The sequence below is a fragment of the Mesoplodon densirostris genome, chromosome 1 (assembly GCF_025265405.1).
Source record: "Mesoplodon densirostris isolate mMesDen1 chromosome 1, mMesDen1 primary haplotype, whole genome shotgun sequence".
In the NCBI taxonomy this organism is placed as follows: Eukaryota; Metazoa; Chordata; class Mammalia; order Artiodactyla; family Ziphiidae; genus Mesoplodon; species Mesoplodon densirostris.
The window spans coordinates 189,028,336-189,100,424 of record NC_082661.1 but is presented as its reverse complement, the minus strand read 5'-3'; the positions used below and the strand labels follow the sequence as shown (position 1 = coordinate 189,100,424).

At 37.7% G+C, this 72,089-nt stretch overlaps 2 protein-coding genes across 2 annotated transcripts; both read right to left on the bottom strand.

The window, feature by feature from the left end:
- Positions 1-42,481: 42,481 nt before the first annotated feature.
- LOC132488851 (F-box only protein 33-like) lies at positions 42,482-54,314 on the bottom strand. Its single transcript, XM_060097573.1, has 2 exons — positions 54,236-54,314; positions 42,482-44,701 (listed from the first exon to the last, which is right to left on the bottom strand). Exons 1-2 carry the CDS (start codon positions 54,312-54,314, stop codon positions 43,068-43,070), a joined length of 1,713 nt encoding a protein of 570 aa, XP_059953556.1. The 3' UTR covers positions 42,482-43,067.
- Positions 54,315-62,926: 8,612 nt separating this feature from the next.
- On the bottom strand, positions 62,927-69,651 carry EREG (epiregulin). The gene is made up of 5 exons (XM_060097560.1): positions 69,624-69,651; positions 67,059-67,145; positions 65,337-65,460; positions 64,566-64,715; positions 62,927-63,015 (listed from the first exon to the last, which is right to left on the bottom strand). Exons 1-5 carry the CDS (start codon positions 69,649-69,651, stop codon positions 62,934-62,936), a joined length of 471 nt encoding a protein of 156 aa, XP_059953543.1. The 3' UTR covers positions 62,927-62,933.
- Positions 69,652-72,089: the final 2,438 nt, after the last annotated feature.

The window sequence follows — 72,089 nt, the reverse complement described above, 5'->3', positions numbered from 1 at the left end:
ATTCTTTTTTTTAACATCTTTATTGGAGTATAATTGCTTTACAATGGTGTGTTAATTTCTGCTTTACAACAAAGTGAATCAGCTATACATGTACATATATCCCCATATCTCCTCCCTCTTGTGTCTCCCTCTTACCCTCCCTATCCCACCCCTCTAGGGGGTCGCAAAGCACTGACCTGTGCTATGCACTTGCTTCACACTAGCAATCTGTTTTACATTTGGTAGTGTATATATGTGTCTATGCCACTCTCTCACTTCCTCCCAGCTTACACTTCCCCCTCCCTGTGTCCTCAAGTCCATTCCCTACGTCTGCATTTTTATTCCTGCCCTGCCCCTAAGGTTCTTCAGAAACATTCTTGTTTTTTTTTTCTAGATTCTATATATATGTGTTAGCATACAGTATTTGCTTTTCTCTTTCTGACTTACTTCACTCAGTATGACACACTCTAGATCCATCCTCCTCACTACAAAAAAAGCAATTTCGTTTATTTTTATGGCTGAGAAATATTCCATTGTATATATGTGCCACATCATCTTTATCCATTCATCTGTCGATGGACACTTGGGTTACTTCCATGTCCTGGCTATTGTGAATAGAGCTGCAATGAACATTTTGGTACATGTCTCTTTTTGAATTATGGTTTTCTCAGGGTATGTGCCTAGTAGTGGGATTGCTGGGTCATATGGTAGTTCTATTTTTAGTTTTTTAAAGAACCTCCATACTGTTCTCCATAAAGGCTGTACCAATTCACATTCCCACCAGCAGTGCAAGAGTGTTCCCTTTTCTCCACACCCTCTCCAGCATTTATTGTTTCTAGATTTCTTGATGATGGCCATTCTGACTGGTGTGAGATGATATCTCATTGTAGTTTTGATTTGCATTTCTCTAATGATTAATGATGTTGAGCATTCTTTCATGTGTTTGTTGGCAGTCTGTATATCTTCTTTGGAGAAATGCCTATTTAAGTCTTCTGCCCATTTTTGGATTGGGTTGTTTGTTTTTTTGCTATTGAGCTTCATGAGCTGTTTATAAATTTTGGAGATTAATCCTTTGTCAGTTGCTTCATTTGCAAATATTTTCTCCCATTCTGAGGGTTGTCTTTTGGTCTTGTTTATGGTTTCCTTTGATGTGCAAAAGCTTGGAAGTTTCATTAGGTCCCATTTGTTTATCTTTGTTTTTATTTCCATTTCTCTAGGAGGTGGGTCCAAAAGGATCTTGCTGTGATTTATGTCATAGAGTGTTCTGCCTATGTTTTCCTCTAAGAGTTTGATAGTTTCTGGCCTTACATTTAGGTCTTTAATCCATTTTGAGCTTATTTGTGTATGGTGTTAGGGAGTGATCTAATCTCATACTTTTACATGTCCCTGTCCAGTTTTCCCAGCACCACTTATTGAAGAGGCTGTATTCCATCCACTGTATATTCTTGCCTCCTTTATCAAAGATAAGGTGACCATATGTGTGTGGGTTTATCTCTGGGCTTTCTATCCTGTTCCATTGATCTATCTTTCTGTTTTTGTGCCAGTACCATACTGTCTTGATTACTGTAGCTTTGTAGTATAGTCTGATGTCAGGGAGCCTGATTCCTCCAGCTCCGTTTTTCGTTCTCAAGATTGCTTTGGATATTCAGGGTCTTTTGTTTTTCCAAACAAATTTTGAAATTTTTTGTTCTAGTTCTGTGAAAAATGCCAGTGGTAGTTTGATAGGGATTGCATTGAATCTGTAGATTGCTTTGGGTAGTAGAGTCATTTTCACAATATTGATTCTTCCAATCCAGGAGCATGGTATATCTCTCCATCTATTTGTATCATCTTTAATTTCTTTCATCAGTGTCTTATAATTTTCTGCATACAGGTCTTTTGTCTCCTTAGGTAGGTTTATTCCTAGATATTTTATTCTTTTTGTTGCAATGGTAAATGGGAGTGTTTTCTTGATTTCATTTTCAGATTTTTCATCATTAGTGTGCAGGAATGCCAGAGATTTCTGTGCATTAATTTTGTATCCTGCTACTTTACCAAATTCATTAATTAGCTCTAGTAGTTTTCTGGTAGCATCTTTAGGATTCTCTATGTATAGTATCATGTCATCTGCAAACAGTGAAAGCTTTACTTCTTCTTTTCCAATTTGGATTCCTTTTATTTCCTTTTCTTCTCTGATTGCTGTGGCTAAAACTTCCAAAACTAAGTTGAATAATAGTGGTGAGAGTGGTCAGCTTTGTCTTGTTCCTGATCTTAGTGGAAATGGTTTCAGTTTTTCACCATTGAAGACAATGTTGGCTGTGGGTTTGTCATATATGGCCTTTATTATGTCAAGGAAATTTCCCTCTATGCCTACTTTATGCAGGGTTTTTATCATAAATGGGTGTTGAATTTTGTCGAAAGTTTTCTCTGCATCTATTGAGATGATCATATGGTTTTTCTCCTTCAACTTGTTAATATGGTGTATCACATTGATTGATTTGCGTATATTGAAGAATCCTTGCATTCCTGGAATAAACCCCACCTGATCATGGTGTATGATCCTTTTAATGTGCTGTTGGATTCTGTTTGCTAGTATTTTGTTGAGGATTTTTGCATCTATGTTCATCAGTGATATTGGCCTGTAGTTTTCTTTCTTTGTGACATCCTTGCCTGGTTTTGGTATCAAGGCCTCGTAGAATGAGTATGGGAGTGTTCCTTCCTCTGAAATTGTTTGGAAGAGTTTGAGAAGGATGGGTGTTAGCTCTTCTCTACATGTTTGATAGAATTTGCCTGTGAAGCCATCTGGTCCTGGGCTTTTGTTTGTTGGAAGATTTTTAATCACAGTTTCAATTTCAGTCCTTGTGATTGGTCTACTCATATTTTCTATTTCTTCCTGATTCAGTCTTGGCAGGTTGTGCATTTCTAAGAATTTGTCCATTTCTTCCAGGTTGTCCATTTTATTGGCATAGAGTTGCTTGTAGTAATCTCTCATGATCTTTTGTATTTCTGCAGTGTCAGTTGTTACTTCTCCTTTTTCATTTCTAATTCTATTGATTTGAGTCTTCTCCCTTTTATTCTTGATGAGTCTGGCTAATGGTTTGTCTATTTTGTTTATCTTCTCAAAGAACCAGCTTTTAGTTTTATTGATCTTTGCTATCGTTTCCTTCATTTCTTTTTCATTTATTTCTGATCTGATCTTTATGATTTCTTTCCTTCTGCTAGCTTTGGGGTTTTTTTGTTCTTCTTTCTCTAATTGCTTTAGGTGCAGGGTCAGGTTGTTTGCTCGAGATGTTTCCTGTTTCTTAAGGTGGGATTGTATTGCTATAAACTTCCCCCTTAGAACTGCTTTTGCTGCGTCCCATAGGTTTTGGGTCGTCGTGTCTCCATTGTCATTTGTTTCTAGGTATTTTTTAATTTCCTCTTTGATTTCTTCAGTGATCACTTCGTTATTGAGTAGTGTATTGTTTAGCCTCCATGTGTTTGTATTTTTTACAGATCTTTTCCTGTAATTGATGTCTAGTCTCATAGCATTGTGGTCGGAAAAGATACTTGATACAATTTCAATTTTCTTAAATTTACCAAGGCTTGATTTGTGACCCAAGATATGATCTATCCTGGAGAATGTTCCATGAGCACTTGAGAAAAATGTGTATTCTGTTGTTTTTGGATGGAATGTCCTATAAATATCAATTAAGTCCATCTTGTTTAATGTATCATTTAAAGCTTGTGTTTCCTTATTTATTTTCATTTTGGATGATCTGTCCATTGGTGAAAGTGGGGTGTTAAAGTCCCCTACTATGATTGTGTTACCGTCGATTTCCCCTTTTATGGCTGTTAATATTTGCCTTATGTATTGAGGTGCTCCTATGTTGGGTGCATATTTAAAATTGTTATATCTTCTTCTTGGATCAATCCCTTTATCGTTATGTAGTGTCCCTCTTTGTCTCTTCTAATAGTCTCTATTTTAAAGTCTATTTTGTCTGATATGAGAATTGCTACTCCCTCTTTCTTTTGATTTCCATTTGCATGGAATATCTTTTTCCATCCCCTTACTTTCAATCTGTATGTGTCTCTAGGTCTGAAGTGGGTCTCTTGTAGACAGCATATATACAGGTCTTGTTTTTGTATCCATTCAGCTAGTCTATGTCCTTTGGTTGGAGCATTTAATCCATTTACCTTTAAGGTAGTTATCGATATGTATGTTCCTATTCCCATTTTCTTAATTGCTTTTTGTTTGTTATTGTAGGTCCTTTCCTTCTCTTATGGTTCCTGCCTAGAGAAGAAGTTCCTTTAGCATTAATTGTAAAGCTGGTTTGGTAATTTCTCTTAGCTTTTGCTTCTCTGTAAAGGTTTTAATCTCTCCCCTGAATCTGAATGAGATCTTTGCTGGGTAGTGTAATCTTGGTTGCAGGTTTTCCCCTTTCATCCCTTTAAATATGTCCTGCCACTCCCTTCTGGCTTGCAGAGTTTCTGCTGAAAGATCTGCTGTTAACCTTATGGGGATTCCCTTGCGTGTTATTTGCTGCTTTTCCCTTACTGCTTTTCATAATTTTTCTTTGTATTTAACTTTTGATACTTTGATTAATATGTGTCTTGGCGTATTTCTCCTTGGATTTATTCTGTATGGGACTCTTTGTGCCTCCTGGATTTGATTAACTATTTCCTTTCCCATATTAGGGAAGTTTTCAACTATAATCTCTTCAAATATTTTCTCAGTCCCTTTCTTTTTCTCTTCTTCTTCTGGAACCCCTATAATTTGAATGTTGGTGTGTTTAATGTTGTCCCAGAGGTCTCTGAGACTGTCCTCTGTTCTTTTCATTCTTTTTTCTTTATTTTGCTCTGCATCAGTTATTTCCACTATTTTATCTTCCACCTCACTTATCCGTTCTTCTGCCTCAGTTATTCTGCTATTGATCCCATCTAGAGTATTTTTCATCTCATTTATTGTGTTTTTCATCGATGCTTGATTCATCTTTAGTTCTTCTAGGTCCTTGTTAACTGTTTCTTGCATTTTGTCTATTCTATTTCCAAGATTATGGATCTTGGAAATAGAATCTTGGATCATCTTTACTATCATTATTCTGAATTCTTTTTCAGGTAGACTGCCTATTACCTCTTCATTTGTTAGGTCTGGTAGGTTTTTATCTTGCTCCTTCACCTGCTGTGTGTTTTTCTGTCTTCTCATTTTGCTTATCTTACTGTGTTTGGGGTCTCCTTTTTGCAGGCTGCAGATTCGTAGTTCCCGTTGTTTTTGGTGTCTGTCCCCCGTGGCTAAGGTTGTTTCAGTAGGTTGTGTAGGCTTTCTGCTGGGGGGGGGGGACTAGTGCCTGTGTTCTGGTGGTTGAGGCTCGATCTTGTCTTTCTGGTGGACAGGTCCACGTTTGGTGGTGTGTTTTGGGCTTCCTGTGGCCTTATTAGGTTTTTAGGCAGCCTCTCTGCTAATGGGTGGGCTTGTGTTCCTGTCTTGCTAGTTGCTTGGCATAGGGTGACCAGCACTGTAGCTTGCTGGTCATTGATTGAAGCTGGGTGCTGGTGTTGAGATGGAGATCTCTGGGAGATTTTCACTGCTTGATATTATGTGGAGCTGGGAGGTCTCTTGTGGACCCGTGTCCTGAAGTTGGCTCTCCCACTTCAGAGGCACAGCACTGACTCCTGGCTGCAGCACCAAGAGCCTTTCATCTACCCGGCTCAGAATAAAAGGGAGAAAAAGTAGAAAGAAAGAATTAATAGAAGAAAGAAAGAGAGAGAGAAAGAAAGGAAGAAGGAAAGAAAGGAAGGAAGGAAGGAAGAAAGAAAGAAAGAAAGAAAGAGAGAAAGGAGAGAGGGAGGGAGGAAGGATGGAAAGAAAGAAAGGAGGGAGAGAGGGAGGAATGAAAGAAAAAGAGTGAATGGAAGAAGGGAGGGAGGGAGGAAGGAAAGAAAGAGAGAAAGAAGGAAAGGAGGGCCAGAGGGAGGGAAGGAGGAAGGGAAGGTAGGAAAAAAAGAAAGAGCAGGTAAAGTAAAATGGAATAAAGTTTGAAATATAGTAGCGTTATTAAAATTAAAAAGTAATTATTGAAAAAAAAACGGACAGATAGAACCCTGGGACATATGGTGGAAGCAAAGCTATACAGAGAGAATCTTACACAGAAGAATACACATACACATTCACAAAAAGAGAGCAGGGGGGGAAATCAAAAATCTTGCTCTCCAAGTCCACCTCCTTAATTTGGGATACTTCGTTGTAAAAAGAGGAAAATGGCGAGAAGTCTGAAATCTTGCTCTCTAAATCCACCTCCTTAATTTGGGATAATTCGTTGTAAAAAGAGGAAAAGGGGGGACAGTCTTAAATCTTGTCCTCAAAGTCCACTTCCTCAATTTGGGATGATTCGCTGTCCATTCATGCACTCCACAGACGCAGGGCACATCAAGCGGACCGTGGAGCTTTAATCCGCTGCCTCCGAGGCTGCACAGAGAGATTTCCCTGTCTCTTCTCTGCTCTCACAGCTCCCGGGTCTCAGCCTTGGACCTGGCCCCGCCTCTGCGCGTAGGTCGCCGTAGGGCGTCCATTCTTCGCTCAGACAGGACAGGTTTAAAGGAGCCGCTGATTCGGGGGCTCTGGCTCACTTAGTCAAAGGGGAGGGAGGGGCGCGCAGTGTGGGGCGGGCCTGCGGTGGCAGAGGACGGCATGACATTGCACCAGACCGAGGCGCTCCGTGCGCTTTCCCGGGAAAGCCGTCCCCGGGTTCCGGGACCCCGGCAGTGGCGGGGTGCACAGGCCCCCCGGAAGGCGGGGCGGACAGTGACCCGCGCTCGCACACAGGCCCCGCGGTGGCGGCAGCAGCAGCAGCCCCAGCGTCCCATGCCCGTCTCCGGGGTCCGCGCCTTTAGCCGCGGCTCGTGCCCGTCTCCGGCGCTTCCCAAAGCAGCCCTCTTAATGCCCTCTCCTCGCGCACCAGGAAACAAAAGGGAAGAAAAAGCCTCTTGCCTCTTCGGCACCTCCAGACCCTTTCCCCGGACTCCCTCCGGGCTAGCCGTGGTGCACTAACCCCTTCAGGCTCTCTTCCTGCCTCCAGCCCCAGTCCTCTCCCTGCGCTCCGACTGAAAGCCGATACCCGAGCCTCAGCTCCCATCCCCGCCCGCCCCAGCAGCCGAGCAGACAAGCATCTCGGGCTGGTGTGTGCCTGAGGGCACCAATCCTCTGTGCCGGAATCTCTCCGCTTTGCCCTCCGCACCCCTGTTGCTGTGCTCTCCTCTGCTACTCCGAAGCTTTCCCCCTCCGCCACCTGCAGTCTCCACCCGCGAAGGGTCTTGTAGTGTGTAGAAACCTTTCCTCCTTCACGGCTCCCTCCCACTGGTGCAGGTCCCGTCCGTATCCTTTTGTCTCTGTTTTTTTCTTTTTTCTTTTGCCCTACCCAGGTATGTGGGGAGTTTCTTCACTTTTGGGGGGGTCTGAGGTCTTCTGTCAGCGTTCAGTAGGTGTTCTGTAGGAGTTGTTCCACGTGTAGATGAATTTCTGATGTATCTGTGGGGAAGAAGGTGATCTCCGCGTCTTACTCTTCCGCCATCTTCCCAGGGTCCCGCTGTGCCTTACTTTTGTATCCTGCTAGTTTACCAAATTCATTGATTAGCTCTAGTAGTTTTCTCATAGCATCTTTAGGATTCTCTATGTATAGTATCAAGTCATCTGCAAAGAGTGACATCTTTACTTCTTCCTTTCCGATTTGGATTCCTTTTATTTCTTTTTCTTCTCTGACTGCTGTGACTAAAACTTCCAAAACTATGTTGAATAATTGTGCTGAGTGTAGGAAACCTTGTCTTGTTCCTGATCTTAGAGGAAATGTTTTCAGTTTTTCACCATTGAGAATGATGTTGGCTGTGTGTTTGTCCTATATGGCCTTTATTATGTTGAGGAAATTTCCCTCTATGCCTACTTTCTGGAGGCTTTTTATCATAAATAGGTGTTGAATTTTATCGAAAGCTTTTTCTGCATCTATTGAGATGATCTTATGGTTTTTCTCCTTCAGTTTGTTAATATCGTGTATCACATTGATTGATTTGCGTGTATTGAAGAACCCTTGCATTCCGGGGATAAACTCCACTTTATCATGGTTTATGATCCTTTTAATGAGCTGTTGGATTATGTTTGCTAGTATCTTGTTGAGGATTTTTACATCTATGTTCATCTGTGGTATTCGCCTGTAGTTTTCTTTCCTTGTGACATCTTTGTCTGGTTTTGGTATCAGGGTGATGGTGGCCTCATAGAATCAGTCTGGGAGTGTTTCTGCCTCTGCTGTATTTTGGAAGAGTTTGAGAAGACTAGTTGTTAGCTCTTCTGCAAATGTTTGAGAGAATTCGCCTGTGAAACCATCTGGTCCTGGGCTTTTGTTTCTTAGAAAATTTCTAATCAGAGTTTCAATTTCAGTGCTTGTGATTGATCTTTTGATATTTTCTATTTCTTCCTGGTTCAAACTCAGAAGGTTGTGCTTTTCTATGAATTTGTCTATTTCTTCCAGGTTGTCCATTTTATTGGCATAGAGTTGCTTGTAGTAATCTCTCATGATCCTTTGTATTTCTGCAGTGTCAGTTGTTACTTCTTTTTCCTTTCTAACTCTGTTGATTTGAGTCTTCTCCCTTTTTTTCTTGATGAGACTAGCTAATGTTTTATCAATTTTCTTTATCTTCTCAAAGAACTAGCTTTTCAGTTTATTAATCTTTGCTATCATTTCCTTCATTTCTTTTTCATTTGTTTCTGCTCTGATCTTTATGATTTCTTTCCTTCTGCTATATTTGGCTCTTTTGTTGTTGTTGTTCTTCTTCTTCTCGAATTGCTTTAGGTGTAAGGTTTGGTTGTTTATTTGAGATGTTTCTTATTTCTTAAGGTAGGATTGTATTGCTATAAACTTCCATCTCAGAACTGCTTTTGCTGCATCCCATAGGTTTTGGCTAATTGTGTTTTCATTGCCATTTTTTTTCTATGTATTTTTTAATTCCCTTTTGATTTCTTCAGTGATCTCTTGGTTATTTCGTAGCATAGTGTTTAGTCTCCATGTGTTTGTATTTCTTAGAGATTTTTTCCTGTAACTGATATCTAGTCTCATAGTGTTGTTGTTGGAAAAGATACTTGATATGATTTCAATTTTCTTAAATTTTCCAAGCGTTGATTTGTGATCCAAGATCTGATCTATTCTGGAGTATGTTCCATGAGCACTTGAGAAGAAAGTGTATTCTGTTGTTTTTGATGGAATGTCCTATAAATATCAATTAAGTCCATCTTGTCTAACTTGGCATTTAAAGCTTGTTTTTCCTTATTTATTTGCATTTTGGATGATCTGTTCATTGGTGATAGGTGGTGTTAAAGTCCCCTTCTATGATTGTGTTACTGTCGATTTCCCCTTTTATGATTGTTAGCATTTGCCTTATGTATTGAGGTGCTCCTATGTTGGGTGCAAAATATTTACTATTTTTATATCTTCTTCTTGGATTGATCCCTTGATCATTATGTAGTCTTCTTCTTTGTCTCTTGTAATAGTCTTCATTTTAAAGTCTATTTTTTTCTGATATGAGAATTGCTACATGTTGTCCCAGAGGTCTCTGAGAGTGTCCTCAATTTTTTTCATTCTTTTTTCTTTATTCTGCTCTGTGGTAGTTATTTCCACTATTTTATCTTCCAGGTCACTTATCTGTTCTTCTGCCTCAGTTATTCTACTATTGATTCCTTCTAGAGAATTTTTAATTTCATTTATTGTGTTGGTCATCAATGTTTGTTTGCTCTTTAGTTCTTGTATATCCTTGTTAAACGTTTCTTTTATTTTCTCCATTCTACTTCCAAGGTTTTTTATCATCTTTACTATCATTACTCTGAATTCTTTTTCAGGTAGACTGCCTGTTTCCTCTTCATTTTTTAGTCTAGTGGGTTTTTACCTTGCTTCTTCATCTGCTGTATATTTCTCTGTCTGCTCATTTTGCTTATCTTACTGTGTTGGGGTCTCATCTTCACAGGCTCCAAGTTCGTAGTTCCCATTGTTTTTGGTGTTTGTCCCCAGGGGGTAGGATTGATTCAGTGGGTTTTGTAGGCTTCCTGATGGAGGGGATTGGTGGCTGTGTTTTGGTGGATGAGCTTGGATCTTGTCTTTCTGGTGGGCAGGATCGTTTTTGGTGGTGTGTTTTGGGGTGTCTGTGACCTTATTATGATTTTAGGTAGCCTCTCTGCCAGTGGGTGGGGTTGTGTTCCTGTCTTGCTAGTTGTTTGGCATAGGGTGTCCAGCACTGTAGCTTGCTGGTCATTGAGTGGAGCTGGGTCTTAGCATTGAGATGGAGATCACTGGGAGAGCTTTAACCATTTGATATTACATGGAGCCAGGAGGTATCTGGTAGACCAATGTCCTGAACTCACCATTCCCACCTCAGAGGCTCAGGACTGACAGCTGGCCAGAGCACCAAGACCCTGTCAGCCTCACGGCTCAGAAGAAAAAGAAAATAAAGAAAGAAAAATAAAATAAAATAAAATAAATTTATTAAAATAAAGAATAAAAGTAATATTAGTAAAGGTAAAAAAATAAAAAAGTAATAAAAAAAAGAAAGAAGAGAGCAACCAAACCAAAAAAGAAATCCACCAATGATAACAAGTGCTAAAAATTATACAGAAAAAATAAATACGGACAGACAGACCCCTAGGACAAATGGTAAAAGCAAAGCTACACAGACAATATCACACAAGGAAGCATAAACATGCACACTCACAAAAAGAGAAAAAGGAAGAAAAAAAATATATTTTTTTTAAAAAAGGAAGAGAGCAACCAAATCAATAAACAAATCTACCAATGATAATAATCTCTAAATACTAAACTAAGATAAACAAAACCAGAAACAAATTAGATGCCTAAAGGAAACCCCAACTCTACAGGTGCTCCCAAAGTCTACCACCTCGGTCTTGGGATGATTCATTGCCTATTCAGGTATTCCACAGATGCAGGGTACATCAAGTTGATTGTGGAAATTTAATCCAGTGCTCCTCAGGCTACTGGGAGAAATTTCCCTTTGTCTTCTTTGTTCGCACAGCTCCTGGGGTTCAGCTTTGTGTTTGGCCCCACCTCTGTGTATAAGTTGCCTGAGGGCGTCTGTTCCCCTCCCAGACAGAATGAATTTAAAGTAGCAGCTGATCAGGGGGTTCTGGCTCACTCATGCCGGGGGGCAGTGGTGGGGGGAGGAGGGGTACGGAATGCAGAGTGAGCCTGCAGCGGCAGAGGTCAACCTAACGTTGCACCAGGCACCGTGTGTTCTCCCTGGGAACTTGTCCGTGGATCACGGGACCCTGGCAGCGGCAGGCTGCACAGGCTCCCAGGAGGGGATGTTTGGATAGTGACCTGTGCTTGCACACAGGCGTCTTGGTGGCTGCAGTAGCAGCCTTAGCTTCTCATGCCCATCTCTTGTGTCCGTGCTGATAGCCGTGGGTCGCACCCATCTCTGGAGCTCGTTTAGGCAGTGCTCTGAGTCCCCTCTCCTTGCACACCCCAAAACAATGATCTCTTGCCTCTTAGGCAGATCCAGAGATTTTCCTGGACTCCCTCTCGGCTAGCTGTGGTGCACTAGTCCCCTTCAGGCTGTGTTCACCCAGCCAACCCCAGTCCTCTCCCTGGAGTCTGACCTCCAATGCCTGAGCCTCAGCTCCCAGCCCCCACTTGCCCCGGCGGGCGAGCAGACGAGCCTCTCGGGCTGGTGAGTGCTGGTCAGCACCGATCCTCTGTGCGGGAATCTCTCCGCTTTGCCCTCCGCACCCCTGTGGCTGTGCTCTCCTCCACGGCTCCGAAGCTTCCCCCCTCCGCCACCCGCACTCTCCACCCGTGAAGGGGCTTCCTAGTGTGTGGAAACCTTTCCTCCTTCACAGCTCCCTCCCAGAGGTGCAGGTCCCATCCCCATTCTTTTGTCTCTGTTTTTTCTTTTGCCCTACCCAGGTACGTGGGGGAGTTTCTTGCCTTTTGGGAGGTCTGAGGTCTTCTGCCAGCATTCAGTAGGTGTTCTGTAGGAGCTGTTCCACATGTAGATGTATTTTTGATGTATTTGTGGGGAGGAAGGTGATTTCCACATCTTACTCCTCCGCCATCTTGAAGATCCATCCCTGCCATTAATTCTTTATGAATTTAAGATTTCAGGAGAAGATTTGGCATTTTATTGTTTCCAAAAAATAATATATTGAGGTAAGATTGTTGAAGTAGGCCTGAGTCCTATGAAAGATTTTTACAGCCTACCCATTTTAGTCATTACATCATTATATCCTTAATTTATTATTTCCAAACTTAAAAATAATACTTTTTAAGTACTTAATCTTCCTTTAATGCATTTCTATTTTCCTTATTTTCTTGCATTTTGTTTTACAATTTATCACGCCAGTTATCACACATTCAATACTGTGTGATGACCACTTTTTCATAGTGGAAGAACTCTCCTATTTGCCATGGTTTACTTAAAAATTGACAACATATGCATACCTCTAATAATTAAATGATCCTATTATTAATGATCCATAATTGATGTGATTTTGTTATCAGCTTAGATAGCCTCTTTAAACATTCATGTGTTTTTAGCAAAGGTAGGCAATATTATATATAGATTTTATTGTATTTTCCCATGAACACAACAGGCTTTTGTTTCTGAGTTCAATGAGAATAATAACATTTAAATATCATAAGTGGATAAGTTACTAATTTGTTGAATAGACCACACATGTACAGTTTGTCCTAGGCAGGGATAGGTTAAACCTCAAAGAAAATTGCCTTTGTATGTCATACTTCCCAAAGCTTTCTGAATGTATGCACTGAAATTATGTGGCCAGAATAAGAAAAAGTATTTGCAAGTTAATATGAAAAAATACATACACATGTAGAACTCATAGAAAAATAATGGAAAATATAGTTATACATTTTATAACTATCATATGTATCTTTCAATAATCTTCATGAAATCAATATTTTGTTCTTAAACTTGGGTTATGTACTCCCAGATGATTTTACTGTTTGCAGAAGATATAACTTCACTCCTAGATTTCTTTTCTTCCATAGGAATTCCAAAAATCATTAGTTTTGGTCACTTCTCAAGATAGCAAACATTCCAAGAAGATACTTTTAATATCGAATTTGCTAGCTAATTTTTGAGATTCTCAAGCACTACCTTGTGTGACTATAAAAAAACATTAGACTTTTCAATGGTACAATTTGCCTGAGCTAAATCTGATGTATAGTGAGGCAGTGTTGCTTACATGATAGGAAAAAACTTTAAAGAATTTTTTAAAGAAATATAAATGTGATCAAAAGTTCCCATCTCAAAAATGGTATTTATAAAATTCTTACTCTTATTGAAATAGAAAAAAACAAAAACTTGGAAGACATATTTTGCCTTAAATTACATCTTTGGAAAAAGTCATGTAGTTTGCACTTTTAAAAGTTATTTTAACTGCCAGAGAGCTAAGGATATAATAACTTCTAAAAATTAAATATATTAAACTTTACGTTTCTAAATTTTCTCAATTTGGAGATTTGAAGCTATGTCTATACTTGTTTATAAAATATGCTTCATTTTTATTTTCCTTACAATACTGCAATCTGCACAAAATGATTATTTTAGTGGGATTTTGTTGGGAAAAACTTTAAAAAATGTAGCTTTACTTCTGCATTCATAGATTTTGGGGGGTAACACACACATAAGAGGAAAGAGAAAAGAAGAGTATAAGAATAAGTCTACATTTTTAAAAATATACAGTATTTTTAAGAGTAAAACAAAGTTATATAGACGTATATTTATTAACATTTTGAAAATGTATGATACCCGCTATGTAAAAATTGAACAAAGCAGTGTGTACATTATGCAACTTCTATTAATATATTTACAAATATTTGTGTACATATTATATATAAATATGTATGTGTAGATATACATGTATAGAAACATTTTGAAAGGCTATATAAGAAAGGTCAACAATGTTTATCTTTGGTTAAGGAATTAATTGCTCATCTGTATGTCCTAATATGTGCATAAAGATCATTTATTATTTCTGCTTTTTTTTTTAAGTTAAAAACCCCATGGGCTTCCCTGGTGGTGCAGTGGTTAAGGATCCGCCTGCCAATGCAGGGGACATGGCTTCGAGCCCTGGTCTGGGAAGATCCCACATGCGGCAGAGCAACTAAGCTTGTGTGCCATAACTACTGAGCCTGCACTGTAGAACCCACAAGCCACAACTACTGAGCCTGTGAGCCACAACTACTGAAGCCCGTGTGCCTAAAGCCCATTTTCTGTAACAAGAGACGCCACCACAATGAGAAGCCTGTGCACTGCAACAAAGAGTAGCCCCCGCTCACCGCAACTAGAGAAAGCCCACGCGCAGCAACAAAGACCCTACGCAGCCAAAATAAATAAAATAAATAAATAAATAAATACATACATATATATATATATACACACATACATATATAAACCCAATCCAAGGCAAGAGGATGATTTCACAAGCAAACTGATTTGACATTATTTCTATAATCAATGGTTTTTCCAAAGAGGATGTCAGTTTTGAAAGAAAATGATCACTAAAGCTGTCTGCTTTTCCCCACGCTTTCTTACCCTTGCACAGTTGTTCCCACATCTGTGCTGTCCTTTGTCGTTTGGTATCTAGGAAGTAGAGTGAGGAGGTTAAGGCTGTAGCATCTGAAGTTGAGACTACTGGATTTTAGTACAGTCTTCCTCTTACCAACCAGGGAAAATTATTTAAATGTTTTGTGGATCTAGCTTTCTCATCTCTGAAAAAGGAGATGATAATAACAGTTCCTTAATCAGGATTCTTTTAAATGTGATAATGCATGTAAGACACTTGAAACAGTATCTGACCTTTCATAATTACTCAAAAGATTTTTTGTATTTTCCTTATGATTAGCATTGAGACCAATGAAAAAAGTACTAGGGATTCCAATGGAAAAAAATTTCAATGCATATTTGTGGACAGGGATAATTAAGTAAACACTGTTATAACTGATTTCATAACTTGAGAACATCTGCTTAATGTGACAGATAAGCTGTAGGAATTCAAAACTTTTCTAGAATGATGAAGGCAACAAGAGTGAGCCCTGTTATTAAGGTCCTATTTCAAATAGCTTGCACTGCTGACTCTAGACATGTGACTTTTCCAGAGCATTACTTGTTTTTAAACATGTAAACTCTATATAGAAGAATCATTTTCTTGCTTTTTATTTTTTTTCCAGCTGTGCAATATTTTCCTACCATATGATGTCTTCATACCATGATTTCCTACAGAATCAGGCCATTTCTGCTCTGAATAAATTGTTTGTTGGTGAAATTTCTTTTTTCGACATAAACTAACCCAACTGAGTGGTTTTTCAATACTAACTACCACATCAGTAATTTGGTCATAGACTCTACTCAATATCCATTCCCATCTCTTTCCTTAGTAACAGAACCCTGATGTTATTCAGACTGGCAATGTGTACAACTTAAATATAAAAGTTCCCAGGTTTCCTTGAAAATGATGGTGATCATGTGACTACGTTCTGAGAGTAAGGTCTGGTGAACTGTAAGTAGAAGCATGGGCAGAATTTCCTGGAAGGCTTCTTGAAGGAAGTTGATGAAGGTGGGAGCCACATGCCTATTATTTTCCCTATATTCCTTCCCAGTTGCCTGGAATGTGGACACCTGGCAGCATCTCCAGGAATTGTACTGGACCATGAACCAACCCTGAATCTGAAGGTATGTGCTAGAATGGTGGGAGAGAAAGACAGAAAGACCCTGAATCCCTGATTTGGAGCTGCCACACCAGCTCTGTGCTCTTTACATTAGAAGAGAAAAACTTCTGTCTTGTTTAACCCACTATTGTTTAAGGTTTTCTGATATAGGATTTTCTGAGCCCAATACGAAATGATTTGGTAATCATTCTGTTGTATTCATAACAATGTTCCCTTCCTAACCAAATGTCCTCCACCCAGAGCTGAACAAGTTGCAGGGAGGGAGAATGTACACCATGGGGAACATGGGTATCTCAGTAAAAGACGGTGTGGAGTGTTAGAAAGGACATAGAGGATTTGGGCTTGTATTAGGTGATTTAGGGGAGGAATGAAGGAATGACATTTTGCTCTGAATTGGAAGCTGTCAGGCAGCGGGCATAATTCTATGACTGGGTATCTTAGTCTTCTATAGAAGGAGAGAGGGTACAGCTGCCATTATTAAAGAATCAGCAGTCACCCAGAGTAGTCAGGATGGGAGGATGTTTGGTCACTCTTTTGGCTCGAACTATGTTCATGTTTTGTCTGTGTTTGGATGATTATGAAATGGTCTTGCTTTGGCCATAATCCATCATAACCATAGAGTGGTCTTGTTTGATGTTGATGTTGTGTAAAATTGTTAGTGTTCAGCAGAAGAACATCAAGGCCAAGGTGATAGTACTAGACCAGCTCCTGGAAGTCAGGGACTGCTTTTTTCTTTGTCAACTGTAACAATGCTTTGTGTGGGGTAAGGGCTCAATTAATGTTGGTTGAATGAATCAACAAGTATGTAGTAAACAAATCAAGAGCCTCTGGTTACTACCTTTATTTCACAATGACCAAGGTAACATTTGGATGAACTTACACCTCTTTTTTTTAATGTTTATTTATTTATTTTTCTTATTAGTCATCCATTTTATACACATCAGTGTGTACATGTCAATCCCAATCTCCCAATTCATCACACACGCCCCCCACCTCCCGCAGCTTTCCACCCTTGCTGTCCATACGTTTTTTCTCTACTTCTGTGTCTCAATATCTGCTCTGCAAACTGGTTCATCTGTACCATTTTCTTGGTTCCACATATATGCATTAATATACGATATTTGTTTTTCACTCTCTGACTTACTTCACTCTGTATGGCAGTCTCTAGATGCATCCATGTCTCTACAAATGACCAAATTTCATTCCTTTTTATGGTTGAGTAATATTCCATTGTATATATGTACCACATCTTCTTTATCCATTCATCTGTTGATGGGTATTTAGGTTGCTTCCATGGCCTGGCTATTGTAAATAGTGCTGCAATGAACATTGGGGTGCATGTGTCTTTTTTTTTTTTTTTTTTTGCAGTATGCGGGCCTCTCACTGTTGTGGCCTCTCCCATTGTGGAGCACAGGCTGCGGGCATGCAGGCTCAGCGGCCATGGCTCACGGGCCTAGCTGCTCCGTGGCATGTGGGATCTTCCTGGACCGGAGCACGAACCTGTGTTCCCTGCATTGGAAGGTGGACACTCAACCACTGTGCCACCAGGAAAGCCCTGTGTCTTTTTTTTTTTTAATAAATTCATTTTATTTATTTATTTATTTGGCTACATTGGGTCTTCCTTTCTGGGTGAGGACTTTCTCTGGTTGTGGCGAGCAGGGGCCACTCTTCATTGAGGTGTGCGGGCCTCTCACTATTGCGGCCTCTCATGTTGCGGAGCACAGGCTCCAGATGCACAGGTTCAGTAGTTGTGGCTAATGGGCCAGTTGCTCCGTGGCATGTGGGATCTTCCCAGACCAGGGCTCGAACCCGTGTCCCCTACATTTGCAGGTAGATTCTCAACCACTGCGCCACCAGGGAAGCCCCCCTGTGTCTTCTTGAATTATGGTTTTCTCTGGGTATATGCCCAGTAGTGGGATTGCAGGGTCATATGGTAATTCTATTTTTAGTTCTTTAAGGAACCTCCATACTGTTCTCCTTAGTGGCTGTATCAATTTACATTCCCACCAACAGTGCAAGAGGGTTCTCTTTTCTCCATACCCTCTCCAGCATTTGTTGTTTGTAGATTTTCGGATGTTGCCCATTCTAACTGGTGTGAGGTGATACTTCATTGTAGTTTTGATTTTCATTTCTCTAATAATTAGTGATGTTGAGCAGCTTTTCATGTGCTTCTTGGTCATGTGTATATCTTCTTTGGAGAAATATCTATTTAGGTATTCTGCCCATTTTTTCATTGGATTGTTTGTTTTTTTAATATTGAGCTGCATGAGCTGTTTATATATTTTGGAGATTAATCCTTTGTCCGATGATTCATTTGCAAATATTTTCTCCCATTCTGAAGGTTGTCTTTTTGTCTTGTTTATGGTTTCCTTTGCTGTGCAAAAGCTTTTAAGTTTCATTACATCCCATTTGTTTATTTTTTGTTTTATTTCCATTACCCTAGGAGGTGGATAAAAGAATACCTTGCTGTGATTTATGTCAAAAAGTGTTCTTCCTATGTTTTCCTCTAAGAGTTTTATAATGCCTGTTCTTAAATTTAGGTCTCTAATCGATTTTGAGTTTATTTTTGTGTATGCTGTTAGGGAGTGTTCTAATTTCATTCTTTTACATGTAGCTGTCCTGTTTTCCCAGCACCACTTATTGAAGACACTATCTTTTCTCCACTGTATATCCTTGCCTCCTTTGTCACAGATTAGTTGACTATAGGTGCATGGGTTTATCTCTGGCCTTTCTATCCTGTTCCATTGATCTATATTTCTGTTTTTGTGCCAGTACCATATTTTCTTGACTACTGAAGGTTTCTAGTACAGCGTGAAGTCAGGGAGTCTGGTTCCTCCAGCTCCGTTTTTTTCCCTCAAGACTGCTTTTGCTATTCGGGGTCTTTTCTGTCTCCATACAAATTTTAAGAATTTTTTGTTCTAGTTCCTTAAAAATTTCCATTGGTAATTTGATAGGGATTGCATTGAGTCTGTAGATTGCTTTGGTAGTATAGTCATTTTCACAATATTATTTATTCCAATCCAAGAACATGGTATACCTCTCCATCTGTTGGTATCATCTTTAATTTCTTTCATCAGTGTCTTATAGTTTTCTGCATACACGTCTTTTGTCTCCTTAGGTAAGTTTATTACTAAGTATTTTACTCTTTTTTTTTTTTTTTTTTTTTATTATTATTTTTTTTTTTGCGGTATGCAGGCCTCTCACTGTTGTGGCCTCCCCCGTTGCGGAGCACAGGCTCCGGACACGCAGGCTCCGGACGCGCAGGCTCAGCGGCCATGGCTCACGGGCCCAGCCGCTCCGCGGCATATGGGATCCTCCCTGACCGGGGCACGAACCCGTATCCCCTGCATCGGCAGGCGGACTCTCAACCACTTGCGCCACCAGGGAGGCCCTACTCTTTTTGTTGCAATGGTAAATGGGAGTGTTTCCTTAATTCTCTTTGAGATGTTTCATCTTTAGTGTATAGGAATGCAAGAGATTTCTGTGCATTAATTTTGTATCCTGAAACTTTACTAAATTCATTCATTAGCTCTAGTAGTTTTCTGGTGGCATTTTTTGGATTCTCTATGTATAGTATCCTGTCATCCACAAACAGTGACAGTTTTACTTCTTCTTTTCTGATTTGGATTCCTTTATTTCTTTTCCTTCTCTGATTGCCGTGGCTAGGACTTCCAAAACTATGTTGAATAATAGTGGTGAGAGTGGACATCCTTGTCTTGTTCCTGATCTTAGAGGAAATGCTTTCAGTTTTTCACCATTCAGAATGATGTTTGCTGTTGATTTGTCATATATGGCCTTTATTATATTGAGGTAGGTTCCCTCTATGCCCACTTTCTGGAGAGTTTTTTTTATCATAAATGGCTTTTGAATTTTATCAAAAGCTTTTTTTGCATCTATTGAGATGATCATATGGATTTTATTTTTCAATTTGTTAATATGCTGTATCACATTGATTGATTTCCATATATTGAAGAATCCTTGCATATCTGGGATAAATCTCAGCTGATCATGGTGTATGATCCTTTAATGTGTTGTTGGATTCTGTTTGCTAGTATTTTGTTAAGGATTTTTGCATCTATATTCATCAGTGATATTGGTCTGTAATTTTCTTTTTTTTGTAGTATCTTTGTCTGGTTTTGGTATTAGGGTGATGGTGGCCTCATAGAATGAGTTTGGGAGTGTTCCTTCCTCTGCAATTTTTTGGAAGAGTTTGAGAAGGATGGGTGTTAGCTCTTCTCTAAATGTTTTATAGAATTCACCTGTGAAGCCATCTGCTCCTGGAAGTTTGTTTGTTGGAAGATTTTTAATCACAGTTTCAATTTCATTACTTGTGATTGCTCTGTTCATATTTTGTATTACTTCCTGGTTCAGTCTTGGAAGGTTATACCTTTCTAAGAATTTTTCCATTTCTTCCAGGTTGTCCATTTTATTGGCATAGAATTGCTTGTAGTAGTCTCTTAGGATGCTTTGTATTTCTGTGGTGTCTCTTGTAACTTCTCCTTTTTCATTTTAATTTTATTGATTTGAGTCCTCTCCCTCTTTATCTTGATGAGTCTGGCTAATGGTTTACCAATTTTGTTTATCTTCTCATAGAACCAGTGAATAGTTTTATTGATCTTTGCTATTGTTTTCTTTGTTTCTATTTCATTTATTTCTGTTCTGATCTTTATGATTTCTTTCCTTCTGCTAAATTTGGGTTTTGTTTGTTCTTCTTTCTCTAGTTGCTTTAGGTGTAACATTAGGTGGTTTATTTGAGATTTTTCTTGTTTCTTGAGGTAGGCTTGTATAGCTATAAACTTCCCTCTTAGAACTGCTTTTGCTGCATCCCATCAGTTTTCGTTGTCGTGCTTTCATTGTCATTTGTCTCTAGGTATCGTTTGATTTCCTCTTTGATTTCTTCAGTGATCTCTTGGTTATTTAGTAACATATTGTTTGGCCTCTATGTTTGTGTGTTTTTCAAGTTTTTTTACCTGTAATTAATTTCTAATCTCATAGCATTGTGGTCAGAAAAGATACTTGATATGATTTCAATTTTCTTAAATTTACTGAGGCTTGATTTGTGAACCAAGATGTGATCTATCCTGGAGAATGTCCATGCTCCCTTGAGAAGAAAGTGTCATCTGATGTTTTTGGATGGAATGTCCTATAAATATCAATTAAATCTATCTGGTCTATTGTTTCATTTAAAGCTTATGTTTCCTTATTAATTTTCTGTTTGGCTGATTTGTCCATTGGTGTAAGTGGGGTGTTAAAGTCCCCCACTATTTTTGTGTTACTGTTGATTTCCTCTTTTAGAGCTGTTAGCAGTTGCCTTATGTATTGAGGTTCTCCTATGTTGGGTGCATATATATTTATAATTGTTATATCTTCTACTTGGATTGATCCCTTGATCATTATGTAGTGTTCTTCCTTGTCTCTTGTAACATTCTTTATTTTAAAGTCTATTTTATGTGATATGAGTATTGCTACTCCAGCTTTCTTCTGATTTCCATTTGTATGGAATACCTTTTTCCATCCCCTCACTTTCAGTCTGTATGTGTCCCTAGGTCTGAAGTGGGTCTTTTGTAGACAGCATATATATGGGTCTTGTTTTTGTATCCATTCAGCAAGCCTGTGTCTTTTGGTTGGAGCATTTAATCCATTCACTTTTAAGGTAATTATTGATATGTATGTTCCTATGACCAGTCTCTTAAATGTTTTGGGTTTATTTTTGTAGGTCCTTTTGTTCTCTTGTGTTTCCCACTTAGAGAAGTTCCTTTAGCATTTGTTGTAGAGCTGGTTTGTTGGTGCTGAATTCTCTTAGCTTTTGCTTGTCTGTAAAGCTTCTGATTTCTCCATAGCATCTGAATTAGGTCCTTGCCCAGTAGAGTAATCTTGGTTGTAGGTTCTTCCCTTTCATCACTAAGTATATCATGCCAGTCTCTTCTGGCTTGTAGAGTTTCTGCTGAGAAATCAGCTGTTAACCTTATGGGAGTTCCCTTGTATATTATTTGTCATTTTTCCCTTGCTGCTTTCAATAATTTTTCTTTGTCTTTAATTTTTGCTAATTTGATTACTATGTGTCTCGGTGTGTTTCTCCTTGGGTTTATCCTGTATGGGACTCTGCGCTTCCTGGACTTGGGTGGCTATTTCCTTTACCATATTAGGGAAGTTTTCAATTATAATCTCTTCAAGTATTTTCCCTGGTCCTTTCTGTTTCTCTTCTCCTTCTGGGACCCCTATCATGCGAATGTTATTGTGTTTAATGTTGTTCCAGAGCTCTCTTAGGCTGTCTTCATTTCTTTTCGTTCTTTTTTCTTTATTCTGTTCCACAGCAGTGAATTCCACCATTGTGTCTTCCAGGTCACTTATCCGTTCTTCTGCCTCATTTATTCTGCTACTGATTACTTCTAGTGTTTTTTTTTTTCATTTCACTTATTGTATTGTTCATCTCTCTTTATTTGTTCTTTAATTCTTCTAGATCTTTGTTAAACATTTCTTGCATCTTCTTGATCTTGGCTCCATTCTTTTTCCAAGGTCCTGGATCATCCTCACTGTCATTATTCTGAATTCTTTTTCTGGAAGATTGCCTATCTCCATTTCATTTAGTTGTTTTTCTGGGGTTTTATCTTGTTCCTTCATCTGGTACATAGCCCTCTGACTTTTCATCTTGTCTATCTTTCTGTGAATGTGTTTTTTTTTTCCCCACAGGCTGCTGGGTTGTAGTTCTTCTTGCTTCTGCTGTCTGCCCTCTGACTTACATCATTTTTTAGAATAATTTTTTTCTCATAAGAAACCTGTATAGTGACTAGGTTAATATGATTACCAAAGCTAAGTGAAAGAGATACTTGAAAAGATACCAGGAATGAGAATTAACCATAACCAACATGGGTAATTTGTGAGAACAGGGGCAGGGATGTATTCTCTCTATCTGTTCATCACCCTTAATTCCTAGAACAATTTTATATTCATTGGATGTTCTCAGTAAACAATATTATTTTCATTGTATATAGGTCCTGAGATAAGATCAGAAATCTGTTAAGTATTTCCCATGCTTAAAAACTGAAACTATTAGGCTAGGTTTCCATTTCCTTTACAGTAAGGAGTGCCTCTTATTGGAAAGAGTATCTTTGAGCTGTAAATATTGTCATATATTTTAAATAATATGTATTGAGAGTTCATACTCTAAGCACTTATTAGACTTCATGTCATTTGATCTTTGTAAAACCCTGTAAAGTAAGTGCTATCATCCCCACATAACAGATGAGGAAGTGAAAGGTTCAGATGACTTTTTAGAATGTAACAGTTTTATTTGATAGAAATAGGATACAAACCTTGGTCTCTTTGACTCAAAGCCCATAAATTTAATCATTATTATATACCATGGCTAGCATAGCACTAGACATACAGTAGATGCTAAACAAGTGCTTATTAAATGGAAATTAATTGCTTGATAAACTGAAATACTAATGATATCATAGTGTAAGAGAACTTAGAAATAAGTTGACCTGTAAATTTATAGTTAAGAGCAGAGTAGACGTGAGATAACTCTAAAGTTCAAAAGACTCATAGGTCTACACACATTGACTGTTTTAGTAAACTGAAAGACCAACATGCCAATCAGAAGGGTGGTTTAAGAAGGCTAAAGTTGGCTCTGTCCATTGGAACACATTTCCAGGAAGGATATTCTCTGGCCCAAGGAGTCCATATCTTTTATTCTGGTAGCTGACACATCATTATTGGAAAAAAAAGATATATGTATTTCATTCAATCTAATGCCATTGCCACTTTCTAATTAGAATTTGTCTTCTTTAGTTGTCCAAAGTCAGCAGGACAGAAAGAGTCCTATAACAAGGCATATCAGCAGTCATATTTCTCACAGCAAATTACTAAATTGACATCTGGATTTCTACCTCACTCTGTGCAAGTTTACTTAGACCACCTCTGAAAGTCAGCTTTATACTTGAAGAATGGCCATGGTGGTGTTCTGAATGTGTAAGTCATTCATTCATTCATTCATTCATTCATTCAACACCTATTACCTATTATGTATTACTGTGTGTTACCTATTATATCCCAAGAACTATGATAGGCCTTAGGAATTCAAAAACGAAAAAGATAATTCTTCCAAACAGTTTACAGTGCAGAAGTAGATACAGATGAGAAGCAGACGATTACAATGTATTGTGATAAGTGGCATGGTACTAAGGAAAATACATGGTACCCTGAGATTTACAGAGTGTGGGAATGTAGCCTAGACTTAGGAGATTCAGCAAGGCTTCCTAGGAGAAATGATATCTGGGAAGGATGACTTGGCCTAGTTAGCTGAAGAGTAGATGATTGTGTATATAAATTTATTGTGGGAGTGGGGGTGAGAGTGAGGAGAATGCTAGCATTCCAGTCAAAGCTAACAGCACTTTCAAAGGTCTGTGTCTCATCAGGACCCAGGGACTAACTGCTGACAGCTCTGTCTATCAGCTGTCTGGGCCCGTGTCAGCAGCCTTACAACGTTATGACGAAATAGATCACCTAAGACATATTTGATGTTTCGTCCTTGTAACAACAAATAGTCTTCTTCTCTGACCGCTTTTCTTTTACACGAGCCACATATACAGACAGGAAGCCAAAGCCCAGGCAGTCAGTGGCACACCTCTGGACTTGATCCTCTATGACATCATCTTGATTTGTTTCCTCATGTTTTGAGAAAGACTGTGGAACAGTTGCTGTGGCAGTTCTATTAAACATGAGTCATCCTGGACACTTTAATATATGTAGAACCCTTCATGCATTCAGGAGTTCTCAATATGTGCACTGTTTGCAAATGACAGAGTTCAGGGATTTGGAGCCTGCCCTTAGAAGCCTCTAGTATATTGTAGTTCTGTAAAATGTAGGAGGAATCAAAGAATGGCTTTCACAGTGCAAGCTGAAGAGGATGTTCTTCAAGATTTCAACATGATAAAGGTGAATTTTAATATAGAATAATATTGGGAATAGTATAGAATAATAAGGAATATTGCCATATCCTACATATGAAAGCTTACTGGGGTAATTCCCTGGAGGTCCAGTGGTTAGGATTCTATGCTTCCATTGCAGGGGGCATGGGTTCGATCCCTGGTCAGAACTAAGATCCCACAAGCCGTGTGGTGCAGCAAAAAAAAAGAAAAGAAAAGAAAAAGAAAGCTTACTTGTGTGTTATCTAATGTTGATCTGAGCTCTTCTCAACACACGGACACAAGAAACGTCAGTGTTGGATAATGAGGATGAGATTCTCTGACGCCTCCTAAATCATTAACATGTCTCCTTGCAGCAACCATGGATTTGTTTTAAGAACATTTCCTTCAACTTCTTGTATACTCAAGATGTCCAAAGTGTATCTTGGAAAAAAAAGAAAATTTAAAATGCTTTGTTTATGACACAAAAAACTTTTAATAAATTTCTTTCTGGAATGTCAATGAATTAAAAATAACTGACTTTATGACACTTTATGACTTTATGACAATTTAAAACAAGTTGTTTTATTCACCTCATTGTTAAATTTTCAAAGTAATTACTAGATGTGAATAGATCAGATCAAGAGACGAAGTGTGAATAAAATAATTCACCTCCACTACCACTTCCCCAGTGCCATTTCTCAGATGTTATCACGGTGTCCATTTGTTTTTGGCTCTTCTAATATTTTTTATATCTTTATATAATACAGTGATAGCTCTATTCTTGACTTATCAGTTTTAGGTATTATTTAATTCCCCCATTGAAGGAAAAGAAATATAATACTTAACACTGTCACCCAATCACATTTGGCCCTCAATTTTTAAATTATATTGTAGTTGTATTTTTATCAGTTGCCTTTATGATTTTAAACAACAGACTTAAAATACTCCTTTGGATTTATTGAATTTACATAGAGAATATTGACTGCCTTCAAATAAAAAATTGAAATGAGTTCACTTTACTCTTTTTCACTTCTTAATCTTCTTCTTTTTCACTTCTTAGCTTCTTCTTAAGCTTACCCTATTTTATAACTTTGAGGTCCTATTCTATTACTATAATTAGTGTCATTTTGCATATTTATATAGATGATTTAAAAACTGAAAATAAATGAATAGCATTTGGGACATTACAGAACTGAGCATATATTGCATCTGTAGAGAAAGAGATGTCACTTAAATTTTGCTGCTCAAAGGAGGACCTTCCTAACATCTCCATCTGTCAATCTGTCTCAAAGTGTTTTTTGTTTAGTTTCCTTCTCTTCTTAAAAGTTACAATCAGCTGTTACTCTTTCTTGAACCCCGTGTCATCCTCTTTCATGTTCTCTCTATTTAGTTCCTTCTTTCCCTGGAATGTCTCCTCCAATAAACGTTCTGACATAGGAGTTGTGAACTGTTAGTTGTCCACGTTCTTATACATCTTAAAATGTATTTTTCTTTTACATTTGATTGATAGTTAGCTGTGTATCAAATTCTAGTTTCAAAATAATTCTATTCTGAACATTATAGTCACTGCTCTTTGCCTTCTAGTGCTCCATGTTGCTGCCGAGAGGTTCACCATCATCAGTCTGACTCTCACTCTTTTCAGGACACCTTTCATTTGTCTTTGTGAAAGCTTTTAGGATTTTTCTCTTAGGACAACATATGGTTATGGATTTTAGATATTGGTTTTAAATCAAAAAGAAGATTATCATTCTCTTTTAATAAGAATTGTTAATGCTTTCATGTGTAAGTAAACTTAAGTTTTCCAGCTGTAAATAATTTTAACTGAAATGTTAGTGCAACAAATGAAAAAACTTAATAATGCAGACAATGAAATGCAGGACAGCATTAAAGTTTCTTGATGTATCTTTAAATGGGAAATGTGTTATAATGGTTTTTTTCCATTTTTATCATCAAATATGCTATATAAACAAAAGCATACTTATAAAATATATGTAATTATACAAAAGAAGTGATAAAAAGAGAGAACACGTGTGTACCTATTTTCTAGTTTTGGTATAATTGCTTGTCATCTGTATGATGTTAGAAATCATTTGAGATACATTTCTAATCAGACGTAAATATTTTTCCCAAATGAATGTTATCTAAATCACTGACCATCACATTATTGTTTTCTTCTACATGTTTCTTAGTGCATTTCCATCACAGAGCTTTAATTGACTTCAAAAGGAACTCAGGATAAGGAGGAACTATGTGGGATAAAAAGAAAGATCCAGACATGGCTTTCTATAAACATATTGTGTACTACGTCTGAGTCATAATAATTTTGTTGACTGTTTACTTTCCCTGTTGTCAGCATGATAGAGCTAACACCAACGACTTGGAAGTTAGTTACATGCAATTCTTAGTTTATTATGATCAGCTCTTAATAACTTGGGGACTCACTATGTACTCGGTGAACTGTTTTTTATTCCCCTTGTTATGGCCTGGAAATGGCCTTGTACTAGAGCATTAGACCCTTTAAAACCAGAACTTTTATCAAAATGTCAAAGTGTGAACAAGGGAAATGAGGAAAGACAAAACTCAGAGGACAAGTATGATGCTTAACGCAGGTTAAAAAATTTGATCAGTCTTTGGTAGACATAGAATTCTGTGACCTTTGGTACTTTTTGACTCTTAAAATTCTTTGACATTATTAGAGTGGAAGCTTTAGTTTTGGGGTAAAGTGTTGATGGAGATGATAATTAGTAAATAAAAGAAAAATACCCTGATTCTTGATGAAGAGGATTGAGCAATTAGAGGGGATTATACTCTTTATTTTCTTTAAAGTATACATTTATCTAAATAATACATAATATCACTAATCATCAGGAAAATGCAAGTTAAAACTATAACAATGTATCACCTCACACCTGTTAGAATGGCCAGTATCAAAAAGGCAAGTGATAAGTGTTCTCAAAGATGTGGAGAAAAGGGAACACTTTTACACTGTTGGTGGGAATGTAAATTGGAAGAACCACTATGGAAAATAGTATGGAGGCTCCTCAAAAAATTAAAAACAAAACTACCATATGACTCAGCAATCCCACTTCTGGGTATATATCTGAAGAAAATAGAATCACTATTTTGAAAAAAAAAATCCCTTCTTCATGTTCATTGCAGCATTACTCACAATAGCCAAGATATGGAAACAACAAGTGTTTATTGATGGATGAATGGATAATAAAATATAATATATATATATACAAATATATATATATATACAAATATATATACAAACATATATATATATATATATATATATATCTCACATACACACACGCACACAGACCCACACAAGCACAATAGACTATTACTCAGCAACAAAAGAGAAGGAAATCCTGCCATTTGTAACAACATGGACGGACCTTGAGAGCATTATGTTATGTAGAATAAGTCAGATAGAGAAAGACAAATACTGTATGATCTCATTTCTATATGTATTCTAAAAAGACAAATTCACAGAAGCAGAGGGCAGAATGGTGGTTGCCAGGGGTTGAGGGCTGGAAGAAATGGGAAGATGTTGATCAAAGCGTACAAACTGCCAGTTATAAGATGAATAAGTTGTAGGAATCTAATATACAAAATTTTCCATTCAAAACTAAGTTTTACCTGCTAATTCTTTTCTCCTAATGTATCCTCTCCACATTCCATACTCCAACTTCTTCCTAACCTTACTTAAAGATATGGTAAACCACTGTTCACCATATTTACATTCCAAGCATCTAAAAATTCTTTACATTTGTGTTAACACTAGATATTTCTTAAAATTCTTTATAGGACTTTCTTACTTAATCCTTATTCACTTTTAACTAAACAAATGGAAATGCTATGTAAATTCATATGCTATATATAGTAACTAAATATTATGTACCCACATGAAACTAGTAAATGGACAAAATAAAAACATGACCATAGTCTTTCCCAAATTAATATTCTAACTTTTTGACACTGTTTTTTCTGAAGTAAACTAAAAAAGTATTTGGAAATAAAATATAAAGACTTTGACTTTACCATCATACTCCTACAAATTCCAGAATGATCTATTAAACCATAAATGAGATTATGTTACTCTTATAACTAGAAGTTCTTCTCATAAGAGGAAAAAACAAACAAACAAAAAACTCTAACAATTTCATAGCCAAAAGCACCTGTGTGATCTGACCTCTGCCTGCCTGTCCACACTAGGGTGGTCACCATACATCTTGGTGTACAACTAATTGTCATAAAGTCATTATTAAGAATGCATTTTGTCACTCTCCAAAATACTGTTTGATAATAAATTAGGTAGGTGGTCACTCAACTCCAATCTCATTTTTTTTGCCCCTTCTACTTTTTAACTACATTTGAGCTACACTGGTCATCTAAAAATGTCTAAAGATAAAGTTTCATGAGGAAGCAAAAATGTCTAAAGATAAAGTTTCTTTCATGTCTTAGGGTCCCCACCCAAGACACGCTTCTGCCTGGAACACTTTTCTCCTTTTTATGGTTAACATTTAGGCATCGTTCAAGTCTGCTGAAATTCACATATACACACCCCAGTGTAAATCTGTTAGTCTTTTTATTACACTCTTTATTGCAATGTTAAGATTTATAATGTTATATTTGCATATGTATTTATTTCTTTAGTATTTGTCTTCTCCACAGGACTCTGAGGCAGGGACAAGATTGGTTCTCAGTTGTTTCTCTACAATAGCCCTTAAAGGGTTGCTATGAATCTAATCTTTTCACCATGGATACCCCATGCCCACCACAGTGCCTAGAACATAGTAGGCTCTCAATGCATTTGTTCAATAAATAAAAGAATGACAAAGTCATAGCATGACCTCATGAAATCAATTTTCAAGAATTCAATTAAAATCAGTCTCTATTGAACTCTAACTCTATGTAAGATATGAACAGTGGTTCAAGAACCTTCAGCATCAGCAACAGCTGGTGCTTGATAGAAAGGCTGAATCTCAGGTCCAAACCTGCTGAATCACAATCTGCTATTTAACAAGGTACCAAGGTGATCCCAATTGTACATTAAAGTCCAAATGCACTAACTTGGTGCACATTTATGTAATAAGCCTGGAAGAACAAGAAGCTAAATGACTACTCATACTCATTTCATTTTTAAGCAACCTCCATGGCCTATCAAATGGGCTAATTCTTATTTTAAAAGTGGGTGAAATTTTTGCCAGTTATTCTAAACTTCTTAAATGCTATCCTCGGTCTTTCTTGTAAATCATATAACAAAATAAATAGTTCCGTTAGGTTTCTGATTTCCTTTCTTGGCATGTTACCCTAATCTAAGCAAGAATAGTCAGATTTGGGGGTCTAATCTAAAATAAACATAAAGGTATATAGAGTACTGAAAATCTGCAATGGTTTTAAAATAAGTACAGTTGTCTCACATAAAAAATATTAGTGATTAAAGGTAAAATCATAGTAATGCATAATAAACTCATTCATATTGGTGACTCACATGTCATTTATGCATGTGTTCAAAGGCCCAGTGAACTTTCACACACAAAAAAATTTTGCCTTTTGCTTACTTCACCGGAGTCCATTGACTTCCTGTTAATCAAGATTTTAAAACATCAACTGAGAATAAACAAAGACAATTTAGGAGGACCCAAGTCAGTATCCGGAATGCCAGAGGTGATCAAATGAACTTTGATTCAAAGCAAATAATGTTACAAATTCCATAGTTGATCTGGCATTCTCATTGACCCCAGGACCTTCTTTATCAGCCAGAATGCCATAAAGAGGGCAGAGAAAGCAAACTCATTCTTACATGGCAAGGCATGTTTAAGCTCAGTGTTTAGCATGCCAGGTAGCTGCCAGATACAAATCTTGCACATTAAGCAAACCTGAATACATATAATTGTCATTGTATTCATTATAATTTTTTGACTATAGTATTGAAAAATAAGGTAAGGTACAAATTTGCCTTCCAAGGCTCCAAACCCAGAACCTAAAAACACAAGGCCATAAATGGATTACTCAATTGAGTATTTGGTTACAGTATCTATTGATGAAGTAGGGTGTTTTAGCTTACTTCTATTAGATTCTGTAAATACCCAAATAAACAGAGAAGAACTAAGTTTCACTAATGTGAATTCAGGGCACTCCCCAAGTATAGAAGTGTCTAAGGCTTCAGGAAGGAACCAGAAACCTGTGGAAGTCTCTAATATTGCCAAGGCAGTACAGTGGAGGGGTTAAGGCACAGGCTTTGGAATCAATAGGACCGGGCTCAAATACTGGTGTCCATCATTTGTTCTGAGCTTCATCTCTGAGTAAGCAATAATAATCACCTCGGAAAGATTTTAAAGGATTAAATCAAATCATCAGGTAATTCAAGAGTTACTATTAACAATGAAAGAGGACCCTAGCATTAAGATAAAACTATTAACAAAAATTCAGCTTTCCGGGAACTTCAAAGCACTCACAATGGTGTAAAATAGCTATATTTTAACTCCATTCTTCCCAGAGGTTAGCTTGGGAAAATTCATTCATTCATTCATTCAGCATATATTGATTGAGAGTCCACACTGCATTTGTGCCTGTAGTTGGGATATAAAAAGAACTCAAAGATCTTGTGAAATGACACTAAGATTTTAGTAGAGATAAGTATTTTTTAATAATAATTATACCATGAAAAACTATATGAATTGTGATCCATATTATGGAAGAAAATTATAGGATGCTAGCAGAAAATACATCAAGAAGAACTAAGTTAAATGGCAAGGTCAGGAAATGTTTCTGAGACAAAATGACAGTTCCCCTGAAACATGAAGAATGAGTAGGCGTTGGCCAAGTCAAGGAGTGGAGGGCAGGGTGGGTTTAAGCTGATGAATGATGTGGTCTGATTGCCCTGGCTTCAACATGGAGGATAAAATAGAATGTGACTATATTGGAAACAAGGAGACTAGTTTATTAGGGGAGTGTCTTAAAACACTGGAACACAAATTTACATTTAGCACACTCTTTGTGTAAGCAACTGCTGGAGCATGAAAATCATGGGGCAAGTTAGGGTTTCACAAGCTCACATTCCAGCTCCCCTTTAAACCACTTTAAAACATGTGTTTCCTGCATGGACATATATCTAGTACCAAACGTAAGGTAGATAGATAGTGGGAAGCAGCCGCATAGCACAGGGAGATCAGCTCGGTGCTTTGTGACCACCTGGAGGGGTGGGATAGGGAGGGTGGGAGGGAGGGAGACACAAGAGGGAAGGGATGTGGGAACAGATGTATATGTATGACTGATTCACTTTGTTATAAAGCAGAAACTAATAAAAAACAAACAAAAACAAACAAAAACAAAAACAAAAAACGTGTTTCCTGAGGGATTAACTAACAACTGTGTATGTGGGCTCATGCACTTCCAACAAATATTTATTAAGATTTCTCATGTACCAGTTACTGTCCTAGGCACTAGGAACAGAGCAGTGAACAAAACACATGAAGACATTGCTCTCATCAGTCTTATATTCTAGTGCAGAAGAAATTAAGCAAGTAAACAACTAAGTATATATAACATGATAATACTTTTATAAAGAGAAATAAATCCAAGTGAGAGGACAGAGAGTAAGGGAAGGTGGTACAGATTAGGGTCGTCAGGGAAGATCTCTCAGGTATGGTGATTTTTGAGCACAAATGAAAAGTAGGCCACTTAAGATCTAGAGGATGATATTTCAGGCAAAGACAGCATGATTAAATGCAAAGGTCCTGAGATGAGTGTTCTGCTTAAAATTTTCAAAGAACAGCCTGGAATTTTGGTCAAAAATTAATGTGATTCCATCATCATCACCATCACCATCACCATCATAATCATGTAACTTTGGAAGAGCTTCCTAAAGGCTTCATAAGACTTGCTGTTGATGAGCTCCATCAGAAACAGTCTTACATTAGGCAGAGCTTTAAGCTCAGCAAAAGTTTAAATGTTTAAGTACTCCCAGATTTTATAACACTTTGGTCTTAAAAATTAGGAAAAGAAGTCTTTTTAAGGCAGATATTTTCAGTCTTCATGTGAGTAAGAATAAATTGAGTTACTTATTCCATGGGCAACAAACATCCCAGATGGTTTCTTGTTGCAAGTGGTCCAAGGACTGTGCCTTGAAAAATGCCATTTTAATCCCTTTTAGTGATTGAGATCTCACAACTCTTACAATTTGTAATCACTGTCACCACTGATCATCTGTGCTTGAATGCAATAATGGGGGCCTAAACCATTATAAAAGTGACAAGCAAGTCAAGAAGAACCAACCTTAATGAGAAACAGTCTACTATTGGAAAATTGATGGAGAAGGGAAACCGATGAGTTCAAATTCATTGTCACTTAAAGTATGAGACTGATGACACTTATTAATATTTTTCTCCAATGTAACTCACTTTTCTAATTGGCCTCAATGACAAATCTTTTTCTACTAATGTAACTTAGGAGGGAATTCTTAAAATAGAAGTTATTTTCAAAATATCTGGGATTTCTAGGGAATAATGGTGGGGTTTATATGAAGTACCAAACATGATTTACATGTTTATTTTCCAGTATTAGAGAATACAAATATGCTTAGAATTTAAATAATTCTTCACGATATTTTAATATCCCAGTATTGTAATAATAACTCTATGTGTACTGGAAATTTTCAGAAGTGTCAATTAGTAGAGAATTCTGGTTAATAAAATGCTGTAAAGTAGAAAACCAATGTAACTATATTTCTTCCTTTAAATATTAATACTTGCAACATAGAAATGTGCTTTTAATAAAATTTCCCTTGCCTTTATACCAAGAATCAATTGATATTTTCATCTTGCTTAATTACATGGTGTTAACCAAATTCTCTTCTACACAAGCCTCATGACAAGATGATTATATCCTGTTAGTTTCCAGTCTTTAAAAGTAGTCACTGGATCATCATCCTGTCCTGCCTTAGAAAAGGAAAGTGATACCTAATATGAGTCATCTCCTTAGATAAGTAGGGTTTTATTTTTCCTTCCCTAGTAATTAGCTCTTTTTATTACCTCATTTCAAAAGGGCAATAAGGGACTGTGTAACAGCTACTGTTTTTGAAAACATATATCTGAGATTAGCATTTGTAGAAACAGAAAGGACTATTAACAAAGAAAACAGTAATTTTAGATGAGACTCTATGATTCTGATCTTCAGATGATTTTCCACTCTCTGAATTTTTTCAAAATGCTTTTTAAAATAATTATGGTTACTATGATAAATGGTTTCAGTTGGAAGTTGAACTTGAAAGTAAACTAATATTTTTCCTTCTGTGTTTATCACTTGTATATTTGGCCTCAAAACTCAAAATAACTTTTCTCCCCACCTCTAGCTCCACAATTCAGTTCCCAGTAAAACGGTAATTCTTTAGTCAGTTGTTTGCCTGAAATATTATCTTGTCTCCAAGTTAAGCCCAGGGTTTTTGGTTTTGGGTTTTTTTTTTTTTAACAGAATTACTGCCATTGCTCCATTAGGCATGCCAGTACTCTTAAAATATATTTAATTATGAGTCCAACAAGCCTGAATTCTAAAATCCAAAGCAGAATTTTAATAGCTAAAGGCAAATTTATTTGAGGCCAAACCTCATCTAGCCCACCCCAGAGTCAAGGTGCCGGTGAATCAGGAGTAAAGTTCTACTCCTCTTCCTTCTCAGGGGCAGTTTTGGAATCAGAAGGGCCAATGAGACTGTCTCCTGTTTTCAGATCATGTTATAGTCCCCATCCCGTGATGATGATGATGCCCCATTTCCCTTGAAAGGGGAGTATAGAACTTAGTCTTTGCTTAAAAGGATGATAAACTAGCATCTGACTCTGGAGTCATTTGGGAGAGGGAATGTTTATATTATCAGCAGGCTTTTGGAGGCTCTTAGTCACTTCTTCAATTTCCCAAGGAAAAGCCACACTTATTCTCTTCAGTATTGTCAATGGGATCATTACACATGTATATTTATAATTTTTAATTGGATATTAAATGTTCTCTCCATGCCAAGACTTCTCCTTAGCACATATATCCATTTTATACATTGCAGGTGTAAATCACCAGTTCAAAGAGAAACCTCAGGTACAGTCCTTCCAATGGGGAAATTAAACGCAGATTACTCGGTAACCTGAGGCATCTGCATCATGTGTTAAGCTTTCAGGTTTCTGTTCTAAACATTGCCAATATCCTCCTTTGGTTGTGCTTTTCAAGATCCCTGTGTGAGGAAGCTCAAAGTAATAGGAAGTTGTTCAATTAAAATGATGGAACAATTGCAACGATTCCAGACAGGCTGATTCTTAACTGTTAGCAAAGGAAAAGGCATGTGTCTCCTGAGTTTTTGGCTTGTGCCAGTCTGGAACTCTGCTGTGGCATGTCAGTACTGATGCCAGGCTTATGGAGTAGTTCTGGAAGTTGAAATCTTAAGATTTCATTCATTCCCTGGAATGTAAGCACCATGAAAACAGGAGCTGTGAGCATAAATTTCACTGTATCTGGAAGGCCTAGGTAGAGGCGAGCATGGAGTACCTATTAGTATTCATCTAAGCAAATGGAATTATCCAATCATTTGTTCAAGGTAAATTTACTGAACACTTACCAAGTATAAATATTTATTGAACACTTGTGTGGAATACAAAGATAAATAAGATACAAAGTGAACCTCAAGGAATTTTTAGTTTATCAGAGGAGCTAAGTATGAGTTAAAATAACTGATAATACCAAGTAGATAGGCAATATTAGACAGGTATTAGTTTTATATTTTTAAGTTATTTGCAAAATATTTCCATAGCAATTTAATATGATCTAATGCTTTGGGAAACACTCTGAAATGTACTGTGTGCTAAATAAATGTGAAAAATTATTATAATTATAAATGTCTTTTGTCTCTGAAGAGATCCAATGTTGGTGCCACTGCTTTAGAAGTCTTCTTCTTTGCGGATTTCTACACATCTCTAAACAAAAGATGCAGGCATTTTATAAGATCATCATCTTGTCCCGGTTGCCCATTAGAATCACCTTAGGGGGCTTCCCTGGTGGTGCAGTGGTTGAGAGTCCGCCTGCCGATACAGGGGACGCGGGTTCATGCCCCGGTCTGGGAAGATCCCACATGCTGCAGAACGGCTGGGCCCCGGAAGATCCCACGGCTGCAGAACGTGAGCCATGGCCACTGAGCCTGCGTGTCTGGAGCCTGTGCTCCACAACGGAAGAGGCTGCAACAGTGAGAGGCCCGTGTGCCGCAAAAAAAAAAAAAAAAAAAAAAAAAAAAGAATCACCTTAGGAATTCTCAAAACTTCCAATGCTCAGGCACAGCCCAGACCAATTAAGTCTGAATCTCTACAGGTAGGATGTCAACTGATCCCATTGGTTGAAACCATTATTTTTAATCATTTCTGCATGTAAGCAAGCATCACAAGCAGCTTCTAAGAACCAAGCCTTAAAAACACGATATTCTGATTAATTTGTCTGGAGTAGGACCTAGGCATAGATTTTTTTTTTAATCTCTTAAATTCTTTAGTACTGTGCAACCAGGGTTGATAAACACAGAGTTAGGGAATAACAAAAAATTATATCTAATTGTGGGGAAAAATATGTTTTTGTCACTGATCATCTGTAATAATGAAGTAATATCCAGTTTAAAGGACTACCCTGTTTAACTAATTTTTCCCACTCATAAGTGATTATGAGGATGATCAGAAAGGGTTTCTATCCCTGAACCTATGCCAGGTTGGGTCTGGGCAGGCAAGAAGACTGCCCTGGAATTCTTGGCCTGTGAGCTGGTGTGGTCACTCTTAGTCATTTCTCTTTGATGGAAAAAGCCTGGGCATGAATAGCGTGCAAGCCTGTGTGATCATTTCAACACAGATGTCACCACCTATACAAACTACCATGTGGGAAGGAAATGTGTTTACCCCTTGAACATCTTACATGGATAAAACAAAACATTGTGTTATTTCAACTATCCTTAGTTTGTAAATACTTCTATTGTATAATCCATGACACAGTTTGGAAATTTCTTGAATTAACCAGTTTCTCAGAACCATTGATATGTGTCTCCTTCTGATGCATTATATCAACTGTTTATAAAAAGAAAGTATTACAGAATTGAAAGTTTATTGAAAAACTCAGATAGCTTCCATCAAAGGCAAAATTATCAACCTTAATTTCAAAATTTAAGTAATAGCATGCTGCTTTTACAATCTTGAGAGAGTCTATGTGATTTAAATTATAGAAGAACAGAGGGGTGAATACAAGGTGAAGGAAAAGGTGGAATAATTACAGGAAAACTAATGATTCTAAATGATGTCAGCAGTAATTCTAGCACTTCTGGATAAAAGAACTGACTCATCTCTCAACATTTAATTCATTTTATTTAGATCACTTAATATAAAGTTTTCCTTATGTCTTCAAATAATTTCACATTTCCGTTCAAATGAATCATATGGATTGTAGCCTAGGGTAGTTTATTTTGCTCGATTTTTTTTCCTTTTTTAAGTTCCACTCCACCTGGACAAAGTCTGACAAGTTATTGTGGATTTGTGACTGCAAAGATCTTCAGTGAAAGCAATTTTGATGATAAAGGGAATGCAAGACAGCACTGAAATCACTGATGATTTTGTTCAACTCTATTACACATCCTCTAACTGATCATGGCCTCAAGTCAACTCCACTGTTACCCTGGCAGTGACACTTTCCAAATCAGACTGGGGAAAATGAAAGACAGACTTAGTGGGTCAGCTCTCCTGGTTATCCTCTGCTTCTGCTGAAGAGAGTCCTTCTTTCAGTACAAGGGAAGGTAACAATCACATACTCTATACCCATTGGATATGTTATCCCATGTAATTCACATCACAGTCCTAGATGTTAGGGGAGATAATTATACTAATTTTAAAGTGAAGAAAACAAAAATTATTAGAAATAACTAATATTTATGTCTTTAAATTTTTCATCATGTTAATTTTTATAGATATAAATATATAATTTGAAAAAATCTACATCTATATTTTAGACTATTTGTTTGTACTCAAGTGATTCCATAACAATTAAATGACTTGGCAGCTAAGTGAATTATAGGCATTGAAAAAAAAATTACAGACATAGGAAAAAAGAAAATCTGTGAAATACTGGACTCTCAAATGCAACATGTAATGTCAAACATACTTGGATAAAGGGATTTAAAAAAAGCATGTGTCATATATTCTACTATCAGAAACTTATAGAAGCTAACTTGCCCATTGATATTTCTCTTTTTAAATAGATCTTTTTTTTTTCTTCCCAGAGGTGGGCATAAGTAGGGCTTTGCTAGTTGTCTGAGCTGACAATCCAAAGCCCTTCATTTGGAGCATGTCTGGGGGCCAGAGAGGGGAATAAAGAAATGAAAACTCAAGTTCCTTATTGTAGCTGTTAACAGCAGTTCCTGTAAAAGGTGAGGCAGGACACAGTTGGTGGCAGTGTGTAATTGCTCCTAGAACAATCCCAAATCTTTAACATGGCCTTAAGGCCCTACCTAACTGCCCTCTTCACAGTCTCATCTCCCACTCCCCACCTCCTTTCTGCTAAACTGACCACATAGACATTCTTCCAGGGCTTCAAATGTGACACTTCTCTTCCATCTCAGTCATTGCTCAAATTCCTGCTTCTATTTGGATAGGAAACCCTTCTCCTCACTCCTTCCACTTAACTAAAATGTGCTCAGAGCTCCATTTAAGCATTTCCTCCTCAGGGGCACTTCCCCGATTTCCCAGAGTTGAGGTCCTTCTGGTATATACCGTCATAGCATCTCTGGTTCCTCTTCTGTAGCGCTTAATGACTTTATGATTTTTTACTTAATATCTGTCTTCCTTAATGATGATGATGATGATAACATTTATTTAATATCAATAACAACTTCCTTACAGAGCTATTATTACTCCTATTTACAGATGAGGTAACTGAGAATTAGTGATATTGAATAACTTACCCAAGGAGACAGTAAGCGATAAAGCCAGGATTTAAACCTGGAACTTTAACTCAAAGCCATACCCTTGAGCACTTTATTGTTACCTGAGTTCCACCTGATTGTCTTCTTTTCCCATCCATACATACCTTGTACCTTGCACAGTGCCAGGCACATCTCGCAACTCATACATATTTGTTGAATGTAGGAATAAATGAGCTGAGAAAAGAGTAAGAATAAAATAAAATAAAATAAAATAAAATATAAAAGAAAAGAAAAGGCCCTGGCAACTTGTATCTCACAGCTAAGCCATGGTTTCCTCCACTAAATATAAACTACATCCACCAAATATCAAGAGTCAGATAGGGCTACACCGTGACTATGGTGAGACATAGCAAAAGTAAGACCACATCCCAACTGTGTGTGAACAGAGACAGGGTGCAAAGCAATCACAAAAATATTCAAATGCCCTTCTATCCCCACTAACCTGAGTGGCTATTATTTTCTAAACACTGGCAAATCTAGCCTCGCATACTTCCTCCTGCCTCTTAAATAAAAACATTTAAGGTACCTAAATTGAATTACCCAAGCTTTCTGACGGCGCCCAATCGAGAAAAAACCTTGGCTTCCTCATATTTTCCCCAAAAGCATCCAGCACAGATCCAAACCCTATATAAAGTTCCTCCTTAGAAGAAGTGCATTCTCCCAGCAGACTAAGAAAAACATGGCTTTTTCTGACTGCATGCATGTTCCCAGGGGACATTCACAGGTGAGCATGGACAGAGCAAATGAGAGTTATTTAGCAAAGTTATGGTGAAATGAATTTAACCTCAGAAAGGACTTGTACCCATAAAACTGCTACAATTCTTATTAGTTGCTTATGCTGTGAATTTTACTATACTGAATAATGTTAGTCCTAACTAGTTCAATGAGATATTTATGGATTTAATTGACCAAGTGGGAATTCCCCCCATTTAACCAATGTACATGAGAACTGACTTAAAAAGCAAACAAATAGGGTTTCCCTGGTGGCGCAGTGGTTGAGAGTCCGCCTGCTGATGTAGGGGACACGGGTTCGTGCCCCAGTCTGGGAGGATCCCACGTGCCGTGGAGCGGCTGGGCCCGTGAGCCATGGCCGCTGAGCCTGTGCTCCGCAGAGGGAGAGGCCACAACAGTGAGAGGCCTGCATACCGCAAAAAAAAAAAAAAGTAAACAAACAAATAATCAGTCCTATATCATATTGTTGCTCTTTGAGAAAGTATTATTAGTTACCAGGAGGAGAAAGGTGAATTACAGATAGAAGAGAATGATATAGTTAGCTTACTTTATAAACTCCATTGCATTAGTTACAGAATTTTCTTATCTTTGGGAAAATTGGTAAAAAGACTGAAACTATGTGTTGATGTCCTCCATATCTCTGTGTAACATCCCTTTCTCTATATATCATCACAATTCCAGCCTTCAAAACCTTCCTTCTGTTGTCTCAATTCTCACAAAACCACTCTAACTTTTTAGCCAGGATCATCATCTTTAATAACTTTCCATATTCTGCAATTTTCCTTCACTCTCCTCTTATTAAAATCCCTCTCCTGGTGGGGCACACTTTACTGCTAAGATGACACATGAAAATATTCTAATGTAGTTAAAAGTGCTAATGAATTAATGAATTATCCCTCCTCTATGACACTGGTCTTTTAAAGCGAGTCATTTGTCTTAATTTAAAGGGTTGATATTAATTCTGGGAAGAACATTTATGGTTTAGGAGATCAAGATGCTGAGGAACTGTTCCAGATTAAAGCAAATTAAATAAAGTTGACAACTAAGTGCACAGTGTGATCCTGGATTGAATTCTCAACCAAAAAAAAAAAAAAAAGAGAGATAACATGGGGACATATTAGGACAGTTGATGAAATTTAGATATGAATGAATATCAGACAGTAGTATATCAATGTTAAATTTCTTGATTTTAATAACCTGTTGTGGTTCTGTAAGACAGTATCCATATTCTTAGGAAATAAATACTGATGTATTTAGAAGCAGAGTTCCAGATATCCGGAACTTTTCCCAAATTGTGCAGAGAGAGAAGGAAGGAATGATGGAGGAATGGGATGACAAACTCATAGGTAACTCATGATCAACTAATTTGCCAGAGTATTTTATTGGTATTAAAATGTATCGTTTATTTTATCATCTGGAACTTAGAGAATGATTGCTGCAAGTTGTATCAAAAGTATAATTTTATATATCCTTAACTTTGTTCGAGTAATTTTACTTTCCTGTGTTTATTCTAGGAAACAATGGTTGTGTTACAGGTATATTCATCAAAATTTGTACAAATTTGGAAAATTAGAAACAATTTACACATCCAGTAATATAGCTTTGCTTCGAGATTACACAGTCATTAAAATGGTATCGAATAATATTTAATGGCATGTGAAAGTACCATTGTTAAGTGTTAAAAACAAGAAGCAAAATGGTACACACAGAATTACTCCATTCCTGCACATATAAATATACTCCCAATCTCATTCACATAGAAGACTGCAAAACTATAAATCAAGATGTGGTAATTTAAGAAATAGGGAAAAGGGGTAACTTTAAACCTATTTCTACTTAATAGTATTTTAAAATTTTGCTAAAAACAAACATTATTTTGTAATTAAAAACTAGTTATATAAACAAATAATTTATTGCAAATATAGAGCACATATTTTTAAAAGAGGCATAAGTAACCATAAATTTTTTTTTTCACTTTTTAATGCTTTATTCATTGATTAAAAGAATATACATTTAACATAAACCATACAACAACATCAGTCATCAGGTCAAACATTCAGCTGGTTTCCTTACAGTTTCTGTCAGGAGTTATTTTATCTGATCACATTTATAAGATAAAATCTCACCACATCTGGCATTTACACACACTGTGCCAGTGGATTCACACTACTGATGTACATATAAAATCCGCATGGTATGTGCTCACTGGAGACAAAACAGTGCACACCTGTCAAAAGGTCATTTTAATATAAGATGGTAAAACCATTTGTAAAATACATATAAACTTTTTCCATAAATAGAATCATATCTGGACATTTGTTGCATAAATTGTGTTTCCAAAGCTTACACTAGAGCAGCCAGGTCTCAGCACTGCTGGGCACCCACGTTGGCTACTTACTTTATTATTGCAGACTGTCCTTTAACATTAAATGCACAACATTCGTACCACTTAAAACTGGGGTCAGGTGGAAGTCTCACAGAGACCATGTCTGTACCGCGGTTGCCCTGAAACAGTTAAGTCGGCTTTTAAAGCCTCTCAGATATAACAAGGTTTTAAAACATACTTCATGGAATGTTCTTCATGTATCATAGCAGCTCATACCTGTGATAGAACAAGCTTTCAGTTTTTCCTTTCTTTCCTTTACATTCACTATTCACAGTGAAACAGGTGCATGGTTTTTTTTTCTTTTTTTTTTGTTTTTTTTGTTTGTTTGTTTGTTTTTCAGAGTTCTGAGGTTGCTGACTGAGCCACAGCACAGCTGTGTACCACAGGTCGAAATTCGACCTTAAATATTACAATCTAGCAGTATCTGGCTGGCCACAGTGGGCCAGCCCCTGCCAGCATGTGGGCACTTCTTCAGTTAAATCTATTCTTTGGCAGCTGACACGCGCGCTGACAGAGAAAAATCCAGTGACTTGTTGCTAGGGATTTCACGACTAATGTTTGTTTGCAAGCATGTGTGTTTACAAAACTCTGTGTTTTGATATTCATTTTGGAGGTTTTACCCTGGAATATTGTTTCTTTCTTCCTCCACTATTTGAAATCTTGGCTAAAAAGCTAATTTGAATGTATGATATAATTGATGAATTAAATTATGTCAGACATAGTTTAAAAACCAATAATTTGAGTATTTGTGTTGATGTAAATTCATTTAAAAAAGGATTAAGCAATGTTCTAACCTAGTACTATACAAAATTGAGAATGGTAATTGGTGATATCAACTATTATATATGTAATGAAAGTTAAAGTCTTGGCTTTTCTGTTAAAGATAACTCATTTAGGATTGTATTATCCTCCCTCCTTCCATTTCAAAGAAATATTAATGAAATGCTATCACACAATGAATGAATGCAGTGCATTGCATACAAATCCACCAGGCTATGGATATATATCTATATATGTATAAAAATATTTTGGCTCCTGAGCTCTGACACACAAAGAATAAAAACATCAAAAGGCAGAGTAACTCAGTGAAAAAATAAAGTTAGCCAGCAACCTCAGACAACCTTCGGTTGTATATTCTTAAGGTTTGGTAACAAGTCCATTAACCGTGAAAGCCCTATACATTGTCACTTTGAACTTCTAAACCAATACCTGACTACGTTCTTTGATCAAGAAGTAGAATATACATATATATTTCTATAAAGCTAATACTGATTAAACACAGCACAAAGGGATTAATTCACACTACTGGAAAAAAAAACATAATAGGACCCTACTTGCATATGTAACCACAGGAATTGTACATTTAAAAAAAGCTAAATGTCTTCGCTGAAGCTTTGCATCTCTCTGTAAAAATGACGATTTGGTTCAGTGAAGACACTGAGTGATTCGATGTCCATGATCGCGTGCCAAGGTTGACCTAGGCCCAGGGATACCTGCTCAATAAGGTTATGTACTGGATCCACATCCTGGTCGGCCAGTTCACCTTGGTCAAAATCAATGCTTTCTTCAGTGACTTCAAGTACTTTTAGATCAGAGCCACGAAGACGAGCAATGGCAATGAGGTTGTGTGCCCACACTGTGTAACCATGAATTGCCAGAAGAGAGAGTTTTGTGCACCTCCATGCTAATAAAACCAACGGATCTTCATTTCGGTTGTCACTAAGATCTGGAAAACCAGACGTGTCAATCACATCATTCATTAATATAAAATGAGTGAGGAACTTGTCATACTGCCTAGATATAAGATCAACAATAGCTCCTGAAACACAAGTGATGTAGCTGTCAAAATGAATCCTCTCTAGTGGTATACTGGGTTTCAGAATCTTTAACATATCTTCACTCTTGATATCAAAAGCCATTATATAGACCCGGAGGTTGGTGCTCTTTCTTGACAAGGCTTTCCAGTGCTCATCATTTGGCATGTTGTCCAGAGACTTGTGCATCACGGAAACATTGTGGACCAGGAGAGAAAGTCGCTGCAAAGGCACATGGTTGTTATCGGTTAAGACTCTTGCCATCTCAGCTGTAAAGTCACAGAAATCCAGGGCAAGTGAGCATAGATTCACGAATTGCTCCAGTTCTACTGCGGTGATAAGGGTGCTGTTACCAGGAATATTGTTGTCCAGTAAACTCAGGTGCTCCATGGTGTTGGCAATAGAGTTTGAGAGAGATGACAGTGATGTTGGGGTTACTATTTCCAGCATAAACCCACAAGACAGCCACTTCAGTTGCCTACTATTACTAAGTATTTCTTCAAACAGCTGCTGAATTTGTTTAATTTTTTTGCCATCAGGGTCCACCTTGCTGAGGTATGTATTTGACAAACTTCCTTGCTGCTGTAGAACGCTTATGTCTCCAAAAAGGCTAAACTTCTGGAGGTTCCTGTTGTTCCGGATGCTGACCAGCACACACAGCACTAGCTCTAAGTAGGTGCGGAGCACTTCCAGCCAACGGGTTGAGAGCTGCAGGGCTTCGATTTCTTCCCCGCCAGTCCTGGTGTCGACGCGGCCTCCATCGCCCGGGCCGCCTCCGCCGCTCAGGTAATTCTCCGCGGCGAATTCAACGCGCAGCTCTCGCACGAACCAGCCGCACTTGCGCATGAGGAATTCGAGCCGTGGCTGCTCCGAGGGCGAGACGCGGAGGCAGATGCGGAGCTGGGGCCAGAGAGCCGGGTAGAAGAGGCACTCGCGCCAGTGCGAACAGGAGGCCGAGGCCCGTAGCCGGTCGGACGCGGACAGGAAGGAGAAGATGTGCACGATTAGCTCGCTGGGCAGCGACGCGGCGCCTGCCGCTTGCCCGCACAGAGCCATTCGGCCCCGCCGCCGGCTGCCGGTCCTCGGCCGCCCCCGCAGTCCCCGGAGCAGCCCCCGCAGCCGTCGCAGCTGCTGCAGCCGCAGCCGCTGCCGCCGCCACCGCGCCACCCGGGCGGCCCCGGCTCGGGTTCGGGCTCCAAGTAACCATAAATTTTAATGAAATTTCTGTTCTTGTTATACACACACCTGTTACATACTATAACTTTTTCCAATGACACAAGATCTTGCAGCTGAAGTCGGTGAGTGACATTTAGAGCATGACCCCTAAACTCTTCCTTTAGTGGAATATATTGAAACATGCAGGTGTTGGAAGAGGTCAGCTAAAGGACATGATCACCAGTTGACCCTAGAGCTGGACCAGGTCAATTAGAGTTTCCTAATCCCATCCCCTGTCCTTGGAACGTATATTCTGTCCACTGTTCCCACAGTGGGAGCCATTTTCAAGGATGCAGCCTTGAGAAAATAACGTGTCATTGAGACCATCTGGAAAGTATATGTGACTGAACCCCTCTATATAAAGTTTTAAGAATCTGGCAGGTGGTGTTGGAGATTTACCCATCTTGCCACTGCCCAAGCCCTCATATATAAGTTCCTTTCTTATTCAATCTGCCACCTAACAATCTGGAGTGTTCTGCCCCCTTCTTTGGTATCTCCTTGCCCTCCCTGTATGGGGACCAGTTTGTGACCCAATACCAGAAAATCCTTCTATCATTGTAGTAAACAGATCTGTGGCTGCTCTAAGGGCCATGGCCTTTTGGATTTGTTTCCTGATGAAGTATCAAGCCTGAAACTAATGCTGCCCATTCTGAAAAGAAAATACAAATTTATTAAAATCTGTGAAAAATGCACTTTTTTATTGTATGCTAAATTTGCATTTTCTCAATGTCAAGGACTTTCCAAGGAATTCCATTCTCTTGTGATTTGATTTCCAAGGTTGGTTTCTTACATGTTTTTTAAGACCTAAAGTTCCAATAGTATAGGCCTAGATTCAGAACCTATTTCTGTGATTTTTAAAACTCTTTTCTTTGTCATTCAACTCTGGATGCATTTATTTGTAGTTTTATATGCAGATTGCTAAAAACAAACTGTATTTTGTGTGTGTGTGTGTGTGTGTGTGTGTGTGTGTGTGTGTGTGTGTATGCCTAAAGAGGCAGACACTGTCTGTACAGTCTTGGTTTGGGACTTTTTTACAGTCTAGATTGATCCTAATGACAAATCATTACTTACATTATCATTTTAGTAATAAATATTGAACTCTTCTACTAAGTATCACAGAATGAAAAATGGCTGGAAAGCAAATATATATTAAGCATAAAAACTACTGAAGATTGGGTCCCAAGCTGTGGAATAATACAGTGGAGGCTATGGACTGTAGGAGATTCTGAAACACAAATTTTAAAAAGCAGAAACAATGCTATAATGTGGCACTTTATTTCAACTACCAGACCTCACTAGGATTCCCAGTCTAGTCATGTAAAGGAGAGCAGATTGTTACCTCTGAGAAGTCAACTATGATTGTATCCACTAACCTGAAATCTTCTCCTCATGATTTCTAAATTATATGACATGACCAACAGATCAGGAGCCATCACATACATTGGAGGGGAATAAATTCTCAATATAGCTGCTGTGTATGTTCTTCAGTTCAACTTTCTGTTCTGTAGTCCAGCCCATGTTTTATAAAGAGGCCCTACCCAGTTATAGGGGCTTATTTATATATCCCCAGCCAAATTCTCCAACTGTAATCTAGACTTCATCTTATGTAAGCATATGACTCATATGCATTGGTCCCTTTCCTGAAACCTGGGATGAGAGCCAACTCTCAGTTACCTGTGGTATAAATGCCAGAGTTGACTGGAAGTACTAAAATCCATTGGTTAGCCCTAACTTGCATTTTAACCAATAATGTTAACCTCCTCTCTGATGTCAACTTTCTTTAACTACTGATTCTAATGAACACAGAAAAGGCCAAAGAGAAAAGCATAGGGTCTGGTAAATCAAAAAACTATACAATTATTGAACAGTTGAGAGCTTGCCATTTCCATTCTCTTTCACAGTCAAGATTCTGGATAAGCATTTTCTACCAGCAGCCAACACCAACTCCTTTAATCTAGAGCAATCTAACTTCATCATCCACTTCAACAACTACTAAAAACATTCTTTCAAATGCATGACATTCAGAAGTCAAAACCAGTGACATTTTTACTCTTAAGTTTTTTTTTTCTTCTGGGTTTCTTGTGTACTGGACAGTGTTGGCTATTGCCGCAAATCTTAGATTTTTTTTTTTTTTTTTTGCGGTACGCGGGCCTCTCACTGTTGTGGCCGCTCCCGTTGTGGAGCATAAGCTCCAGACACACAGGGTCAGCGGCCATGGATCACGGGCCCAGCCGCTCCACGGCATGTGGGATCTTCCCGGACCGGGGCACTAACTCATGTCCCCTGCATCGGCAGGTGGACTCTCAACCACTGAGCCACCAGGGAAGCCCTTAGATTTTTTTCTCCTGATTTTCATGCCACTGTGCTCCCACACCTGCTCTCCTGGTTATAGCCATCATCAAGTCCTGTTGTTACGAGGTTCATTCTAAACACAGCCCAAGTTCAACCACTTCTCATGACCCTCACTACTATTATCTTTGTCCTAGCCATGTTATAATTTAAGTGGGTGAATAAAATAACACCCTACCTTGTCTTCCAGGCTTGTTTTGCCCCTCTTTAGTCTATTTTCCCCAGAGCAGATAGACTGGTCTTTTTGGAGTACATATTTTTTTAATTGAAGTATACTTGATTTACAATGTCATGTTAGTTTAGTTGCTGGTGTACACCAAAGTGATTCAGAATATGAATATATATATTCATATTCTTTTCCATTATGGATTATTACAGGATATTGAGCATAGTTCCCTGTGCTATACAATAGGACCTTTTTTATCCATTCCATGTATAATAGTTTCCATCTGCTCATCCCGAACTCCCAATCCAACCCTCCCCTGCCGCTTGGCAACCACAAGTCTGTTCTCTATGTTTTCAGGTCTGTTTCTGTTTCATAGATAAGTTCATTTGTGTCATATTTTAGATTCCACATGTAAGTGATATCATAAGGTATTTGTCTTTCTCTTTCTGACTTACTTCGCTTAGTATGATAATATCTAGGTCCATTTATGTAACTGCAAATGACATTCTGAAATACAAATTGTATCATCATCCTATTCCCAAACATTTCATGAGTTGTTACATTTTTAACAAAAGGCAAATACCTTACCAAAGCTGAAACCTCCTAAATTTTATGCCCTCACCTACTTCTCTGACTTCTCTTGATATTGCACTGAGCATGCTCCAGACATACTGATCTTACAGACTTATTCTTTGTTTTTTTTTTTTTTTTAGCTTACAAACAACAGAAATTTATTTCTTACAGTTCTGGAAGCTGGAAGTCCAAGACCAAGGTGCCAGCATGGTCAGGTTCTGATGAAGGTCATTTTCTGGGTTGTAGATTGCCAATTTCTCACTGTGTCCTCTCATGTTGGAAGGGACTAGGGAGCTCTCTGGGGTCTCTTTTCTCTTTTTTTAAAAACATTTTTATTGGAGTATAATTGCTTTAAAATGTTGTGTTAGTTTCTGCTGTATAACAAAGTGAATCAGCTATACGTATACATATATCCCCATATGCCCTCCCTCTTATGTCTCCCTCCCACCCTCCCTATCCCACCCCTTTAGGTGGTCACAAAGCACAAAGCTGATCTCCCTGTGCTATGCAGTTGCTTCCCACTAGCTTTCTATTTTACATTTGGTGGTGTATATATGTCAGTGCCATTCCCTTACTTTGTCAGAGCTTACAAACCCCCTTACCCGTGTACTCAAATCCATATCTACATCTGCGTCTTTATTCTTGTCCTGCTCCGAGGTTCATCAGAACCATTTCTTTTTTTTTTAGATTCCATATATATGTGTTAGCATACGGTATTTGTTTTTCTCTTTCTGACTGACTTCACTCTGTATGACAGACTCTAGGTCCATCCACCTCACTACAAATATCTCAATTTCCTTTCTTTTTATGGCTGAGTAATATTCCATTGTATATATGTGCCACATCTTTTTATGCATTCATCTGTCGATGGACACTTAGGTTGTTTCCATGTTCTGTCTCTTGTAAGTAGTGTTGCAAAGAACATAGTGGTACATGACTCTTTGAATGATGGTTTTCTCAGGGTATATGCCCAATAGTAGGATCGCTGGGTTGTATGGTAGTTCTATTTTTAGTTTTTTAAGGAACCTGCATACTGTTCTCCATAGTGGCTATATCAATTTACATTCCCACCAACAGTTCCCTTTTCTCCACACACTCTCCAGTATTTATAATTTGTAGATTTTTTGAGGATGGCCATTCTGACTGGTGTGAGGAGATACCTCATTGTACTTTTGACTTGCATTTCTCTAATGATTAATGATGTTGAGCATCTTTTCATGTGTTTCTTGGCAATCTGTGTATCTTCTTTGGAGAAATATCTATGTAGGTTTTCTGCCCTTTGGATTGGGTTGTTTGTTTTTTGAATACTGAGCTGCATGAGCTGTTTGTACATTTTGGAGATTAATCCTTTGTCAGTGGCTTCATTTGCAAATATTTTCTCACAGTCTGAGGATTATCTTTATGTTTTGTTTATGGTTTCCTTTGTGGAGCAAAGGATTTTAAGTTTCATTTCATCCTATTTGTTTATTTTTGTTTTAATTTCCATTTCTCTATGAGATGGGTCAAAAAGGATCTTGCTGTGATTTATGTCATGAAGTGTTCTGCCTATGTTTTCCTCTAAGAGTTTTATAGTGTCTGGCCTTACATTTACATCTATAATCTATATTGAGTTTATTTTTGTGTATGGTGTTAGAGAGTGTTCTAATTTCATTCTTTTACATGTAGCTGTCCAATTTTCCCAACACCACTTATTGAAGAGGCTGTCTTTCCTCCATTGTATATTCTTGCCTCTTTTATCAAAGTAAAGTTGACCATATGTGCATGGGTTTATCTCTGGGCTTTCTATCCTGTTCCATTGATCTATATTTCTGTTTTTGTGCCAGTACAATACTGTCTTCATTGCTGTAGTTTTGTAGTATAGTCTGAAGTCAGGGAGCCTGATTCCTCCAGCTCTGTTTTTCTTTCTCAAGATTACTTTGGCTATTTGGGATTTTTTGTGTTTCCATACAAATTGTGAAATTTTTTGTTCTAGTTCTGTGAAAAATGCCAGTGGTAGTTTGATAGGGATTGCATTGAATCTATACATTGTTTTAGGTAGTATAGTAATTTTCACAATGTTTATTCTTCCAATCCAAGAACATGGTATATCTCTCCATCTTGTTTGTATTGTCTTTAGTTCTTTCATCAGTGTCGTATAGTTTTCTGCATACAGGTCTTTTTTTTTTTAATGGTTTTATTTATTTATTTTGTGGTACGTGGGCCTCTTGCTGTTGTGGCCTCTCCCGTTGTGGAACACAGGCTCCAGACGTGCAGGCTCAGTGGCCATGGCTCACAGGCCCAGCCACTCTGAGGCATGTGGGATCTTCCCGGACTGGGGCACGAACCCGTGTCCCCTGCATCGGCAGGCGTACTCTCAACCACTGAGCCACCAGGGAAGCCCTCAAATACTTTTTAATTTGATTTCTCTTTTTTACTTTAGTAGAGAAAGGCACTGATTTCTGATGATTGAAGCCTCCTTAGCCTTGGCATACTTTGCTAGGTCCAAATAAACACTAAGCTTGTGTTTCCTTATTTATTTTCATTTTGGATGAGCTGTCCATTGGTAAAAGTGGAGTGTTAAAGTCCCCTACTATGATTGTGTTACTGTTGATTTCCCCTTTCATGGCTGTTAGCATTTGCCTTATGTATTGAGGTGCTCCTATGTTGGGTGCATAAATATTTACAGTTGTTATATCTTCTTCTTGGATTGATCCCTTGATCATTATGTAGTATCCTTCCTTGTCTCTTGTAATGGTCTTTATTTAAAGTCTAGTTTGTCTGATATGAGAATTGCTACTCCAGCTTTCTTTTGATTTCCATTTGCATGGAATATCTATTTCCATCCTCTCACTTTCAGTCTATATGTGTCCCTAGGTCTGAAGTGGATCTCTTGTAGACAGCATATATATGGGTCTTGTTTTTGTATCCATTCAGCCAGTCTATGTTTTTTGGTTGGAGCATTTAATCCATTTATATTTAAGGTAGTTGTTGGTATGTATGCTCCTATTACCATTTTCTTAATTGTTTTGGGTTATTATTGTAGGTCTTTCCCTTGTCTTATGGTTCCTGCCTAGAGAAGAAGTTTCTTTAGCATTTGTCATAAAGCTGGTTTGGTGGTGCTGAATTCTCTTAGCTTTTGCTTTTCTGTAAAGGTTTTAATTTCTCCCTAGAATCTGAATGAGATCCTTGCTGGTAGAGAAAAGTTGGTTGTAGGTTTTTCCTTTTCATCACTCTAAATATGTCCTGCCACTCCCTTCTGGCTTGCAGAGTTTCTGCTGAAAGATCAGCTGTTAACCTTATGAGGATTCCCTTTTAAATTATTTGTTGTTTTTCCCTTGCTGTTTTTAGTAGTTTTTCTTTGTGTTTAATTTTTGATAGTTTGATTAATATGTGTCTTGGCGTGTTTCTCCTCGGATTTATCCTGTATGGGACTCTTTGTGCTTCCTGGACTTGATTGACTATTTCCTTTCCCATATTAGGGAAGTTTTCTACTATAATCTCTTCAAGTATTTTCTCAGTCCTTTTCTTTTTCTCCTCATCTTCTGCGACCCCTACAATTCGAACGTTGGTGTGTTTATTGTGTCCCAGAGGTCTCTGCGACTGTCCTTTATTCTCTTCATTCTTTTTTCTTTATTCTGCTCTGTGGTAGTTATTTCCAGTATATTATCTTCCAGGTCACATTTCCGTCCTTCTGCCTCAGTTATTCTGCTATTGATTCCTTCTAGAGAATTTTAAATTTCATTTATTGTGTTGTTCATCATTGTTAGTTTACACTTTATTTCTTGAAGGTCCTTGTTAAACGTTTCTTGTATTTAATCCATTCTATTTCCAAGATTTTGGATCATCTTTACTATCATTACTCTGAATTCTTTTTTTAGGTAGACTGCCTATTTCCTCTTCATTTGTTTGGTCTGGTGAGTCTTTACTTTGCTCCTTCATCTGTTGCATATTTCTCTGTCTTCTCATTTTGCTTAACTTACTGTGTTTGGGGTCTCCTTTTCACAGGCTGCAGGTTCATAGTTCCCGTTGTTTTTGGTGTCTGCTCCCAGTGGGTAAGGTTGGTTCAGTGCGTTGTGTAGGCTTCCTGGTGGAGGGGACTAGTGCCTGTGTTCTGGTGGATGAGGTTGGATCTTGCCTTTATGGTGGGCAGGACCGTATCCGGTGGTGTGTTTTGGCATGTCTTTGAACTTATTATGATTTTAGGCAGCCTCTCTGCTAATGGGTGAGGTTGTGTTCCTGTCTTGCCAGTTTTTTGGCATGGGGTGCCCGGCAGTGGAGCTCGTTGGTCATTGAGTGGAGCTGGGTCTTAGTGTTGAGACAGAGATCTCTGGGAGAGCTCTCACCCATTGACATTGTGTGGGGCCTGGAGGTCTCTGGTGGTCCTGAACTTGGCTCTCCCACCTCAGAGGCTCAGGCCTGACAGCCAGCCAGAGCACCAACACCCTGTCAGCCACACGGCTCAGAAGAAAAAGGAGAAAATAAAAGAAAAATAAATAAATCAATAAATAGAATTAAATTAAATTAAAAAGTTATTTAAATAAAAAAATTAACAAGTAATAGAAAAAAGAAGACAGTAACGAAGCCAATAAACAAATCCACCAGTGATAACACATGCTAAAATCTATACTAAGATAAACATAAAAATCAGAAAACTAGTCAGTTGCATACAGCAAATCCCAAGTCTATAGTTGCTCTGAAAGTCCACCGCCTCAATTTTGGGATGATTCGTTGTCTATTCATGTATTCCACAGATGCAGGGTACATCATGTTGATTGTAGAGATTTAATCCTCTACTCCTGAGGCTGCTGAGAGAGATTTCCCTTTCTCTTCTTTGTTTGCACAGCTCCCGGGGTTCAGCTTTGGATTTGGACCCGCCTCTGCGTGTAGGTTGCCTGAGGGCGTCTGTTCCTCACCCAGACAGGACGGGGTTAAAGGAGCAGCTGCTTTGGGGACTCTGGCTCACTCAGGCCGTGGGGAGGGAGGGGTACGGATGCCGAGGGAGCCTGCGGCGGCAGAGTCCAGTGTGACGTTCCACTGGCCTGAGGCGCGCCGTGCGCTCTCCTGGGGAAGTTGTTCCTGGATCCCGGGACCCTGGCAGTGGCGGGCTACACAGGATCCCGGGAGGGGCGGTGGGGATAGTGACCTGCGCTCGCACACAGGCTTCTTGGTGGTGGCAGCAGCAGCCTTAGTGTTTCATGCCTGTCTCTGGGGTCCGCACTGATAGACACGGCTCATGCCCGTCTCTGGAGCTCGTTTAGGCGATGCTCTGAATCCCCTCTCCTCGCGCACCCCAAAACAATGGTCTCTTGCCTCTTCGGCAGGTCCAGACTTTATCCCGGACTCCCTCCCGGCCAGCCGTGGTGCACCTACCCCCTGCAGTCTGTGTTCACGCCACCAGCCCTAGTCCTCTCCCTGCGATCCGACCTCCGAAGCCCGACCCTCAGCTCCCAGGCCCGCCCGCCCCAGCGGGTGAGCAGACAAGCCTCTCGGGCTGATAAGTGCTGGTCGGCACCGATCCTCTGTGCGGGAATCTCTCCGCTTTCTCCTCCGCACCCCTGTTGCTGCTCTCTCCTCCACGGCTCCGAAGCTTCCCCCCTCCGCCACCCGCAGTCTCTGCCCGCGAAGGGGCTTCCTAGTGTGTGGAAACCTTTCCTCCTCACGGCTCCCTCCCACTGGTGCAGGTCCTATCCCTATCTTTTTGTCTCTGTTTATTCTTTTCTCTTTTGCCCTACCCAGGTACGTGGGGAGTTTCTTGCCTTTTGGGAGGTCTGAGGTCTTCTGCCAGCGTTCAGTAGGTGTTCTGTAGGAGTTGTTCCACATGTAGATGTATTTTTGATGTATTTGTGGGGAGGAAGGTGATCTCCGCATCTTACTCCTCCACCATCTTGAATTCTTCCTTGATCTTACTGTCTTTTGAACATTAGAGTCCTTGTATTTCCTGCTCCAGGTCCAAAATACTTTGGCTTCACAAATTTGCATAGCCGAGTTTGCCGCATCTCTCTACATCTATGGTCATATATTACTTCCATATAGATGCCTCTCTGGCCACCCTAGGTAAATCAGCCCCAAAACCAGATTATATTATGTATTACTACCTTATTTTATCACTACCCACAAGACCTCGGGCAGTTACTCTCTGCCTCAGTTTCCTCATCTGACTCTTATAAAAGTAGTTACATACCTCATAGGGTTGTTATAAGTGTTTAATAAGTTATTACATTTTCAAAGCTTTACAGTAAATGGCAAGTCCTATATAAGTGTTTGATACTATTATTGTTATTAGTATTTATTTATTTTCTTTCTTTTCCCACTAGAAATACAAATTCCAGGCATTATCTGTCTTGTTCATCACTTGCTGTTGGGATGTAGAACAGTAAAACACATACAAAGCCTTCAGTAAGTAATTGCTGAATGAATGAATGAAATATTTAACCATTCCTTTTGCCTTCACTGGCTCTTTTTCCTTTTACCAATTCCTCGGGTGAAGACGTTTCCTTGGCATCAATCATTGGTTTTCTTGGCATTTTTCCTCTACCCTCACTCCTTTGAAGTGTTTAACTTGAAATATTTCTCTGGAATCAACTGTAGTCTCTGTGATGGGAGTTCCTATTACATCTTTAGCTCACACCACACCCCTAAGTTCCATATCAAGGAGGCAGCTTTAAGTAGATGGAAATTTGGGGCGCAGGAGACCTGGAATAACATGTAAGTTCTGTGACTTTACTTGTTTTGTGACTCAGAGCAAATCACAACCTTTCAGGAGACTATATTCTCTTATAGGTAATAATTATTAATCTCTTCCTTCCATTACAGAGAGTGCATTTAAACAAAGAGTTAACAGATGTGAAAGTATTCTGTAAATTGTAAAATAGTATATATAATTTTGAGGTATTACCAAATACCTTGAACAGGCTATTTCTACAAATATACCCTGCTGTTATCTTACATTCAACATATTTAAATTAAATTAACTTCCTTTTTCCCAAACTGAATTCTTTTTTTTTTTTAATTTTACAAATTTAATCAGTTATACATATACATATGTTCCCATATCCCCTCCCTTTTGCGTCTCCCTCCCACCCTCCCTATCCCACCCCTCCAGGCGGTCACAAAGCACCGAGCTGATCTCCCTGTGCTATGCGGCTGCTTCCCACTAGCTATCTACCTTACGTTTGGTAGTGTATATATGTCCATGCCGCTCTTTCACTTTGTCACAGCTTACCCTTCCCCCTCCCCATATCCTCAAGTCCATGCTCTAGTAGGTCTGTGTCTTTATTCCTGTCTTACCCCTATGTTCTTGATGACATTTTTTTTCTTAAATTCCATATATATGTGTCAGCATACAGTATTTGTCTTTCTCTTTCTGACTTACTTCACTCTGTATGACAGACTCTAGGTCCATCCACCTCATTACAAATAGCTCAATTTCATTTCTTTTTATGGCTGAGTAATATTCCATTGTATATATGTGCCACATCTTCTTTATCCATTCATCCGATGATGGACACTTAGGTTGTTTCCATCTCCGGGCTATTGTAAATAGGGCTGCTATGAACATTTTGGTACATGTCTCTTTTTGAATTATGGTTTTCTCAGGGTATATGCCCAGTAGTGGGATTGCTGGGTCATATGGTAGTTCTATTTGTAGTTTTTTAAGGAACCTCCATACCGTTCTCCATAGTGGCTGTACCAATTCACATTCCCACCAGCAGTGCAAGAGTGTTCCCTTTTTTCCACACCCTCTCCAGCATTTATTGTTTCTAGATTTTTTGATGATGGCCATTCTGACTGGTGTGAGATGATATCTCATTGTAGTTTTGATTTGCATTTCTCTAATGAGTAAAGATGTTGAGCATCCTTTCATGTGTTTGTTGGCTATCTGTATGTCTTCTGTGGAGAAATGTCTATTTAGGTCTTCTGCCCATTTTTGGATTGGGTTGTTTGTTTTTTTGCTATTGAGCTGCATGAGCTGCTTATAAATTTTGGAGATTAATCCTTTGTCAGTTGCTTCATTTGCAAATATTTTCTCCCATTCTGAGGGTTGTCTTTTCGTCTTGTTTATGGTTTCCTTTGCTGTGCAAAAGCTTTGAAGTTTCATTAGGTCCCATGTGTTTATTTTTGTCTTTATTTCCATTTCTCTAGGAGGTGGGTCAAAAAGGATCTTGCTGTGATTTATGTCATAGAGTGTTCTGCCTATGTTTTCCTCTAGGAGTTTGATAGTGTCTGGCCTTACATTTAGGTCTTTAATCCATTTTGAGCTAATTTTTGTGTATGGTGTTAGGGAGTGATCTAATCTCATACTTTTACATGTCCCTGTCCAGTTTTCCCAGCACCACTTATTGAAGAGACTGTCCTTTCTCCACTGTACATTCCTGCCTCCTTTATCAAAGATAAGGTGACCATATGTCCGTGGGTTTATCTCTGGGCTTTCTATCCTGTTCCATTGATCTATCTTTCTGTTTTTGTGCAAGTACCATACTGTCTTGATTACTGTAGCTTTGTAGTATAGTCTGAAGTCAGGGAGCCTGATTCCTCCAGCTCCGTTTTTCGTTCTCAAGATTGCTTTGGCTATTCGGGGTCTTTTGTGTTTCCATACAAATTGTGAAATTTTTTGTTCTAGTTCTGTGAAAAATGCCATTGGTAGTTTGATAGGTATTGCATTGAATCTGTAGATTGCTTTGGGTAGTAGAGTCATTTTCACAATGTTGATTCTTCCAATCCAAGAACATGGTACATCTCTCCATCTATTTGTATCATCTTTAATTTCTTTCATCAGTGTCTTATAATTTTCTGCATACAGGTCTTTTGTCTCCTTAGGGAGGTTTATTCCTAGATATTTTATTCTTTTTGTTGCAATGGTAAATGGGAGTGTTTCCTTGATTTCACTTTCAGATTTTTCATCATTCCAAACTGAATTCTTATTGACTCCAGTTTCTCTTATTTTGCATATCCAATCACTAAATACTTCCAGTTTTCTCTCTGTGATGTGTCTAAAATTTTCTTTCTGCTCTCTGTTCTCCCAGACATAAGCTTTCTTCAGTTTATATCTAGGTTGTTACTACACTCTACTAGCTGGGATCTCTGTCTCCAGTATCTTTTTTCTCAGTCAGTCTTCTCAGATAAGTTCATTTCAATGTTCCCAAAACACCATTTATCTTCAATTTATATTCCTGCTGTAACACATTACCACAAATTTAGTGCCTTAAACCAATAGAACTGGTTATTTTTCAATCCTGTAGATCAGAAGTCCAACTTAGGCTTCCCTGGGCTAAGATCAAGGTGTCAGCACTGAATAAATAATAAGGTGTTGGCAAGGTGACATTCTTTTCTGGAGGCTCTCTGGGAGAATCCATTTCCTTGTCTTCTCAAGCTGCTATAGGCCACCTTCATTTCATAGTTTATGGCCCCTTTCCTTGTCTCAAATCAGTAACTATGGGTCATGTCCTTCTCAGACTACAGCTTTGACCAAAGCTGGGAAAGCTCCCTGCTTTTAAGGGCTCATGTGATTAGACTGAGTTCACCGGGCTAATCAGAATCATGTCACCAGATCAAAGTCTGTAATTTTAATCACACCTGCAATGTCCCTTTTGCCATGTAAGGCACCATATTCACAGGTTCCAGGGATTAGGACATGGACATCTTTGGGGCACGGGGGGCATTATTCTGTTTATCATACCAATTTATGGTATGGATCCCCTGATCAAGAACTTTAAATGATTGCCTATTACCGATTAATGTGAAGTTTATCTTAGTATGGCTTTGAAGAGCCTTCAAACTAAATTCTAAACTATTCCCAAATAGAGATCCTATACTACTGTCAGGGTGGTCTCCCTTACATACCTTTAACATGCTATGATTGTCCTGATTATTCATTTGAAATATCCTACAGTCCTTCCTTTGCTTATTAAAGTCAGGTCAATCTTCCAAGTCAAGTTAAAGTCTCCCTTCCTCAATAAAAGCTTCCCCATTGACATCACCTTTCTCTAAATTGTTTGATCTGATACTATTTAGTATCTATGGTGGACTTCTGTTGTTCGCCTGTTCAGAATTCATTTATTCTTCCTCTAATAATAGCTCTCTGATTTTCCTCTGTGGGAAAAATTTCTCCCATTAGATACAAACGTGGTGGCTTTTCAACTACAATGTACTGGTCACCTGGCCAAGAGGTGAGCCTGTGATCCCAGCTAAGTAATCAGACACTGTCTCCCTTGACCACATGCAGCCAATAACTAAAAATAGTTGGAGTTCACACCTTCAGGAAGCAGTGCACTGCTAACTAAATCATTAGAACTTCTCTGATTCTTTGGCTTTTATTTTAATTCTATCGAACCCCCTATATCTTTCTCACAAATTTCTTCTTGGTTAAGTGAGAGTTGTTTTTGTTCCCTAAAAACCAAAGAACTCTAACTACTAAAGCCTTGCATTATTCTTTATATGTCCCCATAACTTCAAATTCCTCTTCTAAGTTTCTTGAAAACCACAGTACATTTTATACTTCTTTTGAATACTCTATACCCCTTATACATTACTAGATACACAAAAAAAGATACAAAAAAAGATTTTCAATAAATATTGATTGACTGATTCATAAACTATTAATTTTTATCATTTTTTACCAGAATGTGAATTAATCCTGATGGCAAGTTGAGGGCAAGGAATATGACATGTATTTCCTTGCTATCTATCCTGCCATCCAGAGAAAAAGAGAGTAAATAGAAAATCATTGCTCCCTTCTGATAGATTGACTGGAAAAGTCACCATTCCACTGATATCTTAATGTATATTTTCTATATTTCCAATGACTATAACCACGCCCTTACCCAAAGCTTTGTATCATCCTGTCACATGGCCTCCTTTTCGCATGTTTTGGATCCATTAACAATACCTGCATTATATTAGCTTCGGCTGTGCTTATTTCTTAATAGGCACATGGCACTAAAGGCTCATACAAAATTTTTGGAAGACTTTTCCCAAATATTTCTCTGAATTCAAATAAACTGAATGTCATAACTGTGTTTGGTTTTATATGATGGGTAGTTACCATTAGCTGGTTATCAGACAGGATTTTTTTTAAAAGATCCATATTTTATGTCTCCTCCTTAATGAATCCATGTTTGGATCCTAATGAACAGCACTTATGTTTTATAATGTCTTGTGACCATCTGGGGAGAAATATGTTCTATAATTGACCAAATTCAGTGCCTACAGTTTCTTCTTTTTAAAAAATTGTGATAATCGAAGTCTGGTTTTCCAGAATTTTTTTCCTTCTGCATAATGCCTTCAAAATGGCCAATTCTGTCACTGTTGTAAAAAGTTTAGGGTAATCCTCTCTGAAATCACTTGAAAGTGAGCCATTCTGCACCTTGCAGAGGATGATACCAGATTTTTGGCCTGAGATACAAGAAGGATGGAGTTGAATTTAATTGAATGGAAACATTGTGGAAGGAAAGACTTTTTAGGGGACAGTCAGTTATTGAACATGTTATGTTTTAATGTCCAGTGTATATCCAAGTGGATGGGTAGTTTGATAGGTCATTGGATAATGAAGTTTGGAAATCAGGGAAAGTATCTAGCCTAGGAATAATCAGTATATAGATGGCTATTAAAGGCAGAAGACTATATGAAATAAAGAAGGGAGTGGATACACAGAGAAAAAGTTCTGTAATTGAGATCTGGGAGCACTCCAGCATTTACAAATCAGTGGTGGGGGATGGAAGATATTAAGGAAGATCCAGCATGAGACTGAAAACAGGTGGAAAACCAGAAGAGTGTGACATCCTGTAAGCCGAGTGAGAAGTGTTTCAAGGAGTTCTTTTCCTTAATTAACCCTCTGAGTTCTCAGACTTCAAATAGAGTCAGTCTGATGGTTCTGTGAGATCCCAAGAATTTCATTTTACAGGAATTTCTGTTTCTCCCCCACAAAATTCCAAACTAAATCTCAGACTAACTCCACATGATGGTTTGTTCTGCTGCCCTGACATGGCCAGGGCTGTGGTAGAATCGGGGATCAGAAGACCTTGTTTCTCATGCCAACTTCATCTTTTACTACCACTGTGACCCTGGACAAATTGGTTTACCTCCTTGGAAAATGGTCATAGCTATGCCTCCCTGCCCTATCCACAGGCTAATGAAGTGGTCCAAGGAGCTAATAAATGGGCAAAGTATCCTATAGGTTTTGAAGCATGTACTTCGGAAGCCATTACTGTGTTGGAGGTTCAGAGGGATGATGTTTCCTGCTCTGAAGGCTTGGGAAAGCCAAGCCTCTTGGTTGGCAGATGCTGAGGGAACCATGGGACATGCTTCTGGCTGATGTGTCCTTCCAAAAGTTACTTCTCAATAGGATATTTATTCTTTTTAGAAATATTTTTAAAAATATTCTTTAAAAATATTCTTAAAAAAAATACTAACCCCCAGAATTTTATAATTAATGTGATTCCTTATATTTCAAAGAGATTCTTCACTATGGTAGGCCATAAAATATGATAAATTTATATAATGCTTTCCCAAACTAAAACCATATGTCTTTATGTCTAAGCACATTATAGTCTTGTCACTGCTTTTAAGACCTTTAATGTAGTATGGAAAAAAAGAAAAACAAAACAAAAAGAAAGAAAGAGACTAAACTTATCAGTGACATTTTTAATGCAAGGTGTTTTATTTTTCAACTTTGTTTTTTTCCAGTTTCCAACAAAAATAAATAAAAATTAATAATATCTTGTAAAGTATCTATATTCTCCTTCAATATCTTAAGGTACGCTATTATCAAAGCTGATATTGAATACAAACAAATTGATACAATTCAGTACTCTGATAAAATTCATTGTCAAATAAGTTACTTTAAACTGCATGCGATACAACTTTATGTTCCATGGCATCTTTAATATAAACTGTATATCAAAATGGCTCTTCAAAGTGCAATTACAGAGTGCAAAAAAAGCAGAGAGAAATTCACTATCTTACATTTAACCTCATCCAGTTTGAATAACAGGTATGTTTAGATAAAATTATTCTTCAGTCAAAACATTAAAATGTACTCCAGCAGCACTGCATATGCCAGTTGTTACTCCTCCTTTTCCCATAGGAATAAGAGTAGAAAAAAATCAGAAAGTATTGGGCAGCAAATTAAACACATTTTTTCCAGAAGTCTACTGACAGACTATTGCAGCAAAAATGGCAAAATGGATCAGACGTAAGTTTTTAAAAACTGCATTATTGAATTCAACAGAAATTAGAAGCTAGTATCATGTATTTGCTACATAAAAATTGATTTGATACCTCACGGCAGTTGAATTAATCTAATTCTCTTCTCAAGGACTCAAAAATAAAAATCTGTCCTACCAGTGCACCATTTCTCCCCTTGCATTGACTTTGGCAGAGAGATAAGAGCAAAAGAATGTCCAAAAGAATAGTAGCATTTGATTGTATTTTAAATATTTAATATATTACACAAATCTTAATTATGAGGTTATATCTTTAGTACCAATCTTAGAACTTTACCTCTTTGGTTATAGAGTATGTCTACTGGGTTACTTTGTGGCCTTGGTGGGAAGCCACAAACTATGGATTTATGAATTGGATTTGCATTTATTCTCAATACGGTGGGTATAGATAGTCCTTTCTAGAAATATATACAGTGAGAAATCTATAAAATAAGGAAAATAGACTAAATGTGAGCCAAAATATTTCCATTGTTTGTAGGAAACATGAGTTGCTAGCAATCTTTTTTTTTTAGCAATCATTTTTTATGTTTGTTCAGAATCAACCTCATTAAAACTATTATTTTTTTACTAATTTTCTCCCATAAAAGCAATCTGTGTCATACCTTTTTTATTATTTAATATGCATTTATAAATAAATATTTAACTTTTACAGGGGTTAGTTTTTAAATAAAGATTAAAAAACACCCCAAACTATTATTTACAATTAGTTATGTAATATGAATTGAGATGCTTAAGATAAGCCAATATGACTCCATTTTGTAACAAAATAAATGGATTGCAGCTGATTTCTTGGTTAGTCAATAAATTTTCTTTGAAGCAATCAAGGTCACTCAAAATATGCAGACCTCCTTTACATACAGTAGATATCAATAAGTATGTGTAGGATTTAAAATGTATTTTTACACAGCACATTTGACTTCAGCTCTATTAGTGGGAAATAGAAATATCCTTTTAGATCTCTTTAGACTGTATATAGAATTATTGTCTTATATCACACTTTAAAATAATAATTAGTCCATCAAATTTTGGACTATGATTTAATCTTAGAATTCTTCAGCCAAGTCCCTACAGAAATAAATACTCTTGAAAAGAAGCACAGATCTTGGCTTCACATGTGGATTTCTGTAATTGCCTCATGAGCAGTTACCTAGCAAAAATGTCATACTAAAAAAAAGAACATTGTGAAGCTATAAATTATCTACTATTTACATAAAAGATGGTATAAAATTAAGTTCTCAATTCATTTTCTTAAGGAGAATCTGTTAGATGGATGACTAATATACGTAGCAGTTGTGGTTGGGAATAGGGAATCGTGCACCTTCTCTCCAGGCAAACAGTGAGTTATAGCCAAGGATGTGTGTGGAGGGAGCAGAGCCCTCCAGGGTTTAGTCTGTTTCAAATATGTAGTGTTTAGCACGTGATCTATATTTGCTTCTCCCCAATTCCCACAGCATTACTGTTTTGACACATGGCACAGTGGTGCCAACTCATACATCAGACTATGATATAGTCAAACCAACTATCATTGATTCGAGGAGTTGAAATATATACTTATTAAATTGATTCGACCATATATTTAGGCTTACAGAAACCTGTCACTTGCTGACACTTCCTGAACAATGAACTGGGCATTGCTCACTCCTATGCATTGTACAGCAGGCAAAAAAGCTTTCAATAAGGCACTTAGCCCAGGAAATGATTTCTTAGAAAAATATCCGTTTTCTTTCTATAGTATTTTGTGTACATTATATATTAGCAAACAGTCTGTCAAAAATAAAACAAAAATAAAAACTCTTCTTAGTATATTAAAATACATCATTGTTGACTTAACACATGACCCCACATAAATATTATTAATAAAATAGGAATATTAACATAACCAGGTATGCAGTGCATCCCTGCCCATAAGTTTAATGGCACCATTCAGACTTGTGGCAATGCTGGATCCCCTGAGGTCACTCTTTCATATTCCTTCTTTGGTTCTTTACTTTTTCGATTTCTGTACCTAGAAATATTCAGAAATTAAACCGTTAACCCTGAAGTTAGCAGTAATAGGATCAAAGTATGTTAACAAAAAAAACAAATATATGGACGCTAAAGGTACATTAGCACAGTGTTTCCAAAATGTCAGAGGTGAATAGGTTTAGGCTGGATGCTAGAGAAGAAGGGGGGAGGAAGGGGTAGTTTCTCTGAACAAATAATTTTGGGAGGAAACGGTGAAATGCTGTTAAAGGACTTCTCAAAGGCTTTCACATGATCATGAAAATTGGAAAATTCCAGGAGAGCATGTGACCATGTTTAATCCTGGCCTGTTTTATCCTTTTTTTAATTCTCTCTGTCTTTTCTTCCTTCTTTCCTTCCTTCCTTCCTTCTTTTTCTTTCTTTTCTTTCTTTCTTTCTTTCCTTCTTTCTTTCATTCTACTCATCACATTGATATAATGCTATCACCAATAATAATGAAAATAAATCGGGCACTTATTAAGTGACAGACAATGTTCTAAATGCTATATATCCATTATTTATTTTATCTTCACACTTACCATTATCATCCTCATTTTACAGATGAAGAAAATGAAGTACAAATGGGTTACATAACCTGGTCAAGTTCTCCCAGCTAGGATTCATAAATCTATCGCGATTCAGAATCTTCATTCACTCATTCATTAAAGCTATCTTCCTAATATTTTGAGTTCATTTTCTACCCATTTTGAAGATGAAGCATGTAGCCTTAAGGAAACTGCATAATGTTTTTGCTTAGTGGAAGAATATGATTAGAAAACGTTTGTTTAGCCTTGATTTAGCTACTTGTCAACTAGATGAGCCAGGACATGTCAATTTACTTCTCTGGATCTTACTTTCCCATCTTTATAAAAGAAAGGATTGCAGTCAAAGACCTTTCAGGTGCATTTCAGTTTTAATAATATTCAGTTATGTGATCATAACCAATTAAAAAGGCATTATAATTTGGTGAATACTTAGACTCAAGCATGGACCAAATAAATCTAATCTTATAAAAGTAACACTTTTGGAGCTTCAAAAGTAGGAGTGCATTACTGTCAGCAGAAATAAAATAAAATTCACTCAAATCTACACTGAAAAATCTGCACCACTTCCAAAATAAGAAGGATTTTATGGAGGCATTTTAAAGGCAGCTATTATTAACTAAGTCATTCTATTCCTATACCCTGGTCCTAAGCCTAAAAACTGGCCAATCTGATATACTGTCAGTAGTTCGGTGCCCACTCTATATTTTCTCAGTTATCAGCACATATCAGTACGGCACTGTACATGAAGATGGAGTGTTGAAGATGGAATTTTGGGGGACTGACATGAACCAATTTTTAAAAGTTAGCTCTTATAATTATCTGGACACTCGTTTCTACTAGTCCAGATGTTCCGCTGCTAAAACTTCTTTATAAATATCGTTAGTGCAGAGTCTATCTTATCCCACTAAATAACACTTTGCCATATTTTTACCCAGTTTGTAAGTGTGGATTGTATAAAAGTAATTTACAAAAGCAGAGTGTTAAAACAAAAACAAAAACACTGGCTTACCATCTGCAGAAATAGTATACTGAGCCAGCAACTGTGATGAGGAACAAGATAACAAGAATCACAGTCAAAGCCACATATTCTTTGCTCAGAGGCTTTTGGACGGTTAAAAAGAAGTGCTCACATCGGACACCAGTGTAACCCACTTCACACCTAAAGGACAATGCAAGAGAAAGATCAGTTATTTAAGAAAGAAATCATGGTTCTGAATTAGTTTTGTAAGAGCTAATCTTACAATGTAATGCAAGATACTGACAAGGTTTGCCAAAAGTTGTAAAGATGAATTCAAAGACTGACCTTAAAGCTGGCCCAACTTGGATAAAAGAGGCCCACACTGCTCTCAAGCTCAACTGCTGTATTAGAATGATAGTCTGGTTCAACTGGCAGGGTGGCTGACAATGGTGGTTTGTAAGTTTGAAGTGCTTTTTGTCTAAGTCAGTGGAATCGATTCTTATAACAATGGCTGACATGTAAGTCCAGATTAAAGGCTAAGCTACTACTGTGGTAAGTATGAGAGAAAGGCATGTGAAGCCCTGCCCATTCTGCAGCCCTGAAGCATCCATACAATTTGATAACTGCTGTTTGTTCTACTATTTGTTCCCTAACTTTAAAAAAACTCACTCAATAAAGTTTCTAATAGTACACATAAACTGCATGCTAATAGTACATATAAACGGCAGCCCATGGAAACAATAGAGTATTACAAAAATAAAAAAGAGAGAGAATGTGGGTTTTTAAAAAACTGTTTTTGTTTGCTTGTATTTGGCATATTACCTGCAGTGACTTTCACTCATGTCTACCAGGTAGATGCACTGTCCATGAAAACAGTAGCCGTTCATGTCAGAGCTACACTTTGATATTGACACTTGAGCCACACGTGGATTATCTTCTGTCCGAACTGTGAAAGAAATAGAAAGTGGAATATAGTCTGTTGCTTTCTTTGAAGAATTAATCACCCTTTCATAATAGTAACCACTGAGCTACTGGAACAAAGCAGGTCATGCATTTTCAGGACAAAAAGTCACTCTAGTTGTCACGCTCCCTAGACCAATAAACAAACACTGGACCCCCAAAGGAAAATGGCCAACAGGCTAAACAAAACAAAATAAAACCTGGGGGTAAAATTCTCAAACGACAATGTTTAAGGATAGAAAAGGTAAGCTGAAGACACACACACACAAATCATGATCCTTCACAGTTATTCACTTATCCAAACAAAGTGTGTATAATTTTTTCAAATCTCAAAATAATTCTGACATTCATTACTCCCAAAGCAATTGCAAACTGAATCCATTAATTAATTTAAGAGAGCTTAAATCTATAGTGGGTTTTAAGCCAGCAAGGCTTGTTTTGGTGTGCATTCTCAAACTTTTGGGTTCAGGAAATCAATCACAGTCTCTAACGATGAGACCTGGACATGAACTAGACAAACCTTGAGCTATAAATGCCTCGGTTACACAAATACAACAATGAAAATAGTAGCCTCTTTAGAATAGTGTTGCAACCTACACATAAAATTCACTTTAGAACGTTTTAATTACTAAAATGTGAAGGATCTTTATGAAATAAACAAACAAATCATCTTGATTGTAATACTCTTGTTCAAATAGCCAAAAATAGGGAGTGAAGCACACCAAACTTCTAGAGAGCACAAAGAGGAAGGACAAGAAGGGAGGTGAAGTTGTTGCAGGTAATGCTCTGGTTCCTCAGGAAAACTCTGGACTCAATAACTCAGAGTGAATATAAAGCAGATGTCTTTCTTTCTCTCTCTCTCTCTCTCTCTCTCTCTCTCTCTTTTGTGCCTAGGTGCTATTACTTTTATTTTATTTTTTAAATTTTATTTCTTTTATTTTTATTTTATTATTATTATTATTATTTTTACTAGAGAATAGTTGCTTTACAGTGTTGTGTTAGTTTCTGCTGTACAACGAAGTGTATCAGCTATAAAGCAGATATCTCTTGAACCACATTCAGAGTACTCTGGGCCCCAAAGATAAGACCATGCACCACTTATCTTTGTAACCCTATGCCTAAGCACAGTGTTTAGCATGTATTAAGTACTCCATAGATTTTTCTGAATGAATGCTGTAACTCAAAATAAAAGACATCATTTTCTCCTTTTACAAAAAAAAACAACAAAATATATTGACTGTCTACTGTGTACAAAGTTTACATTTTCCTGTTTTGCCTGGGATCCAACTCCTCACAATGGTTTCTCAGCGACGCTCTGAAATGACCAAAGGGAATCTGATTTTCTTTGTTCTCTATCTCTTTAAGATCAAATCTTTATATATATAACTAGGTGCTCAGTCCCTCTGCCTCCAGTTATTCCTTTATATAATTTTTCCAGATCCCTAGTTCACTGGGTTCTTTTGTTAATACAGCAGCTATTCCCCCCCCCCTTTTTTTCCACTATCACATATTTATAGTCTTTGAGTTACATTTCTGTTAAGAATGTGTAATTCTTTGATGCAACATTGACAAACCTGGGCTTACCTAAAGCTGTGCAGTTATCTTCGGACTCTCCTGGGATACATGAAGGAATCACAGTTGTACTGAGAACTGCTTGTAGAAGATGGAAACCTATTTATGGAGAAAAATCAAATATATAACTAATGCTTCAAGGAAAGAAACCTTAACCAGATTTCCACATAATTATAGTATTTATAAAGTTCTTTTAATTATTTCAAGAATTTGATCCATCGAAGCCATAAACAAAATAATTCATGGAAACAGGCATATCATTGAAAATAAATGAACCCCCAGCTCTTCTGTCCAAGGGTAAAAGTCCTGGCATTACATTCAGAGTTACAGATTTGACCTACTCTAAACATTTCACAGTAACCTTTTCAAATACCTGATTTTAAAGATTGATTTCTTAAGAAGTTTAGCCACTGGAAAATTGGAAAATTTCCACAGTTTTACTTCATGATGTGTTCAGAGCAATGCTCCAAGGTAGAAACCATCACAAAGAAGGCTTCAAATAAAACTCAGTTTCTATTTATGGTCACAACTAAACAGGACTCTCAACCTAAGATACATCAGTTGTTGATTTAAGTACCTAAGTTACTCTTTGCATTACACATTAAAATCCATTTTAATGAATAAAATGTAATCTAAGTAAAGTCAGAATATATCTTATCTAATATGGAAAGGAACACACATGTTAGAGGAACCACACTGTGCCAAAGAATCCAGTTTCTGTCAGCCCAGTAAGAGTTTAAACAAGGCATTTCATGGTGTTTCTCCACTGAAAAGATAAATGTTGGGAAACAGGCACCAGAAGGATTCAAGTAGTGTTCTGAATTGTGTCGAAAGAATGAAAGAATCCTTTTAATTGCACGGATGTTGACTGAAAAGAGTTTTACTCTTCTTAGGAGTCATGTAGTTGCTCTTCACTCTTCCAGGCTATATGAGTAACTGTTATATAAGAAACATTACTTGTGATGGTGATAGTAGTAGGTAGCAGTTAACATTTCTTGCCCACGTACTGTATGTGGGCATGGTTCTACCCTCCTTACCTATACTATCTAATTTAATCTACTCAGTGACTCTTTGAAGAAGATACTACTGTTCTCCCCATTAGACATATGAGAAAAGTGAGTTAAGTAACTTTCCCAAGAGTACATAACAATGTTGTTAATGGGCTGCATTACAGAATCTGGCAACAGGCAATAATACTAGAGTATAATGGACATCACAGGGAACAAACTCAGATAAATGTAACTGAAGCAGAATATTTAACCGCATAGGGAGGCAACAAAGTATGTGGAGAGGCAATCTGGGAGAAAACTTGAGCTATGTAATTTTGGACAAATTAATTAAATTCTCTGGATCTCCATTTTCTCTAGTTTATAGAGTTTGGGAGAGAATTAAATGAAATTATATTTTTCTGAAACATCTAACATACCAGAGACTCATTAATGTTCCATGCCACTCAACATCTAGCCTCTGGTTTTAGCAGTAGTATATGTGGGTAGTGCCCTCTACTGGTCTATAGCAATGTTATAAATCTCTCTGTACTTTGGTATTTTAAAGGATAATTAATCCATGTAATAAAGAATTTTATTTTATTTTTTCACAATCAGAGGAGGTATGTTAAGAAAATTGCATATGATTTGGGTAAAACTGAAATTAAAAGCTAAACTACACATAAGCATCAGAATTTGCAATTTCTTAATGTTTCAAACTTGACACATAACAATCCTGTGAAGTAGTTATTAGCCCCAAACAACCTCAGCGTTAAATTACATGTCTGGTCCAAGACCAATTATCTAGTGACCATAGAAGATAAGAGTTAGAAGTCCATCTTTGGACATCAAGCCTCATAACCCTTCAGTGATTTGAAAAGTTTAGAAATATCTCCTCCCCACTCCATAGTTCTCCTACAATATAAATGATGCTTCAATTGCTCTTATTGGGGAAAAAAAGCTTCTTTTTTAAATGACAAAAAAATGGCTAAAGTTTGGATTCCATTATCAGTTGAACAGAGATGGAAAAGGATAACTTTGTCCACATAGCTTTCTAGGGTGAATTAGCTAGATTCTCATCCAAGCCAATTTTGTTCTATTTCTCAATATAATTTTGCCATACACTTTCACTATTGAAGAATTACCTCCCTTTAATTTATACAGTCTGCTCAACACAAAGTGGAGTCCTAGATGTGTGTTTGTATATCCCTGACACTCCTATGCCTCCATGCTTCTTCAACTAATGGGAGGAGATATTACCGTTTCTCCCACTGCAAAAGGGCCATTGTGCAAATGCACATTTCTCTCTTTGCAAAGGATTGTTTCTTCATCCTTTGCAGAAATCAGATACTAGCCTTTCCTGTTCAGAATTGCTTACAAATGCAACCTGCGACTATTATAGAATCCAGCTAATTGCTTTGAGGTGTTGTTTATTAGTCTTTTTTTTTTCTCAAAGATTTTTCGTATTGTTAGTTTTTCCACTGTTGGAAACTTTGTTCCAGTTAGTCAGGCCACAGTGAAATATTTGCCTTTGTGAATTAAAGAATATTCAGGGAAGGGCGTGCCTCCACAAAAACTGGGCTGTCCTAACCTGTGACACTCTCTTGGACATAGTCCATCACTCAGGATGGTTTCTGTGAGACTTGGTACATTAATCCAACATTTGGGTATTTTACAGATGGGATTGTAAATAATTTTAAATGCTATTCTCAAATGAAAATGTTTACACTACAGTTCCATCATAGATGCATGTAGCCAATAAACTATCAAAATTGGTTCTAAATCGTGTGTCCAGCTACAAAGCTCTATTGCCTAAAAGCAGTGGACCTCAAGTTTTTCTCAACCTCACCTCTGGCCCAGGGCTTTGCAAAATGGGGTAGAGGAGTAAGTGGGAATGATCAAAAGATTGAAAAAGTCCACCCATGGAGAATTTTGATATCCAGCACCCTGTCACCCTTATAAATCACTACTCATTAAAGTCATACAGGGAAGGAATAGATGCTAAAGTCCTAACCATATATTTCCTTAATCTTTCAGTTGTTCATGACTTAGTGTTATTTGAACATAATGATCTCTCTGTAATTCAAATGCCCATCTTATATTTGCATTTTCGATCTTGACCACGGGTCCCTGCTAAGAAAATAATTCCCTGTGATATTAAAGACTTTAGATAGGGTCAGTGTGTCAGAAAACAGATCTGCTAGCAAGCTCTACATTGGTAACTAAGATATAGAGGAATTCTGTGCTAAATGATAATCTGTAAACTCAAAACTGGCCATTGGAACTTCTGCTTCAATAATGTTATGAAAACAAAACTCCCTTTGGAGGCCATTATTCCTGTCAAATTTCCAGATGGGTTTCAGTAATCTAAAGCTCACCTGTTCATCTCTCTACCTTCATGTTTCAGAGATTTGTTTCCGTGAAACCTCAAATGTGCCAGCAGGAAGTGACACCGGTGACTCACAGCATACATATCACCTGTACTCCGTGGGTCAGGGCCGAGCCTACACCTTGCACAACACTGCGGACAGGGCGTGGGAGCGGTTGAGTACCATCACCCCAGTGGGGCGAGCACTAAGTAAGAAGTGCTTGCCTGATAGTCAGGAGGAATGCCAGATGTAGAAAGCATCCTTTTTATTGTATATGGTTTCTTTCGTCCTTGCTTCCGTATGGCCACACTGAGGGGCCATCTCGAAGGAGGCTGAGATTTGGTGACTGGCTGACCAAGCCTATTCCTCAATAATCAATTGCAATTCTCAGAGATAAAATGGCTTTCATGAATAACAATCAAGCAAATAAAAATGACCCCAAATAAAATGAGATAGGTTACAGAATGAAAAGAATGCACCTTATTTTCCCAATTTCACCTTTTAGGCTATTGAGACTGGAACAGCAAATTCATAATGAATCACAGTATTTGCCCAACCCCAAAACAGGCAGCAAAATCTGCTTTGTTCACACTTTTGCTGCGGTCACATGCCTACCTATTTATGGATTGTTAGTTTTCTACCTTCTTCCAGGGCAGTCTGTAATTTTAGGATTTGTCTGTAACATAGTAGGCTTGTTAGGTCTTGAATACTTTCAAGGAGTGAATATGCCTTTACCACTTCCAGATGCCTTTTTGTCTCAAATCCACTATTAGATAAAGTCCTTCTCCACTTCGTTAAAATAACTGTAAACTAACACATCAGACACAAAAAATAACTATTGTCAGTACTTTCTAGTAACAGCCTATGTTTTCAGAGAATAGAATATATATATGTGTGTGTATATACATATATATCATAATATATATATATATATCTATATATCACAAATCTTGCTTCCTACCAGCAATCATTTTCTTCCTACAGTTTTTCAACATTAACCTTATCACTAAGCTTCATTAAAGTAAAAGCCAACAACTATATGAGATAAAAACAGGATAACAGGGTGAAACCAGAGGTTGATATAATAATGGGTTACAAATAAGTCTTTAAGTTTGAGTTTCAAATATAGCCATAAGATCTTCCTTGTCAAGTGTCAAGAAAAGATTTAATACGCCATGTTTTTCAGTTCAGAGACATTAAACTAAACTCTTCAATTTTGGTAGTAATTTCTAAATCATACTTCAAAGTGCTCATATGTTTTACTGATCATACAATACTATACTTAATGCTCTCATAATGCAGGAGAAATCGTATCAACTATTGTAGAAAGGATACAATTTGTACTAATCTGGGTGCTTTGGAATTTTGTGACTAAAAGCTCTAAATATGGAACTTGCCCCTCCTAAAACCAAAGATTCACCTCTATAGTATTATTTCAAATGATCTATTGAAACTGTATTTTTTTTCTTTAAGATAATGTTACACAGGAGGGTCTTTTTAGAACCTTTTCTGTCTTCACTCCCTTCCATCATGCTTCTCACACTATCCCTATTGACCCAATTCAGAAATTTAAATTACTATTATATTATTGTCTCAAAAAATCTTCTAAAGGAGCAACAGTTTGGATTATAAGTGTTTGTCATTTGCCTTTTTTCATTGCGGTCATATTGTGTACTACAGCTTTGAAA

Coding starts and splice junctions, on each gene's coding strand:
- LOC132488851 (XM_060097573.1), bottom strand. CDS start 54,314: ATGCCAAGAAAACCAATGATTGATGCCAAGGAAACGTCTTCACCCGAG. Junction 44,702..54,235: donor AGGAAAAAGAGCCAGTGAAG/GCAAAAGGAATG, acceptor GGTTACTTGGAG/CCCGAACCCGAGCCGGGGCC.
- EREG (XM_060097560.1), bottom strand. CDS start 69,651: ATGGACTATGTCCAAGAGAGTGTCACAG. Junction 65,461..67,058: donor AGATAACTGCACAGCTTTAG/GTAAGCCCAGGT, acceptor TTTCTTTCACAG/TTCGGACAGAAGATAATCCA. Junction 64,716..65,336: donor ATGAGTGAAAGTCACTGCAG/GTAATATGCCAA, acceptor ATTGTCCTTTAG/GTGTGAAGTGGGTTACACTG.